Here is a 66,692-nt window from a genome sequence, read left to right as displayed (position 1 = left end):
TCCTGCACAGGTACAGGCCGGCTCCCGCTCCCTCGGCTTCGATCGCTCTGCACGCCCCTCGTGCCGGCTGGGCACGGTGCCGTGGTGCCGCGGAGCCCGGCGGGCGATAGGGCTGCCTTTGGGGGAGAAGAGCTGCAGCTGCCCCTCTGTGTCCACTTGAGGAGGAGATTTGATTTTATCTCAGTCTCTGAAACCAAACAGTGAAAAGAAAAAAAACCACCTCATTTTTCACTTGAGATTAAAGATGCATGAGCAGAATTGAGCGGGGCTGCTCACCGCAGAGTCAAGAGGCTTTCAAGGTGAGCTGCAAAGCTCACTAAATATATTGATAAACTGCCTCAGATCTCCGGTCAGGGGCAGAACAGGCAGACAGCTTCAAAACTCACTAAACCTGGGGGTGCTTTGAACTGCCCCCCCAGCCCAGTGCCCCTGGCACGTGTCAGCCCCTGGGACTGGCAGGGGGGTCCCGGTACCCTGAGATGCTGCCGGGACCCCGGTCCACTCTGGTCCTAGACGTCCCTTCCAGGGCTCCCACCGTGCCCTCCTGCAGGTTACCCAGCTCCTTGGGGACTGAAACAGGGGTGTCAAATGGGGGTCCTGGGCACAGGGACCTCCAGACCTGGAGCCTTGTCCCCGTGTCCTGGCTGAGGGCCGGTGGGAGCTAGCTCTGCGTGGCTGGGTGTCCCCAGAGACCTTCCCCAGCGTCACCCCCTGCTCGCTGGAGCAGCAGCGGCAGCTCAGGCTGTGTTTCACGGTCACGTTTATCCGCTGGGGTGTCACTCGGCAGTGCTGAGCGAGGAGCTGTTTGTCCCCGCACCTTCCCCGGTGCCATACCCCTGGCCTGCCCCGACACCAGCAGCATGTCTTTCCCGGGGGACGAGCCCAGGACTCGCTCTCGGCACGCAGGGCAGAGGACGGGGCTAAAACACAACATCTCGTCCTTTATTAACGTGTTGTCCTTTGGGTGCCTCAAGCACGCGCTCCTCCTGAGCTGCTTGTCCTCATCCCGCCAGAGGCACTGCTGCCTGCCAGCCCCCTGCATCCCGAGCACTGCCCCTCTCCCCCATATCACATACAGGTGAGGATGTCTACGGTGGTCCTCAGCGTCAGGGACTCGTTTCATCGTGCCCCCCCTGTGCCCCCAGCACCTTCTCCTGGGCTTGGACAAGGACCCAGCTCCCACTGCTGGGAACTGGCTCCCACCAGGCTGTCGAGGTATCTCTATCTTGATCTTATTAACACAAACCAATCCATTAACTCTAATTACTGCACTTGTTGAGGAGGGGCACTGTAATTAAAGCTGCCTGTTGTCCAGGCTAGGGCTCCCCTGTGTCCCTGGGCTCAGCAGTGCTGGGGGCACGCAGGGCTCTGACCCACTGAGCAACACCTCTGGGGCCACGGGCATTCCTGCGGCAGCGACGCTCCTGCCTCAGCCCTGGCCCCAGGACCCCCAGACCTCCCCAAATCCTGCTCCTCTCCCAGCACTGAGCTGTTAGGCCAGGGATCAGCACCCGCTCGCCCCGGGAAGAGCCGGGGACTCAGCCCAGCGCATCCCATGGGGCTGGGCGGGCTCCGCAGCACCCATCACCCCGGTGTCCCCTGAGGGACGTTGCACAACAGAGGTTGTTCATTGCCTTTGAAAGGCAAGAATATGTTTCTCGTCCATGTCATACTTCTAAAAATACTAGATGTGTTGCCCTGGCTTTCCTCTTGTGCGCTAATGACAGCTGAGGAGCGACATCTGTATCATAATAGATGAGAAACAAATTCCTCTTTACCCCCAGAGAAGGCTGATTATTTTACTGGCAAGCTACATTAAAAAATGCCTTGTGACACAAAGTAACATTAATGTCAGGAAATGGCAGCGTGGTGCCTCCGGGGAGCCCCGCTCCTGTCACCCTGATTAAATTAGCGTGTGTCTTCCCCCCGCATCCAGCTGCCCCATCAATATTCATGCCGGAGCCGCTCCTGGGGTGCGCTGCCAGGCCAAGGCTGTTACTGCCTGATCACGGTGATAAAACACTGGTCGGAGATGAAGCAGCCTCAGCCACGGGATACAGGAGCAGATCCAGGAGCGGCCGCGCTCGAGATGTGCAGGAGCATCCCTCGCTCCGGCCCTGGGGCTCGTGGCGGGGCAGGGGTGCTGCCAGACCTGCACCCCAGGGCTGCCGGGGCGATGGTCCGCAGGGGACTCCTGCTCTGTCCACGAGGTCTTCCCGCAGCAAAAGACAATTTGCAGAGTGGAATGAAAACATGCCAAACCCCATAGGTTCTCACCTACGGACTCGGCGTTTCTCACTTCTAAAAGCCCCAGCCTGGGCGAATTCACTGGGGCTCCCTGGCTGGAATCCCCCTGCCTGGAGCTGAAGCCACCACACGCCTCCCCTGCAGATGGGAGCTGCGGTTCAGGTCTCCTGCTTTATGTAAGGAGATAATTATGCTCTGCTGGGATCTGCAAAAGTCATAGCTATAAATCTCTCCCAGGGAAGAAGGTGCTGTAACTCATGAAGAATCAAATGCCAAAATGCCACTAAGGAAAGGCCGGAAAGAGCTTTAATTGCCCCAGTGAATCAGTGTCGTCCCAGGTTTCCAAAGACATCACCACTTCTCCAGCCCCTGAACACCAGCCCCTTTGGCAGCCCAGCCTGGGGTGACCCCTCGCTGCCCGAGGGGTCCCACCCCGCCCCTGCACCCCCGGTGGGACACTTGCTCTGCAGCCCGGGGCAAAACGGTGGCGGGTGCCAGATGCTCCCTGCGTGGCACCTGGCTGCTGCTGCTGCTGCTCACGGGCAGCACGGGCTGGGCTTTGCATGTCTGAGGGGGTTCACAGAGCTGCGGTTCCGGGTCCCTCTCCACGCCCAGCCCTGTGAGTGCAGCCCCGAGGTCCCTCTCTGAAGCCCAGCCCTGGCGCAGTGGTTTGCCCCCGTTGCACGTCGTTCAGCTGCGCACGTTTCAAGGCTGTAACTTCTCCTGGACTTAATAGCAGCATCTCCGTCTATCCCCATGAAAGGAAAGCACAGACTAAATATGCCCCAGGGAGACGGCAGATATACTGCCAGCATTACCAGCTGCTGGGAGTGCTGCTAATGCGAGATAATTATTCCATAACTCTGCTCGCTGCTGCAGCCGGGTTGGTTAACGAGTGAGAGCGGGCCTAGGGCGATTTAAGGAGCCATGAAGGAGCTGCCCTTGTGCTGGGATGCCTGAAGGGTGCTGACCTGCTTGGGTGAGGAAGCCTGGACCTCACTTTGTGCTCATGGGAGGTGCAACCCACCCGAAGCATCGCCCGTGACCCAGGTGATCCCAGCTCCATCCTTGGTTTAGGTCTGACTTGCAAGAGAGCAAAGTAACATTTCATTTCAGGGTTTTTCCCTGTGCGTCCCTGCCTCCACACCAGCCTTCCTCCAGGTCAGTGCCCTGTTCTGGTGATTTATTTTGGCTGGTAAGACGTGTGTGATGCAGCACACTGATTTCCAGACACATGCACGTGCAGCTCCCACCGGGGAGTCTCAACAAGCTCCCCGCGAGCCTGGGTGTGGGTATTGATTTCGCTCTGTATTCCCTGCTGCCCGCTCTCCTCGGTGTAACGTGGGTGACGGCAGCAGGATTCACCCCGGTGATGCCGAGAGACAGCCGCTTCATTTGAGAGAAGCTCACCTGGTAATTGCACGGTCTCGGCAGCTGCTGCGGGTGCCCTCACCCCTGTCCTGCCCCGTTCACGTTGCAGAGCGACTGGCAGGCATCGCACAGTTTCCGTCCAGGTGGGGATTTTGCCAAGGGATGTGAGTGTGACAGCGAGCGCTGGCCTGGCTCGGCACGTGCTCCCCGGCAAGCTCTGGCGTTGCTCCTAATTGCCATCAGCCCCCTGCCGCAGCGTGCAGTCGTGTCAGCTCCCACCAGCCTGGCGGTCAGTGTAGTTAACAACCTTTTTAAAAATTAACTCCCTGGGACATGTTATTCCAGGATTCCAGCCATTAAGGCCTCGTTAATATTTATGAAATAATTAATAGATGCACCTATGTTCTTTAATAACTCATTTAAAATTGTGCTACGAAATGCAATCCGTTCGGAGGAGGTAACGGGCGTTCTGCAATAGAGTAGCTTAGAGCATGGAGGTGCTGTTAATTATGTATTAAACATACACATATATATTACATAAAGCTATGCAAAAATGAAGGCATTTAATTTAAGAAATAATGAGGCGAGTCCTGCTACCTGGAGACCTGTTTTAAAGAGCTGACTGGCTTTGGAGCTCTGCTCCAAGGAAAAACATTTACAGGGGGGACCTGGCCCCGTCGTGGCGGGGTTTTTCTTCTTGTTGGGTGTATGCGGTGCTCACCGAGGTGGCGTCAGGAAGGGCAGGCAGGGCTCCCACAGGCCTCTGCCAGGCTGCCGAGTGCCGGCCGTGCACACACATGGAGCTTTTTGGGAGCTTTTCCAACGCCAGCTCCTCTCCGTTGGCATGAGATGCTCCTTTACTCCAGGCACCCATGTGCAGCCGTCCCCACACGTGGGCTGAGGTCTCTGGAGCTGCGGTGCACCGGGCTGGAGGCACCAGCAGCGAGCGCACGCACGTCCTTCTACCCAAACAATGATCTATATTTTCAATTTTCCAAAAGATTATGTTTTCATCTTAAAAGATGTTGTCTCCTGCTTTTTGACCTGAATAAAGTGAAAGATAATAGAATCCAGATGAAATATATATCTATATTAATCTTACACAGAGAGAGCCTTCTCTGAGCTTCCAGGTGCTGCAGCAGGAGTGGATCCGGTGTGTAATCAGATGGCACCTTTATCTGAGCAATTTCCACTCCGCTTTAACAGGATTAAGCGCTGCTGGGGGACGCAGCCACCCCCGGTGCACAGCCCGCCGGCACGGAGCGGGGAGCACCAGCACGCCTGCCCGGCTGGGTATGAGGGTGTAAAAGCTCGAGGGTGCATTTTCCCCAACACGCGGCCATGGGAACAGGGACGGGGGGTGACCCTGCCACCTCCAGCCACCCGAAGGTGACACCGGGGGTTTGATGGCAGCTCTGCCTCCAGGCTGGGGCCCTGCGGCTGCTGCCGGCTGAGCGGGATGATGCTGTGCGGAGCAGGATGCTGCTGTCTCAGCACTTGGACGGGGACTTTCAAAGTGGTTTCTGGCAGCGGAGAAAGCTGCCAGGAGCTCCGCAGGGGCTGCCCTGTCCCCAGCCCCAGCTGCGTTAGTTGTTGGCTGCCTTCTCGGCACAGGAGGGAGGATTCACGGTGCTTTGTATCTTCTCAGGTTCCTCCTGCAATTTGCATTTCAGAGCATCTCCCACCTGTCCTGCCTGTGCAGAGCATGTCCCTGTCGGACAGGACATCGTGCAGCCGCAGGTGCTCCTGTCCCCGCTGCGGCACGTGGCTGGGGCGAGGGGCGCCTCGCACCCGTCGCAGGCGTTGTTCCCTGCTGGGGACAGCGTTGGCTCCCCCAGCCCGAGAGCAGAGCCAGGCATGGTGGTGGCTCCGGCCAGCAGCGAGCTGCAGCCACCTCCTTCACCGGCTGGGAGAGGGAGAAATTGGATTCAGAGGCAGCAAATGCAGTTCCCCAGAATGGATGTACATTTTCATTATACTTATACGCTGAGTAATTGGTGGTAATACAAGAGATATGGGCAGTATCATTATAGACCAGGCTGTGCTGGAGATGTATTATCATCATCTGTCATTATCTGGGCTTCCTTGTGGCTGCTAAAATTGTAGAACATGATTTTAATAACCCTGGAAGGCAAGAATCATTTTTCTTTTGTCACTTAACAACTTGGCCTCATTCACTGATACCTTTAAATAAGGGGGGGATTAATTTCTAGTGGAATAAATGCAGACCTGATTGTTTTCCTCTCTCTTCATTTGCAAAGGTGCCCCAGTGAAGCCTGACAGCTTTCAAGGAGATTGCAGATAACGGGAGGAGGACGTCAGCGCGGCGCAGGGAGCACCAGCGCACCCGGAGGTGGGTGATGCTGACGGCGGTGCCAGCCCTGGGGCCCTCGTCCTGAGCTCCCCGCCGACGAGCAAAGAAGCGCAGCGGCAGCACCATCCCGGCTGCAGCAGCGTGCCCCTGGGCAGAGCGCTGGCAGCTGCTGGAGAGCACAGCGTGAGCCTCGGAGATTTTTCCCAGGCTCGGCCAAGGGCTGAGCAGGCTCCAGTTTGCAGCAGGACCATTGCAGGTGCCTGTAGCATCCCCGGAGCTGCCCCGGCTGCGCCGCAGAGGTGTCCCCGGAGAACTGCCCTTCCCCAGCCCGGGGAGGCAGCTCCGTCCAACAGCCCAGAGGGACTGGCCACAGAGCCCTCGGCTTGCTGCCTCCTCGGGGCCAACACCCTCAGCTGACTCCCCGTGGGAAAACAGGTAGAAGGAAGCAAACCAAGGGGAGAGAAAACAGCGGTCTGCAGGGAGACCAGCCCGGCATCGCCTCCGACCCCCTCCACTGCAGACTCACAGCAGAGTGGATTGAAGGGGAAAGACCTTAATCCGTCTTGTCAGAAAAGCCTAGTGAAATTAATTGGAATTTGCAGAAAACAAGCCAGCCCAGGCGTGTGACAACAGCAGCGGAGGTGACATCCCTGGCACGCTGCTCCTGGGATACGGCCTGCCCTGCAGCAGGGAAGGGGTGTCCCCTGCCTGGTTTGTAGCTTTGGGCTCTGCTCCCGTGCCCGGAGCACTTGGCTGCGGTGACTCCGGCAGCACGGGGCTCGGCCCTGCACAGCCCTCCCGGCACGCTGCACGGGACGCTGCGATGCCAGGGGCTCACTGGCGGGGACGGTCTGGGCACCCCAGCTCCTCAGTCCCCTCTCGCGGGGCACAAATGCGGCCGCTTTTCGGGAGCTGGAGGAGCTGCGTCACTCCTGACCCACGTGGATACTGTCAGGGTTCGCGAGTTTGAGAGTGTTTCATTTGTTGCTCCTTTGGCCGTGGAAAAAGCCAGCAGCAGGAGAGGGACAAATCAAATTACAAGGCAGCTAATGAAAATAATGGGGAATAAAGCACTTTTGGAGGCTGCTTGGTTGGATTCCTATTTCCATGTGTCACTGGATTTAAATCAGTGATGTTTATAGCCCTCAAGAAGCAGTCATTTAATTGCCCTTTGTGATTAGCTGCAACTCAATTGACCATGAATTTCTTGCTCTTGCAGACCTGAGCCTTTGGCAGATGAGAGGTGGCCGGCTCCGAGCCGGGCTCCAGCCCCACAGCTGCTCCCACCCCAATTGCTGGAGCACCAAAGCCCTCCTGGGCCTTTCAGGGGCCCGGCCCTTGCAGCTTGTCCCAGGGTAAAACGGAGGGGGGATGCTGAGGGTCCTCCTGCAGAGCGCAGCCGAGACGGTGTATTTATATAGTGGGAGAAGGCGGGGGATCTGTTGGGAGGGTTTTGCCCCGTTTCCATGCAATGGTCCGGCCACTCTGACAGCAAGTGGCTGTCAGCGCCTGCCTGGGCTAACAGCCTCCGTTTGCAACTATTGACTCTGAGTAAATAATCTCCAGATATATTTTTCTCCCGATAAAAGCTGATTTTTTTCTATTATTGTCAGGGGTGTTTATTAGAGCAGAAAAATAATAGTGCTGTGCTTGCAGCCTGATTGCCAGGAAGTGTCAGAAGTCGGCCTGGCAGCTGGGATCAGGCGTGCTGCTTGGCACTGCGGTCACGGGGGGGTGAGGGTGCGGGGGGGGCATGAAAATCCCCCTGCCCGGCTGGTTTGATGAGGGGCGGCACCGAAGGGAAATTACTTTTCAGCAGTGGCAGAGGGAGAAGATGCTCCACACATCTGAGCTCTGGAGCGTCTGGGCAAAAAGGAGTGGGAATTTCCAGGAGTGTCGGGGGATGAGGGGCTGGCACAGGGCTCAGCCGTTGGACACGGGGAGGTTGCTCTGCTGTAGACACCTGGGCAACAGAGCCAGTAACTTAGGGACATGTAAGTTTTACGTGGTCCCATGGAAGATCTCCCTCCCTCTCACCCACCCACCCGAAGGGCCGCTCTCCCATGCTGGAGCTGCAGCCCCTTGGCATCCTTTTGGCCTCTTGCAGATCAGAGATGAATCATGGCAGGCAGCACAGGCAGCTCTCTGCCCCTCTTGCCCTGTCCTCCCCCTCCCTGTGCCCACCAGGGACTCCCCACATCCCTGCAACAAGGAAAATTAATCCTCCTGCCTCATTAATTACAGTAATGTGTCAGGAGCCTTGTTCAAGGTCAGCCTCTCAGACCCCTGTAATCAATTTTCTCTGATTTGCAGCCGCCTCACTGGGGAGGAGCTGGGTGGTGGCAGCAGCACGTGGCGGGGACGAGCACCATGGGCATCCCCAGGGATTGGGTGACCGGAGCCTGCGGACACAGGAGGGTCCTGGCCGGGCTCTCCTCCCTGGGGCAGCTCCATGCTGGCAGCCTGGGCTCCTCGTGTCCCCTCGTGTCCCCCTGTGCTGCCGTCCCGAGCCCAGGGTCTCCTCCCCACCGCCTCTGCCTGCCTGCGGGGCGGCTTGGCCAGGAGCCCTCTGCTCCCTCCCCATTGCTGACGGCTGAACAAGGTGGTTGGTTTGAATTAACCACGTTGGGCGACAATTAAACAGCTCTCCTCATCTGTTAGAGACTGCAGCAGATTTTGCACTTACATCTTGCATCTTACATGACTGGCAATATTTTATTTTTTTTAGGAATGAAAAGAAGAAAGGCAAAACCCCTTTAGGGAGGCCGGTTCTTGCTGACAGCTGAGCTGATACAACCGGTAATGTACTTTATTCTGTTTAATAGCAATGATCCGCCCAGCAGGGATTAAATCAGAGGTGCTGATAACAGGCCTGAGAAATGAAGGCAGATGACAACCCCCCGGCACTTAACGTGGGGAGCGGTGCTGGTCGGTGGGGCTCTGCCAGCCCTGCTGCCCTGGCCCCCGGGATGCCATGGCAGCAGTGGACGGCTCGGCAGCAGCGGGGCGCACGGGGGTCCCACTGCCCCCCACCCCGCGTCACACTCGCAGCCCGGTGGGAGCTTCGGCAGCCACGGTGGGGAATGGAGCCGCTTCACTGTGAAGGGATCCGCTCTGCCCCGGGGTGGCGGTGGCAGAGCCAGCGGTGCCTCCAGGCTCCGTGCTGCGGTGCCAGGAAGGGTCCGGATCCGTCCCTTTCTGTCGCCTCCAGTGCTACCTGTGGATTGCGACTAGAGCTGCCCGAGGGGTCTGGCCATGCCAGTGGGCTGCTGCCCAGTGCCATCAGTCCCCATCCCACGTGCTGCAACCCGGGAAAAGCCCCGTGGCCGCTTCCCCTTTCCACCTTCCCCCTCGCCAGGCGGCCCTGGGCAGGGGGGGCTCTTGTGCCACAGGCTGGGACCCCACTGCCCCGCCGCTCACCCCCAACGTGCCTTGTCTGGGTCACGAGCACCCGCCGTCCCTCCAAACCGAGCTCCCAGTCCACCCCGCACCAGGGCCCTGTGTCATCGCCTGCCTCTGCACTGCCACAGCCTCATCCCGTGGGACGCTCCGTCCCCCAGCCGGCTCTCGCACCCTGGCAGCGTCCTCCCCACGCATCCCCCGGCCCCAGCCCCTCCGAGGCCCTCCGCCAGGCTGGCCGGGACCCGCGGCTCTGGCTGCGGGTGCCCTGCAGGGACGGCACCCTGCCTCTTGTCCCTCTGTTCCATCCCAGGGATGGGATCTGTGGGCTTGTGAGGGTGACTCAGAGCCGAAGGGGAACCGAGAGCACTGTCATGGGGGCACGTCTGCTCCACCTCTGATCTCGGGAAAGGGACGCTGCCGTGGGCGCAGTGCCGGGAGCTGTGCCGAGAGCTGCGCCCCGACAGATTGGGACGCTCGGAGCCTCCTCGGGGACAAACCCTTTCCCTGCAGAGCACGAGCGAGGCGAGCCCGGGGACAGGCATGCGTTGGGGGGATGCACGGTCCCCTCCGCACAGCGGGACGCGAGGTGCCCCCGCACGCAGCCCATGGCGGGGCCCCACTGGCGGGGGCGCGGGGAGGGCAGCCCTTGTGTGTGTCCAGCTGGGTGTTTGCAGCCCTGCCTGCCCTCCGGTTCCCACGGAGATGCCCACGTCGCCATGGCTACCTGCGGATATCCCTGCTCCTGCTGGTAAACAGCCTGCAAGCTGCGCCCTTCCGTCCCAAAATACTGGGGGTTGCTACACCCCAGGGAAATGTTGCAAGGGCAGCTCCCCCGCCCCAGGCCCGCGGCTGTGGGAATCGGCCCCGTGCCCCAGCCCAGGGAGCCGTGCCTCCACACCGGCCCTGCGAGCAGCCCGGCCCGCTCCGGGCAGGGGGCTGGGGCCGTGGGCAGGGGAGATCTGGGGGGGAAAAACCTTTGCTCGGACTGTCGGGGCTGCGAGGTGGCTGGCCGCAGCCCCGGGCCATCTCCCTCCAGCCAGCAGCCCGGCTCCGCGGGAGGCGATGCCGGGAACGCATCTCGCCCAGGCTGCTCTCCCACGGCCCCGGGCCACCCTGTCTCCTGCGGGTGTTGGGGTGGGGGCTCGCGCTGGCCCTGCAGTTGTTTGCAGCGTGGAGTTGCGTGAGCACCAAGTAACGCGCCGCTGGAGGTGAAACGCGTGCTACAAATCCCGTAGTAAACAGATGTTTGCACAACAGCCGCCTCCGTTGCGAAGGCTGTGAGTGTGTCGCAGGTTGGGCAATCCCCTGTTTACCCCCATGCTCCAGTCCCGTCCTGCGGGACGCGGGGTTCCCCGGCTGGGGCTGCAATGGCAGCCTGGCGCGGGTGGGCAGAGCTGCCCGACGTCCCAGCAGTGACCCCCCCGGGTGGCTGGGCAGGGCCCTGGGCAAGGGGCTGCTGGAAAAACCCGGGTTAATGGCTGGCATGGGGAGGTACCAGTGGGAAGGTCGGGTCTCAGGTTGCCCTTGGGGCATCTGATGGGTCCCCTCGCTCTGGGGCGAGCTGGACTGCGTGGTGAGAACACGGACAACTTGGGTCAAACAGGGCTTCGCAGGGCAGCTCTCCCCAGGACCGGGCTTTAGGAGACGGCCCAGGCTTGGCTGCAAGGGGCAGCAGTGCTGTCCCCAGGGACTGGGGCGGGGAGGCTGGGAGGCACATCCCAGGAGAGGGCTGGAGGATGCAAGGATGAGCCCAGTCCGCTGTGGCGAGTGCCCAGCGAGAACACGGATGCTATCTGCGCCCAGGCAGCACCACCCTGCGCTGGGTTTGCCTCCTGCCCTCTGAGTCCCACGTCCCCCAGCCCAGTCCTGTGGCCCCAGGGCAGTCGCAGCAAGGAGCCAGCTGTGCCACGTCCCGACTGCGCCACGTCCCGGCTGCTGGAGTGGCAGGGTGGGAGGCCGGGTGCTGCTCCCCGCCGCTGGATGCATGCGTGCCACTGGGCTTTCCTTCCTGCGGCGAGTGAGGCGGTCGCAGCCTTCAGGGAAGTGTTTTGCAATCACCTTCTTCAGAGAGTCACAGCAATTAACGGCACTGGTTTTGAGGAACTAACGGTGAAAGCAGCATGTTAGCAAATGGGCTGAGCACGGCGAGCCGCCAGGAGCCGAAGGCCAGCGCTCGGAGCAGGTGGTGAGCAGCAGCCAGACGCACCAGGCACGGAGGTGAGGTAGGGATGGCGGCGAGGTAGGGATGGAGGCGAGGTAGGATGGGGCACAGGGTGCTTGGGTCCAGCCGAGCACCCCGCCCACGGCTGCGCAAGCTGCTCTGCCCTGTCCCCTGCCTGGGACAGCCGCGTGTGCCGGGTGCTTGGGGGTGGCTGCTCCCCCATTTCCCACACCTGAGTCCCTCGTCTGCCTCTGGATGTTGGCTCGGGGGCGAGAGCAGCTGTGGGCACCCAGAGGTGGGCACGGCGTGGGCAGCCCCTCCAGGGGCAAGTGCCCGGCACCGCCAGGGATGCAACTGGGACCGACCCGGGGCAGAGGGTGAGCCAGCAGCCAGGCAGGGCAGGAGCAGCCGCCGCTCCCGGGGCTGTTCCCCACGGCAGGCAGGGGGTGCAGCTGGAGGGGCAGCACAGGGAGGGGACGAAGGCAGGACTCCGAAGCCCCGCAGCTCTGGCCAGCCCTGCTGCGCTGCCGTCGTTCATTCGTTTCCCTCTTTCAGCTTATCAGCCCTCTGCCGCAAGCCCCAGCGCTAACCCTCCCTGAAACCGCAAATCTCTGCCCGACAGAGGCTGAAGATACCTGAGATAAAATCAGCCCATGCCTGCGGCCAGGCGTCGGGCGATGCGCCCCAGGATGGGGGTACGCGGGGCCGAGAGGCAGGCTGTGCCGGAGGGGTCCCCGCAGGAGCACCTCACTGCTGTGCTTTTCCACGCCGGTGCCTGCGGCAGGGCTGCCGAGCCCGGGGGCGGAGGTGTCAGCACTGCAGAAGGGCTGCGGGGGAGAGGCTGCCTCTGACGGCAAAAGGACATTTTGCTCCAGGAAGCGTCGGTGACGGTGGCAACGCGGCTCCTCCGGCCCGTCTCATCCCCGGCCCCTTCCCAACCCGCCAGGACGAGCTGCTGTCTCCGTTCCAGGTGATGCCAAAGCCACGGAGGAGACCATGGCCAGGCGTGGTGCCGGGACACCTTTCCTGCTGCGGCTCTCCCTGCTCTTGCTCCTCCGCCCGGGCGGTGAGTGGGGCCCATCCCGTCCCGCAGCCGCATGCCCCGTGCCACCCCCGTGCACCCAGCGCCCGTCCCGCCTGCCCGGACCAGCCAGGGCCACGGCACGCAGGGGCTGCTGCAGGCGGGCAGGAGCGCCGGCAGCACGGCAGGCGCTAGCAGAATGAGGCCTGGCGCGTGCCGGCAGGCTTGCCCAACGCCCGGCTCTTCCTCTCCAGCGGCTGGGGGCCCCATCTAAGGGAAGAGGCACGCGTCCCTCTGTCCTGTCTGGGCTTCGTCACGGCCGTGCCCTGGATGTGACACATTTTTCCTGCCTGCAGGGACCCTGGGCTGTGCCTCGGTGGCCGTGGGCTCACCCGTTGTACCCCTGGGCTCGGCCGTCGTGGCATCCTGCACCATCCGGAGCGAGCTCTGCCGCGGCTTGGAGCAGGGGAAGGTCCGGATCACCTGGATGCTGGACAACGAGCCCGTGGCCGGGAGCCAGCGCCGGGGCCCAGGGGGCACGGAGGTGTCCAACCTCACCCTGCCCTGGTTCAACCGCACGCAGGCCAAGCTGTGGTGCTGGGTGGAGTGGAATGGGACCAAGCAGCGCGTCGGCATGGCTGAGATCAGGGCGGGCTGTAAGTCTGCTGCCGGCACGTGTCACCTGCGTGTGCACACGTGCACTTGACAGAGGTGCAACCTGGCACAGGGGTTCGCACATCTCCTCCCCGAGACGCATGTCTGCCCCGGGCGAGCCGGGCAAAGCTGCTGGGGTTGGAGCAGCAGCCGGGGCCGATGGCTGATGGAGGCTGTTTCGGGACTGTGCCCGGCCATGCCACGGTGCACGGCGGGCAGGCTGCAGGGCAGGGCAGGTTTGGGGAGTGGTGGCATGGCAGCGGGGCTCTGCACAGCTGGGCACAGCGGGGGCTGCGGCTCCTCCGCAGCCGGGACGGGCGCTTCGCTCAGGCTCTTCCCTTGCCGCTCTCTCTCAGACCCGCCTGCGAAGCCCTTCAACCTCAGCTGCGTCCTGAACCTCAGCGACTATGGGCTGACGTGCCAGTGGGAGCAGGGAGCCGACAGCCACCTCCCCACCAGCGTCACGCTGAAGTGTGCCGGGTAAGCCTCGGGGGGTGACACGGTCCCCGGTGCCTGACCCCCGGCCACCTCTCCTGGCCCTCACCCTCTGCCAAACCACATGGCAAGCCTTGTCCTCCGCTGGAGCATCCCCCAAGCCCACCCCTCTCGCTGCCACAGGAGCAGAGCCCAGGCGGTGACGGGCTGCACCCCACAAGGCGGCCGCAGCCACTGCACAGTGCCGCGCCGGCTGCTCCAGCTCTACCGGCAAATGGAGATCTGGGTGTCTGCCGCCAACGCGCTGGGCACGGCCGAGTCGGAGCATCTCTGCATCGACCCCATGGACGTTGGTGAGTGACAGCCGGAGCCGCCTGCCTCGTGCGGAGGTCAGGGGCTGGGGAAGCTCATCAGCAGTGAGAGAGGGGTATTAGAGTGCCATTAAAGCACGTCAGGCTTTTAGGTCATATTTTACAGGCAGGTTCCCATGATAAATGGCTTGCCGGGATGAATAGGTGCCAAAGCCGCATTACAGACTGAGCAGCGTGTGCCAGCGGGTTATGAGCTGCCGGTTGACCTGCTGCACTCTACAACTCTCTCCAGCAATTGATTACCCATTTATTCAGGAGCTCTATTAATAATATATCCAGCTCCTATAAACTATTTATAAAAGGAACCTTCCCAGACGGTGCGACTCGTCCTCCCTGCTCTGCACCCAGGGAAGGGCTGCCCACAAACCAGCTGAGCCCTCCATGGCCACGCTGAGCTCTCATCCCCCGGCAGACCCAAACATGCGGCTTTCCTGGCTGTGCACCAGGCCCCAGGTCCCGCGGGATCTGTTTTTCCCAGGTAGGCGTTAGCCCCGCCTGGAGCCCGGGCTGCAGAGCAGTGCTGGTGCTGTGCTCCTGAGCATCGCCCCGTGTCCCGGGCAGGGTCACACACCGGCTCCCATCCCCTGCCACGAGCCGTTCTCCTAAATGTTTCGGAGCGGTTTCTCCCCATCCTTGCCTCCGGGTCTGGGCAGGCCAGCGCCCCGGCTGCGGCTTGTGGTGTTAACATTGGCCCCGTGCGAGGCCACGGCCCCGCGCACCGCCTGCCGCGGCACCCCTCCAGCTCTCTCCCCGGCTCTTCCTCCAGCCAAGCTGGACCCCCCGGCCCTGCAGAGCATCCAGTCCATCCCCTTCCAGACCGACTGCGTCACCCTGGCCTGGGAGGTGGCGCAGAGCAACGCGCACATGGAGCTGCAGTGCGAGCTGCGCTACCGGGCGCCCGAGGACCCCACCTGGGCTCTGGTGAGCGATGCTGGGGCAGCAGGACCGGGTAGGGCAAGCGAGCAGGAGCGGGGACCCTCCCCTCCACTCTGAGCAATGCCAGGTTTCCTGCAATGGTAGCGGTGGGGTGCCTGCGTGGGAGGGGGACGGCAAGGTGCCCCCTCGCACACCCTGCGCAGCACCCACACCGGGGCCGGACCCTGCGCTGGCTGCACCCCCACAGCCAGCCCCTGCTCGAGGCAGGAGCCAACACAGCCCTCGCTCTGGCTGCCACCAGGTCACCGGCATCGTCGGCCAGGCCGGCACCACACAGTGCTGTGGCTTCCTCTTCGGCACGCAGTACCACTTCCAGATGCGGTGCCGGCGGAGCTCAGCACGGGGCTACTGGAGCGAGTGGAGCCTGGGCAGGAACTACACCACCCACGAGAAAGGTGGGTGCGGAGGCACCCGGGGGGTCCCTTCTGCCCAGCCGGGCGGCACAGCCGTGGTGGCATGGCCACGCTCGCCCCTCTCAGCTCCCTGCCCGCCCTTCTCCTGCTGCAGCCCCCACGGGGAAGCTGGACGCGTGGTGGAGCGCTCGGCCGGCCAGGGCGGGCGGGCAGCTGGAGGTGCAGCTGCGCTGGAAGGTGAGCCGGGCGGGCGGTGGGGGCACGGGGGCTGCCAGGGCATCGTCCTGGGGACCGAGCATCCCCTCGGGGACCGAGCATCCCCGCATGCCCTGCCTGCACTCAGGCCCCACGGCGGTGGGAGGCGAACGGGCGAGTGCTGGGGTACCGCGTCACCCTGAGCCCCAGGAGGAGGGGCAGGGACCCCCCCACCGTCTGCAACACCACCCACACCCACTGCAACTTCTCCGCGCCGGCGGGGACCAGGAGGGTCTATCTCTCAGCCTACAATGCCGCCGGCGAGTCAGCAGCGACCGAGGTCGTCCTCCTGGAGAGGAAAGGTGAGGGCAGTGCAAACCTCCCGCGGCCCGAAGCCTCTGCACGCCTCCCTGGGGCTCTGCCCCCCCGGCAGCTCCACGAGCTCTCAAACCGGGTGCCGCTCCCTCGCCTCGCCTTGCGACGCCTTCCTGGGTGTGCGACCGCGGGGGTCCCGAGCAGGCTGCCCGCGGGGCGCACAGCTGGGGCGAGGAGCAGGGCAGGCGCCCGGGCAGGGGCTGGGGGGCACAGATGGGCGATGCAGCAGGAATGCTCCCCTCACTCGTCATCCCGGCTGGTTGTCCCCATGCAGGTCAGCCCCTGGCCAGGCTCTGGGCCGTGCCCGGGGGCGAGCGCAGCCTCTGGGTGCACTGGGAGCCCCCCCCGGCCCCGGCAGCAGCCTATGTCCTGGAGTGGCAGCGGGTGTCCTCGGAGCCTGGCCGCTGCAGCACCTGCTGGCAGATGGAGCATGATGGGGCTGCCACCGCAGCCCTCATCCGGGGTAAGCCAGGGGCTGCCGGGGGGGTCCCTGCCCTCCTGGTCGGCTGTGCGGGGGGGTGTACTGGGGGCTGGCACCCCTCCTGATTGCCCCAGGACCAAACTCTGCCCCGAGCCCGCTCCACACCCTCCCTCCTTCATCTGGATCCACTGCCGGGGTGTAGCACGGGGCAGCGGGCTGGCGCTGTGGGGCGGGCGCAGGGCAGCCAGGGGCTCTCGGCAGCCAGAGCCCGGAACCCCCAGACCCCCTCTGCTCTCTGTTGCAGATGGCATTGAGCCTTTCCAGCGGTACAACATCTCGGTGTACCCCCTCTACAAGGACGCCATAGGGGTGCCTGTCCACACCGCAGCCTACTCCAAGCAGAAGGGTACGTGTGCTCCCAGCAGCCGCCCTCGGGGCCTCCGGGGGCTCGCCCCACACCACCAAGCCTTTGCCTTTCAAAAAGGAGAGACAGCCTTCCCGCCACGTACCCCTAATTCAGGGGCTGTGCAGAAGAGCTCAGCCCACTGGGCTGGATCCTGGCTTGTCTCTGAAGGTGCCCTCAGCTGGACCGAGCCCCACGGGGGCACAGCGTGGGGCAGGGCCTGATACCCACACCTCGGGAGTGGGACTCACCACTCAGTGCATCCCCCCCCGCCGGTTTCCCACCCCGAGGCAGCGGTTCTGCACAGCGCCCGGTCGCTTGTCCTGCTCCATTTCAGCACCATCCTACGCCCCGAAGCTTCACCTGAAGAGCATCAGCAAGTCCAATGCCGAGCTGTGCTGGGACCCGGTGCCGGTTGAGATGCAGAACGGCTTTATCACCAGCTACACCATCTTCTGGGCCAACAGCACCGCAGAAGTGTCCAGTGAGTCCTGCCTGCGTCAGGCCGGCCCTGCCCTCCATCCCGCCTCGATGTGTAGGGTGGGGATGTCAGCAGACTCCGTGCCCTCGTCAGAGAGGGTTGGGGTGCGTGCCTGGGTCCCGTATGGGACCCCCCTCCAGCAGAGACCCAAGGGGCCATGCAGGGGAGGGGCACCTGCCGAGCAGCCCCCGCCGTGCCAACAGCCCCCGCGTTTCCCCAGGCGCCGCGGTGAATCCCTCTCTCAGCTCCTATGTCATCCAGAAGCTGAAGCCGTCGACCCTGTACAAAGTGCACATCATGGCATCCACGGCCGCCGGCAGCACCAACGGCACCAGCCTGACCCTGGTGACCACGGTGCTAGGTGAGGGGGTGCAGCCACCCGGGGGGTGTAGGGACAGGAGGGGACCTGCCAGACCCCGGGTCCTGCCCCAGCCTCGCGGCACAGCACGGTTGGAGGTGCCCCACCGCGGTTCCCCCGGTGACCCTCTCCCCTGCCTGCTTTCCAGACGACATTGAAATCCAGTTCCTCTTCCTGACCCTGGGGCTGATCTTTGTCCTGCTCATACTTTTGCTCATCTGCTTCCAGAAGAACGGGCGGTGAGTACCGAGAGCCGCTGCGGGCTGGACCGGCCCTGCACCGGGGCTCAGCCGCCCTGGGAGTCCCTGTCCCCAGCGGCTGCGGTGGCCCTGGCCACAGCCTCGGGGCTGGAGGGACGGGGTGGATGCGGGGGGTGGCAGCGTCCCGCCGTGAGCTCGGCGGAGGCAAGGCCAGCCCCAAGGCCGCGGGTTTCAGGCCCCCTCGCCGAGTCCCTCGTCCTGTGGCCACCAGGGTGAAGCAGCAGTTCTGGCCCAGCGTCCCCGACCCCGCCAACAGCAGCCTGGGCAAGTGGGTGCCGGCGGAGCTGCAGCAGGTGAGACCCGGACGGCTGCTCCCCCCGGCCCCCCGCTCCCCACCCGGGCACCGCTCTCGTGAGCAGCCCCGCGGCTCCGGCCGCGCTCTGTGCTCCGCAGGGCGCGGAGGGCAAGGCACCCAGGGCGCGAGGCCACGCCGGGATGGGGAACAGGGGTGCAGGGAGCTTCCCTCCCGTGGTGCCCGAAGCGGGGGCAGAGGAGGGGCTGCACCCCGCGAACAGGCTGTGACCACGCACCGTCCCTCCAGGAGCCTCTGCAGGTCCCCGGCGTGAGGGAGCCCGGCCTGGCGACCATTTCTACCGTCACGGTGCTTGAAAGGGCGGCGGGGAAGCAGCCGTCCGCCTGGGGCAAGGAGCCCGCCACCGAGACCACCGGCACCTTCCCGGCCCTGCCCCAGCCCTACGTGCGGCAGGAGGGACCCGGCCCGCCGGGCCGCGGCTGGGCGGCAGCGGAGCCGTGCCCGGGCCCCGGCGGGAGCGGGGAGACCGTCCAGTACGCGCGGGTGGTGCGCGACGGGTACAAGGGCCAGCAGCACGCCCCGCCTCGCCTCTACCTGCGCTCCAGCTCTACCCAGCCCCTGCTCCTCGACCCCAGCCCCAGCCCCAAGCCCTACGAGAACCTGTGGTTCCACGGGGCCGCCCCTCACGGCTGCCCGGGGGACGGGGGCTGCCCCGACGAGCCGCCCGCCACCTTCCCCCTGCTGCAGGGCCTCCGCATCAGCGGGGCCGAGGAGCTCCACGACTGCCAGGCGTTTTAGTGCCGGGGGCCGGGCAGCGCTAACGGACCCGGCCCCGGGCCTGCGGGTGGCCCGGGCCGGGCCTAGACCTGGGGGCCGCCCGACGGGGGCCCGGCTCCCTCCGCCGGTGCTGCGTGCGTCCCGTCCCGTCCCACCCCTCCCTTCCCCTCCCGCAATAAACGGGGACGCGCTGAGAACGGCCCGGGACGCCTCTGCGGCGGGACGAGCCCGGAGCGGCCGGCGGGGCGCGGACCCTCCGCCGCGGGCGGGGCTCGGGGCGGTGGCGGCGGGGGGCGCCCGACCCCCGCCGCGCCCATCGACGCGCTCGGCGCTCGGCCCTTTCGGCCCCGCTCGGCGCTCGGCCGTCGCGCCTGGGCAACATGGCGGCGCCCGCGGCGGCGGGGCCGTGAGGGCTGGGCCATGCTGGCGCTGCGGACGGCGCTAGGCCGCTGCCTGGCGGGGCCGGCCCGCGGCGGGGCCGCCGTCCTGGGGGGCTCCCGCGGCGGCGGCGGGGCCGGTGAGGAGCTCGGGCCGCACTGGAGAGGCCGCTGGGAGGGAGGGTGGAAGGGGAAGCGGGGCCCGGCGAAGGCCGGGCCGGGGTGGGGAGCCGAGGACGGGGGAAGGGGCGGTCTCGGGGTCGGGGGTGGCCTGGGGCGGCGGGGAAGGAGCGTGAGGCGGCCCTGAGAGGGGACAGGGGCGCGGTGAGCCGGGGGGGGGCCTGGGGCGCTGCTGGGGAGGCAGGGCGCGGGCAGGACCCCGGGGTGGCACCCGAGGGGGCGGGGGGGGGTGAGCGGGGCCGAGCCCCCGCGCCGGGGCGACCCGGGCAGCGCGCAGCGGCGAGGGCCGGGCAGCCCCGAGCGTGCCGGGGGCAGGGGGCCGAGCAGGGAGCCGGCAGGGCCGAGGGCTGGGCAGGCACGGCGGAGCGGGGGGCTGCCCGCTGGCCCTGCCCTGCGCACGGCGGGGACCGGTGGAGCAGCTCGGGCGGCTCCGGGGCCAGAGATCTCTCAGGCGAGGCTGCTGTGAGCTGGGCCAGTGCGGGCGAGAGCCCTGGCGCGCCTTCTGCATAGGCTGCTGCTGCACCTATGGGAGGGCGTGGGAGGTATGGCACCCATGGGAGTAAGCATGGGAGGGCGTGCAGAGCTCTGCGCCCGCGGCCTGTGCCCGCAGCCCGCACGCAGCTCCGGTGCCTTACGGATCCAGAGCTGAGCTCGCGTGCCTGTCAGCCAGTTCCTGTTTGCAGGCAGGTATGTGGACTGGCAAAGTCTGTACTTGGAAACACATTTGAGGCACAGGTGGGTAATCTGAAGCAGGTATTGATTCCAGTAGCAGGGGCCTTGAAAGAGCAGTTGGAAGAGTTTGTTCTTGAAAGGTCAAAGAACGGCTTAATTCAGGCTGCTGATTAGTTTTCTCATCTGTACCAAGCTGTGCCGGTCAAAGGTTGTCTCTAGGTCTCGCTGCCTCTGCCCTCTGCCACTGGGGTAGTCCAGAGCAGCCAGTCTAACTTGCACATGAAATTACTTGAATTAGTTCATCAGTTTAAACCCTCTAAATGAACACAGTTCAGCTGGGGAGCCCGGGAGCCCTCGCACTCTCTGCTCAGTGTCTGTAATCTCCTCCTGCTGCTCTGGTCTTCTCATCATTTGGGTTCTGATCACCCTGAAGCAGCACAGCTTTGTCGATATGTTTTAGCACCCGTGTGAGAACCACGCTGACCTGCTCCACACTTCTTTGGGACAAAAGGCCTGGCTGGCCACTGATTGCCTTGGACTCTAAGTACTCTGACCAGTTTTCTAGTACAGCCTGAGCAGTATTTAATGTGTACATAGCTAAAAAAGTGAACACAAGTCTGATAAGTCTTTGTTTTTTTCCATCAAGCTTGCAGTCCCTTTATTCAGACAGCCAGATGTTACGCCAGACCTGTGAGAAGAAAGAGGAAAGGTATGTCAGGATTAACGGGACCACGTGGCAAAATATTTTACTGTTGACATTATCAGAGTTGTACCCTCATGCCACAGGAAGAGAGGGTATTTGGAGGAATTAGTGGGTTTCACTTTAACGATGCAGAGCTCGTCATGAGACGAGAGAGGAAATATAACCCCTGTTGCAATCCTGCAGCTTCTTGATGGGTAATTACAAGGGTGAGGGAGCCAGACCCTTCTTGGTAGTGCCAAACAATATAATGGGGGGCAGTGGTCCCAGATAGCAGCTCGGAGATGTTCCAGCTGGACACAAAAGGGAAAAAGGATTCACTGGGAAGGCAGCGCAGTGTGGGAACACGCTTCACAGAGGGGCTGTGGAATATCCATCCTCAGAGGTTTTCAAGGCTTTGCTAGACAAAGAAAGTATGACAGTCCCACCTTAAAGGGGAGAAACTTCATAAGGTCCCTTTGTAAGCCTTTTTGTGGTTCTGTGCTTCTAGAAATAATTCCTTGCAAGCTCAAAAGTTACTCAGAAAATTCAGCAGCTCATGAATGTGTGGGAAATTAGCAATTGTCATTAGCATGAGATCACTGATCTTGGTGGACTATACGCCGTGTTGTAAATCCGGAGTGCTGAAGGCAAGAGACTGGACTCAATTTTATTCACTCAATTCCTGCCATCCCTTAAGTTCTTACTTCTTGTTTGGAGCATACAGTCTATTTTCTTTGCAACTTGTTTCCCCTGATCTAGTTTGCAAGCATGTTCAGAGCTCTGACTTTGTACTGCTCTTCCTTAAATGTTAATCTTCTCTTTGTAGACATCCCCAGCCATTTGGATGATCTTCCTCCCACAATGCTGAAGAAAGATTATGCCAATGTCCCAATAATAAATAGGTATGATACGGGGAAAGGGAATGACTGTTCTCTTCAGAGATTTGTATCTTACACACGCACAACCACAATACATGGAAGCTGTCACCTGCTCAGTAATTAATTAATGCTCTGTGGTCACTGGTATACAATTTAGCACAAAAATTGCAAAGTCGTTTTGGAAGTCAAATTTCCAAAAGCAGTCCCTGATTAGGGTTATGTAAGGTTTTTGTTTACTTAATGTAAGATTAAGTGCTGGTTGCCCACATCTTCTGTGGACTTTGTAGTCCATAGAAAAAAGAAATAATCTTGAAATACTAGAAATAATCTTCTTAGTAATAATCTATGCCTGTCTTGAACTCAGGTGCTAGAGAGTGTGTAGTTAAACAGCTCAAAATGAATGGCTGCTTCTGTGTAGTGTTTTAAACCCAGTCAGCAACTAAGCACCACCCAGCCGCTCACTCGCCCTCCCCCCCCACCCCAGTGGGATGGGGGAGAGAATTGGGGAAAAAAAGAAGTAAAACCCATGGGGTGAGATAAAGACAGTTGAATAGGACAGCAGAGGAAGAGAAAATAATAATGATAAAAGAATGTACCAAGCAAGTGATGTACAATGCAATTGCTCCCCACCCACTGACCGATGCCCAGCCAGTCCCCGAGCAGCGATTGCTGCTCCCCGGCCAGCTCCCCCCAGTTTCTATACTGGGCATGACGCCATAGGGTATGGAATAGCCCTTTGGGCAGTTTGGCCGTGCCCCCTCCCAGCTGCTTGTGCCCCTGGCAGAGCATGGGAAGCTGAAAAGTCCTTGACCAGTGTAAACAACTTAGCAACAACTAAAACATCAGTGTGGTATCAGCATTATTCTCATCCTAAATCCAAAACACAGCACTGTACCAGCTACTGGGAAGAAAACTCTATCCCAGCCAAAACCAGGACATTCTGAAATTTGGACCTGGAGTTCAACATTTTTATGCTTTGATTCCAGAACTGCTCATGTGTGGTGCATGAAGAGCCCCCAGTGGCGTAACTCGTAACTGAGACTTTCACAGATCTTTGAAGGAGCCGGTCTTAAAATTAATTATTTTGTCCTTGTGCACTTACTTGGGGGTTAATCTTCAGCACCCAGTTTGCACGTAACGTTTTTGGAATTGATAAGACTTCATTATCATTTGAAACAACTGTGCTTCCCACAGCAGCAAAACTACTCGATGCTTCTGTAATCTCAGCCATGATTTTTCTTAGGAATGCAAGAAACAGTTTATGGCTGACAGGGTTGGGAGGGGAGGAGAGGAGAGTTGCTGTAAATTTGTAGAGTAAATTAAAGTTGAGAAAAGTTAATATGTTCTGAAAACCTAACCTCATTTCTGTTGTTAAATATACTTCGTTTCTAGCTTATAAACTAATTTGTATTCTCCTTGCAGTGTTGACGACGTAGTGAAAAGACTGTTGTCACTGGAAATGGCAAGCCAGGTTTGTTTCATTCTACTTGCATAAAAAAACCTAGAAGATTTAGTGAGCACTTTTGTGTAAGACTTGTCCTTATTGTTAAATGCCCTTCACTTACTTTATTTTTAAGTGTTGCTCGGTGACTGCAAATCTGGGGCTATTAAATACATGAGAGTGATAAGTCTTGTATGCTCTTAAAATTTATCATGCAGTCTTCTTTATGATAATAATTGCATACTAAAATGAGAGAAGAAAATATTAGGTAATCACAGGGGAGATGAGCTGTGTTATGTTACTGCTGATGGTTGGCCTGTGTTCTAGAAAATAGTACACCGGACAGCAAATGTTCTTCAAATCCCTTTTACTTCTTGTGTGCCAGAAAACAAAAAGCAAATCGTAAGGTAGCACAAAGATCTTACCATTTCTTGCTGCTTACCACTTAAGCTTAAAAAGATGTGAAAAGTAAAGGCTACTGCCATATGAGATCAGCTTCAGTTCTTTCTTCCATTCACGAGAGCAGTGGGGCCTCTTCAACGCCCTTCTTCTGTAATCTTGGGGTGAAGGGTGTGCCTGGACTCTTGGTTTGAACAATGGCAATGCTGTGTTCTGCCCAGATCTCTTTGTGCTGCTTCGCTGCTGTACTCTGAGCACTGTCCCACAAGCAGTAGGTCCTTTTTTGCAGCACTTTTTACACATTTTGTGATGGATGTTGAGTAAAGCTATTAATGACAAAGCCTTTATCTGAGCATTTGGGAAGAGAGCTGGGGTGTCTCAGACCTTTAGTGTTCCTGAGAAAGTGACAAGCTCTTTTCTGTTATCCACAGAAGGAGAAGATGAAAATAAAGACACAGCAGCTGGTGGAGAAGGTCAGGAGGTCTCCCCACGACAATGGCTCCTTTGAGGTGCAAGGTAAGTTAAAAAAGTAGAAGGGTATTGTTGGCAGATGATACATCTCTGCTTTTATTCAGCTATTTCCACGCCAGCGCTTCAAGTTTCCTGTATCAGTTAGGAGAATCTCCTTCAGGAGAGCACCTGAGAGGCAGGTGGCCTGCAGTATGCCCTGGAGGACCTGTTGAGGGTTTGGGAACGTTGCAGAGGCAGTGCATGCCCTTACTGGCAGATGTCTGCTAGGATGATTTCCAAATTCCTACTCCATATCCACCCTCCAAAGGCAGCATGTGCATTATTCTGCTTGAAGCGCTTGTATGACATGAAGCATTGCGCTGCATTCATTACCAAAATAAACTACTAGATTTGGCCATGGAACCCAAATTTCCCTCTGCATCAGAGAGCTCTGGCTGAAGCACACTGTAGGGACAGTGCAGGGATGAAGGCCACGCTGCCAGCGGCCAAGATGCGCTCCTTTATCATTAATAACAGCCTTCAGTTTCTCAGGATGCCACCAGCACCTTTCTCCAAAGCCTGAAATCACAAAGAGCTGGCTGCTGCTCTTAGGAAGAACCTCTTAATTTGTGTCTGTTCCTCCAAAGCTTAAACCAAGTGAAGTGAAATGAATGTAAAGTCATCAGTAATGCAAGAGGCATTTTACAGATAAATTCATATGATCTGTTGTTAAAATTTTAACCTCTAATTAAGCAGCTTCATAATAGTAATAGTTCTGACTCGAGTTATGTAGGTTGTATTTTGCGGTTTGTTTTGCATTTATTCAGAGGGCTGTGTGGTAATATCTGCTGTGGTGCGGTGGGTACCCGTAAGAACAGCAGTCCTCGACTGGCAATTTGAAGGGAATGCAAATGATACTGTCTCACCCTGGAAAGCTGCTGCTCTCACACAGCTTCTTATGTCTGTTCTTTATAGTTGCTATGTTGACTGCCAAGATACGCACTTACGAGGAACATCTTCAGAGGCATCCCAAGGTAACTATCAGTAATCTGAGCCCACAGGTCTGAGATAGCAGCTGTTCAGGTTGTTTTCTCAGTTTAGAACAAAAGGATTTTAATTCTGGGGATTATGGCTTTCCTAAGAAGGTTTATAAAATAGTTATAACTGTTCCCTGGTGCCGATCTGGGAAACTGCTGGCTCAGTCACAGCTACATTCTCACCGACTGAAATGTGGAGTGTGTTCTTTTTTGTTACTGGATTGGTGGAAATGGCTGAGCAGATACCTTTGAACAGAGTTTAGCTAAATATGTGCTTGCTGCAGATGTGGCTTCACTGCTTAGTTTTCAGTGTAATTCATGTTATCGCTTCAGCAGCTGTATTCTCTCTCTGTTCTGCCTATGAAAATGTTTAGTGGACAGGACTGTGTTAATGTCATAACGACCACTTTCCTACCTAAAGCTACCTGGGTTCAGAGCCCAAATTTGAAACATCGTAACTACGAGTTTATGAACAAGGTGTATTAAAGACACTTTCTGCAGTGCAAAAGGTGGGAAATGGATTAATCAACTGAATTTGAAAAAAGTGCATAATTATTCGTTAATCATAAAAGCTTGAAGGGTAAAACAGAATAGAATTCAGTTTTTATAAGAAGCCAGAAGTTGTACCAAATGTTTCAGCAAAAGAGACCTTTTGCAATTACTTGGATGAAGCCTGCTTTTTACACAAATTGCTCATATAGGATAGTGAAATTTCTCCCATGGGGGATTGCCCTGAATGGCATGGCTCAAGCTACACATATTCTCTTCTGAAGAACCCAAATGGTCAGATAGAGCCAAGTCACATTTTATTTTCACATTTAATTTCTGGAAAAACAAAGGTAAATGCTTCTGTGTTCTTTCTGGAACAACACTTCAGGGGGAGCAGTTTTTAGCCAGTAGACCTTCCCTGCAGCCTTTGCCTCCAAGCCGTTGCAGCTTTTGCCACTGCCTGAAACTGCATACAAGTTGAAAACAGTCTTCAAGGCTGAGGGAGGAAGGTGCAGACACAGAATGAAGAAAGCAATTCCAGTGAAAAGTAAATTAAGTCATCTTGGATCTCCTTGTAGTGACCTAATGTGCTTGCAGTATCTGCCAAGAAAAATTGTTCTAAGATACTGTCCTTAACCTGATTGTTTCCTTTCAGCTGTAATCTCATCTATTCTAAGTAATTTATTGGAATGGAAGTATAATCTGTCTGCAATCTAGTGAACGTTAAGTCCTTTGCAGGATAAAAATAACCGTCGTCGCATGCTGATGGATATAGATCGCCGGAAGAAGCTACTTGCATATCTTCGCCGTGTCCGCTATGATACCTTTGAAAACACCTGCAAGCAGTTGAATATCCAGTACAGCCTACCCCCTCCCTACTCCAGAAGGATCACCAAGCGCTGGGTTGTGAAGAAGGCTTTCTGTCTCAAGGTATGGAGCCATGTGGAGAGAGCCGTGTAGCTGGAGTAGAAAAAAAATCTCTTTATAGAAGGGCACAATTAAGACAGTTAGACTGATAGGTAGGTCCTTTGAATCCATGCTTTGAATTTGAGGAGACAATGATAATGTTTGTAGAGAAATACATAAGCTCGGCAAAGAGATCCACGAAAGACAGGTATGTAGTGGGCAATGACACATGTGCTGCAGATGTATCACGCTTGAGAACTTCGAATTGCGCTACTAGTTTGCTCAGAAATGTATGGTTCAAACCAGCTTTTTTCAGAGCCTGGTATGGGGAACTGTTATGTGAAACAATTAAATCTGATGGCAGCTTTGGAACACAAATGTGCATACGCCCACTCTCTACTCTTTTTTGCTCCAAATACTTTGGTGTAACAGCTGTGTGCAATATACCTCAGGGTGACTGCGGAGAATCAAAAAGCTGGATGTGCCTTCAGTCTGTAAATACTAAATTTCAGTCCAATAAACTTTTACCAAAAGACTAGGTAGCTATAACGGAATACCTCTGAGTGGTACCCTGAAAACAGGGCTGCCTGGAGTCCTGGAGGAGAGGCACGGGAAGGAGTTGATCTGGCTGCATGGCGTGCCTCCTGGCCTCTGCTGCGGGAGCTCAGATCCATGCTGTGCGCAGCAGCGAGCGGCGGTGGTGGAGCAGCTCTGCTCAGCAGCAGGCATCTTTGTCTCTCCCCTTCTCTCACCTCCTCATGCTCCTCCCGCAGGTTTTTCGGGAGGCGCGGAAGCTGAAAGCACCAGAGAGGCTAAAGCAGAGAAGAGAGTGGCAAGCGAGAGCGAGAGCTGCAAAGGAGAAACAGGTGCAGTGCGAGGGGACACCCGTGTAGCGGCACATGAAGGCTGTGACACAGCCAGTCTCTTTAACAATAAATAACTACCGAAAGACTTGTTGCCTCTTTGCTTATGCACGTGCGTGATCCGCGCCATGGTGAGTACCCAGAAAAGTGCAGTGAGTCGTTTTAAGTGTTTTAGAAGTTTAATTTAAGGTTGATGCTCACCATGTTGTGAGCAGGTCCGTCTGTGTGAGGAGTACCCGGGGGGACTTCACCACCGCCTCGTGGCGGGGAAGGCAGAGGTGTCTTTAAATTAGAACACCTCTGAGCAGCGTCCGTCTCCTGTCGTTACCTGTAGGACTGCGCTGTCGAGTAGCGTTGGCCCAGCTGTTCAGCGGCGTTTGGCAGGGATTTGGGCTGTGGGCTGACAAATGAGGGGAGAGAATGAGGTGAAATGCTGCTTACTTGGAAACGAAGCAGCCCTGACAGTCACTCAGAGTGCCCTTCCTTCTCACCGGAAAACACGGGTTGATTTGGAGCTCTGCAGCCGTGGCAATCGTGTTAATAGTCAAACCTGCCGTTCCTAGCGGACTTACGCATTTATATTTGTTCTCTGGCAATCATCCCTCTGTCATTCTCAAACTTGGTGATTCTGTGTTACACCAAAACCGCTGCTGATGGTGACTCAACCACAGGAGAATTACTAACACGATTACAGTGGCGCCTGTTGGCCACCTTTCTGTGCCGTTGACAAAACTTCCCCACGTTCCTCAGAACCGTAGCACACGCGGGTATCCAGGCAGGCCCCAGGCAGCGCTGAGCTCTTCTCTGCTATTAAAATGACTGGGGTTTAATCATCTCCTTATAAATTCTTTATTTTTCTCATGCACCAGAACTTATGAAACCGGTACTTCCGTATTTCCCCTACGGCCGCTCAGGCCCTGCCGCCGCTCACACCCGCGCAGGGGCCTTGCACGCGCACGGGGATGTGCGCACGCGCAGGGGCGGGGCTTGCACGCGCGCCCCTGCCCCCGCCGGCCAAGACGGCGCCTCCCGATTGGCCCCGTGGCTGCCCGGCAACGGCGGCGGCGGGGTTGGCGGTCGCCATGTCGGCCCGGACGCTGCCGCTGCTGTTCCTCAACCTGGGCGGGGAGATGCTCTACATCCTGGACCAGCGCCTCCGCGCCCAGAGCATCCCCGGGGAGAAGGCCCGCAAAGGTGAGCGGCGGGCGGCCGGGGCCCCTCCCGGAGCCGGTCCTGCGCCGGGGGCTGCCCCCCCGCGGGGGTCGCTCCGGTCGTCGGTGCTCCCGCGGCCTGTCCGTGCCGCGCGGGGCCTCTCCCTGCGGCCCGCTGCCGGGGCACCCCGCCGGGCTGGGCGCGGAGCCGTGCCCGGGGCAGCGCCGGAGGAGGCGCGGAGAGCCCCGTCCCGCGGCGCGGGGGCCGCCCCGGGCCGGTGCCGAGCAGAGCGCCGGGAAGCCGCTGGCGACGCCGGGGCGGCCCCGAGGGCCAGGAGGAGCGGCACGGCCGTAGCTGCGGGTGCCGGTGCCCGTCCCCCAGGCAGGTGCCCCGGGGGGGTGCTTGGAAAGGGGCCTTGGGCAAGTGGCTTCCTCAGGACGGTGTAACCGCGCTGTCGCGATAACCGATTGCGCGTGTTCTTCGTGTCTTAAATTTGAAGTAAAGCCTGTTGAGTTAACCAGCTCTCGTGAAGTCTCTGTGGTAATAACTGCCTGAAGGTATCATTGAAGCTGATTTGTGAAGTGCATACGGAGAAGGTAGAAACTGAAAGACTTTTCAGTGTTTCTGTACTTGCTTCAGAGGTTAGAGCTTCGGAAAGACACTTTTGGAATCAAAATCACTCAGGATCTGAGTGTCTCAGTCCAGGTCCTGAGCTGTGTCAGGAAGGCCAGATTGCTTTGCAGTCGGAAGTAGCTTCCAGGAATAATGTTGTAACACCTATGCAGAAGCAGCATGCGCAATTAAGAAAAACTTCAAATAACATAAATATGGCTCCTGCAACCCTTGTCCAGCTTTTATAAAAATCTGTCAGTCTAGCCTTTTGTCAAAACTACTGTAAAAGTAGAGCCCTGTGCGTTCACATGCGTGCACAAAAAATCCAGCTTACAGCTGAGCACCTCTTTGTTTACCACTTTGAAATCAAAACAGCTTTGCTTTTAAAAATCCTTACAGCTTCTTGTCATGCGATGGGGAATGCGCTTCGGGAAGCTTTAGTATTTTGTAATAAAAAATCAACTCAATATTAAGTCGGTATTGATGAGGTGGTTACTTTTATTGCTTCTCCTGCCTATCCAATAGGAAGAAGTGCTAAACAATAGCAAAGGTTTCACTCCAGCAGTGCGATTTTTAATTATTCATGTGTGTCTTCAGAGAATGTTCTGACAAAAGTTTACTACTGTTCCTGTAGGTCTAAGTTTAGAGCTTAAACTAAATTAGCCGTACTTGGTGGAATATCTCAGCAGGAGAATTAGATCTGTACTAGTTTATCCACACATGTATTCTATCTTCCAAAACATTGGGCATTAATTTTACTGAGATGTGGTTTCGTCCACACTGAGGTGTTTGTTGATGCTTAAAACTGTTCACTCAAACATTGTTCACTTATAAGTGCAAAAAACAGCTGAAAACTTCCCAAGCTAAATGCAAACCATGCTAAAATTCAATCGAGGGTAAAATTTTATCTCCATTGAAGCAACAAGATTTTTTCCAAGGGGAGGGCAAGGTTTCACCTTTTGTGTGCTTATTGACAGTGAAAGATGTCAAGTAACAGAAGAGTTCGTTCTTGTTAAGCGCTGAATGCTGATGAGAAAAACCAAAGTCCGTTAGTTAGATTTTTTTTTTTTTTACTTTATTTCTTTTATTCTCCTTGAAACTATTGTTCTTACTTCTTGAACTGATGTTTTTGTTTTATATGCTTCGTGTAGATGAATGGACAGATGTGGACAGGAAACGAGGTACTGTAATCTTCTAGCTGCATGCAGTAGACCAACACCACTACATGCACACATGAGGCTCATCGTACGTGAACACACCCTATGCTGTTCCTGCAGCCTTCTAGTCACAGTGTCAAAGATGAATAAGACTCACTGTTCATTAAAATGCACTTTAACTATAGGTCTTAGCAAAAAGAGACAATACCTCAAAATCATATGGCTTCCAAAATAAGTTGCTAATTTAACCAAGACTATAAATAGATCAAAACTTTTTATCATAGTGGTCTTTCTAGCCAAAATGATATTTGTATTTTTCTAGCATCATATTAATGCAAGCATATAATTGTGTGAGCATTGTGAAGGTTGTTTTTCTGCTTAAATGCAGGAATATTATGTATATTGCATTTTTCTAAGTTTTTTTCTAATTCATTGCTTAGGGTTTTGACAGGTGAACTCCAGGAAAGATTTAAGGCATTTCCATCCTAGCTGCTTATCCATCTCTGCTAGTGGTCACCACCCTTGCAGCAGAGTGATCACAAAGGAGCAGGTGCCCACACTTCAGCCAAGCTCATCTTGACTGAAATGATCCCTGAAGGTGGGTTTGAGCTGAGACGTCAGGTTTCGCAGTGGAGCAGCTGAGCTGCGAGCGTGCGTTTCCTTCTGGACTCTGCCTTGAAATGGCAGCCTCCAGCAAAGGGCTGTGGTAAGGAGCTGGATGAGGAAATAAATCTCTTAAACCATCTCAATTTTTTTGCTAGGTGAACATGAGTAGAACTTCCAGTGTCTTTCTGAGCAGCCCTTTTTTAAGAGAGATCAGGATTGTGATTCATGTTTTTTAAAATAAGCACTGTTTGTAGGTTTTGAATATTTACTGAAGGTAAATACTGATATCCTGGAGTTTGCCCCAGCTTTTTTTTTCTACCATTACGTGCTGCTTCCAAGAACACTTTTTTCCCAGCATTGCATATCTCAGAAGTCTAAAAGATTCCATATTCCTCTTTTATCACATCCAAAATGATGATGAGTTGTATAAAAGGCCATTTAATCATATTTAGATGGTAGCAGCACAGATGCAGATCCCAAGTTGACTAATCAGCTTCTGAGAGAAAAAAGTTTGCCTATGAACACCGCTCTTGGGGCGATCTCTGAAGAGTTATGTAGAGTAACCAGCCGAGTCTATTGCTGATGAAGCCAACAACCTTGTTACAAGCTATAAACCTATTGCAAGCAGAACGTGTGACTGTTTTGGACTCGTAACATTCCCTCTGCTGCCTTGAATGTCCTCCGAGAAGCATGAACATATCCAGGCGTAAAGACTTCAGTCTCATGTCATGCATCCGAGCCATGTTACGTGACAGCGCACTAGACGTTGGAACGTGTCTTGTCACCAGTGACATGGCACATGTAGGCGAAAACCACCGTAAATCCTCAGCTTCTCTTCTGTCCATTGCACTGTCTATACTTGGTTTCCCTCTCCCCATCCCAGTTGATGAAACCCCTCTCTGCTAAATTGCTTTTATGCTATGTTGCTTGGCGTGCCATTTTTCCTGAGCTAACGCTCCTTTCTTTGTTGTTTTCCATTGTTAGAATGGTGTAAATATCTCCCTAGGGACTACCTGTGCTCTAAGATCTCTTTGCTGTGTCATTATCAAACATGCCGTGTGAGATGTGCCCTTTACCGTGATTTTTTTTATGTCTTTCTCAGTTCTTTTTATAGCCAATACAAGAGGTTTTAATTTCAGAAGATAATTTATGTAAGGCTGGGTGTGTGGTTAACGCAGATCTTCCGATCCCATTGGGAATATCTACTGGCTACAGTCAGCGTACTGGGGCACTGTCTGTCTCCTGACAGTTTCGGTTATTAGTGACTCTCTGAAGATGGAGGAGAAGCCTTTGTGCAGACAACATGTGCAAGCAACTTAAAAATATTTTTCTTGATAGCAGTATGGGGCAAAAGTTTTTATTTTTGTCATAATTGATTACTTGCAAAATGAAATATATACTAATACACTGTATTTTATTTTCTCCACTGGAAAAAGAAGTGAGGATTTTTGCCTCAGACTGCAAGTAGGGATTGTTTTATGGACAGTTTATTTGAAAGGAAGTGAGGAAGAGGAGGGATTTTTTTCCCATTTGTCATTACAAAGTGTACTTGTAATCCGTGCTGCTCAGAAACTGCGCTGTGACCTGTCTGTATTATTTTGGTACTTAAAACAGGAACTAGTGAGCCCCATCAGGTGCAGTGCGATGGATGCTGAAATGTGTGTGTCACCAGTGATGTACGCCAGTGTAGGAGAAAACCTGTAAACATCATGTTTAAGCAGACAGAGAGAATCTCTTCAGAAGGCACTTGCCCTCAGCAAAACAGCTATCCGTGGCCAGGTTCTCCGCGCCGACAGCGTACCTAGCAATGTTCCCCAGAGAGTTAATCATCTAAGAAAAGACAAAGTGACTGGCACATTAACTTTCTTTTGGCTCTTTGTGTCGCTTCAGTACCAGAGTTGTGAAAAGCTGGGTGTCTAACCCACCAATGAATAATTAGAGCAGTACTTCAAACAGCTGATCACTACCACTAGGTGTATGTTCACTTTTTCTTTTTTTTTTCTTATTACTTCCGCTGAGATTTTTCTAATCCAGAAGAATCAGCTGGCATTATGAGCTTCAGTAACAGTCATCTGCATATGAAAATTCATGCTTGTACAATAATCTATGAATTGAAATTTCTATTTAACATTTTTTTGATAGAGAAATAAATGCTTATTTATAACTCTGGAGAATGTATCGGGTATATGATAAAAGTACCAGATCCAGCACAAAAGCTAAGATACTGCATCTGCTTGAATCACTGCAAAATGTTTTCTATCTTCTTTGCATTAAAAGCTCGATAACCAGAGTGTAGCCCTTATACTCAGCACTCCTGATCTCTACATACTCTTGAGTAAGTCGCATAACAATTCCATGTCTAAATTTACACATTAAAAAATGAAGCGCGCATTAGGAGGTTTAGAGTTCTGCGCTTTTGAACTGCTCTAGTATCCGCAGATGTTGCTGTGTAAAAGCCCTGGATGGCCTGACATAGATCCCAGTGTTATAAATGCTTCCTTAAATACTTGTCAAGCGTTAATCCGTTTAACACAAATATTTCAAGGAGCCTTGAATCATTCAGGAGCTTCTGTTTAGAAGGAAAAAGAGACTAATAGTGTCAAAGGCTAAAGAGAACAGGCAGAGTCAGCTAGCTATGGTTTGCAAAAATCTAGAGCGATGCAAAACAGTCGTCTTGGGGAGCAGAACTGTAGCTTTTGTAGATAATACATACAGAGTAGCCTATCAAAAAATTATTTTAAAAGGGGAAAGTGCTAACCATTGCTCTAAAAACAAGGCAACAAAACCAGCCTTATTCCCACTGGAGAACAGGGTTTGTTGTCTACAGCTTAAGTAGCATTTCTGCCCCTGGGGACAGTCAGCAGGAATCGTGCTGCCCCTTAGACCAATGTGGGATTGAGAAAAATGTTGACATTAAGAAGTGATGTTCCTCCTCCTCTTTTCTTTTGTGGCTATGTACCTAGTTTTCACAGGTAAGCATTCACGTCAATCCTCGCAGCTTCAGTGTCCAAGTTCTCAGTGTGGAGTCAATCAGATGAATGTGCTGTTTCTGAAGCAAAAAACAGAGACTCTTTGTCTTTGCAGTTATGAATGACATCATCACAACCATGTTCAATAAAAAATTTATGGAAGAGCTGTTTAAACCACAGGAACTCTATTCCAAGAAAGCTCTGCGAACAGTGTACGACCGGCTAGCTCATGCTTCAATCATGAGGCTGAACCAAGCAAGCATGGACAAGGTAAAAAAGACCACCTGCCCAGTCCTGTGACTCTGCTGTACGTCCGCGCTACCGTTCACAGGCTTCTGATTGCGATAGTACATGGCTTTACGTCACTGTAATTTCGAAGCATTTTGTAACAGCCCTCTTTCCATTTGCTTTCTTTGTAAAAATGGTTCTCAGCCAAGGAAGCTCTGGGGAAATCCGTGCTGTATCAGATACTTCAGAACTAAGTATTTCTGCTTTAATATGTAAATGTTTGATTTTAAGTGGTTCAGTAAGCATTCTTTAAGTTCATCAGATTTTTTTATATATATTAAAAATACATACATACGTGGGTGTGTATAAATACGTATATTTCTATATTGTCACTGACTGTTTTGCAGTTGCAGGTGTTAGAATTTTTGCCTCCAAACAGTATATCCAGCAGATGATTTTGAAAAAAAATTGTAGGAACTGGATTACCTGTGAGACCTCTACCCGGGTGTCAGCGTTGTTGAAATTGGCAGTAGTTTTAAAGGCAGTTGGAGATACCAGCAGGAGGGCTGACAATGTGATTGCAGAGGGCTTATTTTCTTAGGAAACAAAGCTAAAATGGTTCTTACCATAGGCAGGTGCTAGCCTCAGTGTCTAAATCCCTTTCCACGTCAATGTGAAGTTACCTAAGCGGTGTCGTGCTCTGTGTTGTGACGGAACTAAAATTTCCCCGTGTTACTTTGCAGCTGTATGACCTTATGACTATGGCTTTCAAATACCAAGTGCTGCTGTGCCCTCGGCCCAAAGACATTCTGCTGGTCACATTCAATCACCTGGATGCGATCAAGGATTTCGTACGCGATTCTCCTGGCATTCTGAACCAGGTGGACGAGACTTTCCGACAGCTGATTGAAGTAAGAATCCTTAGAAAAATGGTGGGACACCCTGTTCTTTGAGTTTATTGGGTTGGTTTTTTTCTCTTTCGAGACTAAATACTACATCAGTAAGTGCCACCAACCATCGAGGTTGATTTGTTCTCAACCTCAGAGAACCATCCTAATAACCTTCCCCTCTTTTTAACCTGAGGGAAACAAATTGGCCTCCCGGTTAGCAACTTTTGCTCATGCAATTGCTGTAATTCTTTGGACAAAGAATATGAATGTCCCAGTGGAAGGGAACTGGTTTCATAAAATGCTAAAAGTTCTGGGAAGCAATGAAATGTTTCCAAAGGGCTTCTGGAGAGGGAGATGTCTACGAGTCAAGTGTTATTCTTCTACTGGCTCAGTTTAAATCAATATATTGCTTATTCAACCTGATCAAAGTCTCCACTGACTTCAGCAGAAATTAAATCAGACTCTTAGTCACGGATAATAATTACCGATAATGACCAGCAGCCCTTATATCACTTCTGCTTCCCCTGCCACACACGTACCATTTTTGGCTAGCAGCACTCCGATATAGTTGTTCCCACCTTTACCCGGGTTGGACGTGGTACGCTTGCAAAGCCTTACATGATGCTTTTCTTTTTCAGACGTACAGCTGTCTCTCTGCTGGTGAATTTCAGCTCATCAGGCAAACACTCCTCATTTTTTTTCAGGACATGCACATAAGGGTAAGAGCCCCATATAACTAGTCAGTAAGAACGGAAGGGAGTTTGTGGGTAGAATACAAAGGTGTCTTGTCATAGTTACACTCTAAGTTTGGGGTTGTTACTTATGCTTTTCAGTCATCTTGATGTGCTTGCAATTTCCATCTTCAAAATTTTACAAATTGAGCACATTTACTACAATAATACTAAATTCTAAAATGTTATGAAAAAAGGAATATCCACTAGTACGGATTTACTAGTTGATAAATATGTTTTTCCTTTTAGTAGAAACTTGATATGAAACTGAGAACCTGCGCTTGAGGTCATGGGGCTTGATACTCTCCAAATAAATTGATCATACTCAAGTGCATAAACAGTACACTTTTTTTTAAAAAAATGTTACATCAGTGTGCCCATCCTCTGCACCACAATTCTACATTACTGGTATATACATCAAAATCTTTTAGGAAACCAATCCCAGTCTAGGCAGGAAGGCTGCAAGGTCAGACTTCAAAGAATTCTGATCAGAAGATATGTAATTGATTTTCTAGAAGATGGAATATTCTTTTGCAGGTCTCTATCTTTCTGAAGGATAAAGTGCAAAACTCTAATGGTCGCTTTGTGCTGCCAATATCAGGCCCTGTTCCTTGGGGTACAGAAGTTCCAGGACTCATCAGGTGAATTCTGAACCGCTGCTTATAGTGTTTGCACTGCCTTGCATGTATGGCTGCTCACGGAGGAACAGTCAGTCCCAGAGGTCTAATAGGAATCGAGCTTAGACTGTCATTCATGTTGCATGGATAGCTGAACCTCCAGGAAGTACTATTTAAAGGGCAGGATTTGGGACTAAGTCCCCCAGCAATGAAATACTAAGCTGTTTCTGGCATTCTCTATTTCAGTAAATTAGCTATTAGTCATTTACCCATTTACCAATATACAGAATAGAGTTTTATTCCCGTTTCTCTTGTACAGTAAGCAGTGGAAGTACTGAAAATCAGTAATAAAACTAGTAAATATGTTTCAATAATGACTTGTTTTTAAGGATGTTTAATCGCAATGGAGATGAAGTTAAAAGAACTGAGTTCACCACTGATGGAAATTATGTTACTCCACAAAGGGAAGGATCTTTTGATCTTTATGGAGACAGAGTCCTCAAACTTGGAACAAATATGTAAGTAATTTTTGTCCTACATAGAAACATGAAGTAAACGTTGATGGTTATGGATTTGTTCAGAAGCACGTCTTCAGCCTTGTGTATTTATTTTTGCCTCTTTTGCTATTATCAGCTTGACTTCTTTACAAAGTGATGGCCTGAAACAGAACGCATGTGGATAGATGTGTATAAAGAGCTGTAGAAAAGAGTTTGATTTATGTCTACAGTAGAGCTGAGTAAAGAGTATTCTCATCTGGTACTGCATATTCTGTGAAATGTAATTTAATTTTAACTGCATTCAAGAAATCCTTTCTTTTCTCCATGTTTGTCTTATGTAATTTTTCCATTCACAGAATAAGAGAAAGCAGTGTTCTTTCTTACAGCTTTGTTGCTCATACATTTAATGCCTCAATACTCCATAAAGTGAACTGTAACTTCTCATTTCAGTTATTTACAGTCTTCAGAAAAATATCCTAAAACGATATTTAGATCCTGTGGTGCTCCCTGCAGTTCCTGTATCACATACAAGTAATGGGTTGCTCTCCCTCATGTGGTGTTCTCTCTAGGTACAGCGTTAGTCGGCCAGTAGAGACACACATGTCAGGATCATCCAAAAACTTGGCATCCCATGCAAAGGTCAGTGTTGTTCTGTTCCTGCCACTGGTTAAGCAGTCTGTGTCAGTGAGTTCTGCAGCCGGTCACACGTGGTGGGAGCGTTTCCTTTGAGCAGTTTCAGCACGTCCACCAGATTTTACATTCTGCTTCCCTTGGCTCTTAATAGATGGGGACACTGAATGAAACACCCACATCTGTCATCTCCACATCATTTACTATACAGTTGCACTATCTTCCCCTTTATTCACCTCCTTTCTCGGGGAAACAATAACCATATTGTTTTTAGTCTACACATACAGGAGGAACCTGTTTAGCTCTTCTCAGAGACCCATCCAATCCTCCACGGCTCATTTTGAGCTAGGGGAAGGGCACATGTTCCTAAGGAATTTTACACACAGGCTTATGCAATGGTGTACTCACTTACTATTTTAATCTCTTCAGAAAACAGAAAGCTGGTTTTACAGATTTCTCAGCTGTTCAGTTTAGCTGGAAAATTATCTTGTCCTGGGTCTATAAATTCAAGCAACCATTTTAAATATATAGCTGATAATTACTAGTTATCTGCACAATCTGTACCATTAACAATGCAGAAATGTATTTATATCACTCTGAAGAACATTTATGTAATATCAGAAAACACAAGAATGATTACAGTCCTCATCTCCCTGGTAACCTGACCAATGAACCCATTGCTGTTTTCTGCAGGAGAATATAGCCCCTAACCCCCTTGCTAAAGAAGAACTGAACTTTTTGGCCAGGCTGCTGGGAGGACTGGAGATCAAGAAACCTGGTGGCAGTGAGACGGGATTCCGACTGAACTTGTTCACAACCGACGAGGAGGAAGAGTACGCTCGAGTCCTCTCGGTCTGGGGTTTGTGATGTAGTGCCACGTGGACAGCCCTGGAGACAGAAGCTGGCCCTTACCAGCTTTAGGGATAGAATAGCAGGGGTTTAGCATTTCCTTATTCTGGTCCAGATGGTCCCTGCAGGAACAAAAGAGGAGCAGTTTCCCTGGCTGGACCTTTTTATTAAGGCTGTTGGCAAGGAGAGCCATCTCCCTTACTGGTGTCTCCTGTGATGCACGGCTTTGCGTTCCCTCCAGGTGACACTGGCAGTCAGCAGCAGGTGACGATCTGGGCTCAGTTCTGTCCGCAGAACAGAGACATCCCTTCAGCCCTTTTAGCTCTCCTCTCCCCCAAATACATGTACGGATCTCAGAGATAAGAATATAACTGCTGGAGGTGATGATCCTGACAGGCTTGAACAGTGTAGCCCTCTCCTGGCAGGGAGCACAAGGTTAATGAGACTTTCTGTTACCTGATTTCTGCAGGATGTTTTTACCTACTTTTAATCTCAACTACAGAGATATTCCCACTGTTCTACACTAAGCATAAAAAATCCAAGACAGGGAAAAGTCTCCAAACTGGGGTCAATACATTCATTTGCCTAGTAGGAATAGGGATGTTGTCAAAACTTCATGCCTACAGGAGCCCCGTGAAATCTGATTTTTATACTTTACTTTCTCTCTTAATGAGATTAAGCACTCTTTTCATGTTTTTCATCAAGACACGCTGCATTGACTAGACCAGAGGAGTTATCTTACAAGGTTATCAACATAGAAGCCACGCAGGTACGTACAGCGCCTTTCAGATCTTTGATTCTCATCATTCCTGCCTTGCTAAGAACTGAGTTTCACCCAGAGTAGTAACTTAAAAAATACATTTTTTTCCCATGTCAGTTAAGCTCATAAGTAATGGCAGTATTTTCCGCCAAGCCTGCAGATTTGGTGACTATTTAATAAGAGAACTTGAAACCTGACAAATATTAGAGCAAGTTTTTAGCTGCATAGGATGGAGAACTGTTACTGGATCATTATTTGCCCGCTTGCGGTTACAGGCTAATGCCTGCAGCGCTTTTTAAAGAGGTTCATGGGCATCGGCAGGCAGTTGGGCACGTCCCAGTACCCCCCAGTACATCCCAGCAAAGGTCTGCATTAGCAGGTGGTGGGGCACGTCCCAGTACCCCCCAGTATGTCCCAGCAAAGGCCCGCGTTAGCAGGCAGTGGGGCACATCCCAGTACCCCCTAGTACGTCCCAGTATAGCCCAGTACGTTCCAGCAAAGGTCTGTGTTGGCAGGTGGTGGGGCACGTCCCAGTACCCCCCAGTACGTCCCAGCAAAGGCCCGCATTAGCAGGTGGTGGGGCACGTCCCAGTACCCCCCAGTACGTCCCAGCAGAGGCCCGCGTTAGCAGGCGGCCGTCCCGCGGGGCGGGCGGGCTGAGGCGCGGTGTCTCTCCCGCAGGAGCCGGGGCGGCGGGCGGAGCTCTCCCGCATCCTGGGGGAGCTGGAGGTGGCGGAGCCGCGCCCGGCGAGCTCCGGGAAGGGCGAGGACCTGCTGGCGCTGATGGACGGGCTCTGAGCCACATTAAAGGCCTGCGCACACCCGACTGCGACCGGCTGCGGGCGGGGACGGGCCGGGGCCGGGGCCGGGGGCGGGCGGGCGGCGGGCGCAGTGCGCAGGCGGGACCGCCCCTTCCTGCCGGCGGGGCGGGCGGGTGAGCGGGCGAGGGGCGAGTGTGCAAGGGGCGAGTGTGCCAGGGGCGAGTGTGCAAGGGGGGGGGCGGCAGCGGCGCACGCCCGTGCGGGGGGCGCGAGGGGAGCGCGGCAGCGTGTGAGTGTGCAAGGAGGAGGCAGCGAGCGCAGCCGTGTGCGGGGGAGGCGGCGTGGGGGTGGGCGTGCAAGGGCGGGAGGACGGTTCGTATGTGCGTGCGAGGGGGGCACATGGAGAGCACGAGCGACTGGGGGGAGGGGGGGGTGTGCGAGCGAGCGTGCAAGGGGAGCGGGCAGGGAGGGCCCAGGCGTGCAAGGGGGGAGCACATGGAGAATGGGAGTGACCTGGGAGAGCGGCAGCGTGCGGGTGGGTGTGCGAGGGGTGGTACGTATGCGCACAGGCGTGCGAGGCGAGGAGGGTGGGTTCCCCGGCAGCGCGGCAGCGGGCGCCCGGCCGGGGCGCAGCACGGCGTCTCCCTCTTCCCCACCGCAGCCGCGCGATGGAGGTCAGCCACTCCGTCAAGGAGCGCACCATCGCCGAGAACAGCCTGGTCATCCTGCTGCAGGGCCTGCACGGCCACGTCACCACCGTGGACCTCCGCGACGAGAGCACGGCCACGGGGCGCATCACCAACGTGGACGCCTTCATGAACGTGCGGCTGGCCAAGGTGACCTTCACAGACAGGCAGGGCACGGTGTCCCACCTGGACGAGCTCTTTGTGACCGGCAGGAACATCCGCTACGTCCACATCCCTGACGAGGTGGACATCAGGGCCACCATCGAGCGGCAGCTGCAGGCCATCCACAGGGTCCGCTACTTCGGGGGCCGCGACAAGGGCAGGAAGGAGTTCCCTCGTGCCAAGCACAAGTGAGCCCGCGGCCCTGCCTGCAGCAGGGCCGGGACGGACCTGCCCCTTCAACCAGGCTGCTAGCCGCCTCCACACCTCGCCCCAGACATCCCGCCCAGGGACTCGGGGCTCCGCTGCTCCCCTGGCCGGTGCCTGCGGGGGAGCAGGGTTACTTTTTTTGAATGAATAACCCCGCTTAAAAGGGTCTGTGATCTCTCAGCTCGTTTCCTATTCCACTGGCAGCTACTGGTGTCCCTCCTCTGATGGCCAAACAAAGCCCTTTTGGCCAAAGCCACAGCCTGGGGTTGTTGCTCGGCCGCAGCCATCCTGCTGCCCATGGCTTTGCCTTCCCCTGCTCGCAGGGTCCAGGACCCTGCTGCTGCCGGCACCGCTGCCTGCAGGAGCCGGAGACGCTGGTCCTGAGCCAGGGAGGGGGCTGGTTGTGGTCTGTCCTCTCAGCTTCCTGCTAGGCAGCCGTCGTTCTGAAAGTGTTTAACAGGAAAAGGGTGAGACGAACCTCCGTCCAGAGCGGAGCGAGGCTGAGCTCGGAGGGGAAGGCGCAGCACTGTCCGCCTGGAAAAGCACAAAGGTGCTTTGCCCAGGATGTGGGGAATGCTGCTGCTGCCACCAGCTCCTCCGCTTGCCCGCTCCTCCGTCACCCTTCCCCGAAGCCCAGCAGCGCTTCCTCGGCCCCCTGCGCGTCCGCCGACAGCACTGCACGGTCAGCAGATGACTTCATCCCGTCCCTACCGGGACCCCTTTGTTACCCAGTGCCGTCTGGCCTCCTCTGGCACGGAGCGCGGTGGCTTCCCCCCCGTGCCTGCCGTTTGCACGGCTCCGGGCCTGGGCGCCTCGCTGGAGTGGTCAGCGGCTCCGGGAGCAGCCCCGTAGCAGCACCGCTGCTTCGCTGTCCCCCCAGGAGCCCCTCGGGTGGAGACGGGGGTGGGTTTTGGGAGCTCACATGGAAGAAACTGCGTGTGCCTCGGGACCGCGTGTCCCCACCGCAGCCGGGGCGGGCTGGGGACGCCTCCAGCCCGGGGAGCGGCTCCTGGCGCTGTCCGGGCACCGGGGAGGCTGCTGGGGCAGGAGCGCTTCTCAGAGAAGCCATGGCGTCGCTTCCCGCCGGGAGACGAGCCCTGGGGCTGGAGCGCTGCCGCGGGGCGTGCGAGGCCTGGCCCTCGCGGCCGCCTGCCGCACGGGTGGCTGGGGAGCGGAGTGCCCAGCCCGGGGGCACCCGGCCCTGCCAGCGCTCCGGCCCCGGGCGGGCCCCACGGCGGGGCTGGTCCCACTGCGGGGCGGGGCGGGCCCGGGGCGGGGCGGGGGCACGGGGCGGCGCGGCCCGTGGCGCCGGGAAAGCCCCCGCCTCTCCGCCAATCACGGCGCGTTCGAATCTCCCGCGTGCCCACCAACCCCCTTGGCGTCCAGCGCCGGCCGGAGCGGGAGCCAATCGGCGGAGGGAGTCATCCCGCCCCGGCCAATCAGCCTTCGCTTCTTGCCGGCCTCTCTTCTCCGCGCCTCACCCAATCGCAGTCTGCCGCAAATGTCCCCTCCCAGTCCCCGGGCTCTCCCCCAATCACAGCTGGCGCTGTCTCAGCCGGCCAATCAGCGCCGTCCCTTCCCCGCGGCCCCGCCGCCATCTCTGCGGCGGCCGCCAGGAGGCGGGATGGCGGCGGCGGGGGGCGGTGGCGCGTGCGTCACTTCCGTTGTCAGGTGGCCGCCGCCGCGGAGCGGAGCGGGGGCCGCGGCCGGGCGTGGGGCTGCGGGAGGCGCCGGCGGCCGCGCCGGCCCCGGGGCCATGGGTGAGCGGGGACGGGCGCGGGCGAGCCGGGTCCCGCTGTGCGGGGGGGGGGGACGGGACGGGCGGCCCGGGGCACCGCGGTCGGGAGGCGCCGCCGCTGCCGCCGGCCCCGGGCCGGGCGCTGCGGGGAGCCGCTTCGTTCTTGCTAATTCTGCGCCGGGCCCCGGCGGAGGCTTCGCCGCGTGGTGCCGGGGCAGCGGCCTCCCGGCGGGCGCCTGTCCCAGGGCGGCGGGTGCCGGCGGGCCGGCCGGCGGAGCCGCGGCCGGGCCGGGCCGGTGGAGCCCGCCCGTCGCCGGCGGCTCGGGAGGGTTCCGGCCGAGGCCTCGAGAGAGGCCGGGCTCGCTGCCGCGCCGGTCCCCGCGCGTGTGCGACGGCCTGGGGCCGCCGTGAGGGCCTCGGGGCCTGTCGGCGCGGAGTCCCTGGCCGCGCCGGGAAGCGTTCCCCTGGGGCCGGCCCGGCCGGTCCGTGCGGGCCGGTGCCCCGGCCGCAGGCCGCTCACCAGCCGGGGGTGGGATTCGGTGTAGCGGGGCCGGGCGGGACTTACAAACGCGGCTTAGCAGAACGCCTGGGTGATTTTCTTCCCTGTAACAGCGCCGGGGGTCTGGGCTTTGCGGGCAGCCGGGCTGTTTTGGCAGCGCACTGACGGGTCCGGGGCTCGCTGAGGGAGCGACCAGCTTGTGTTCGGTGCCGATTTCGCTTTCGGTCTGGGCAGGAATTTCTTAATTCGGTAGTTTCGGACCCCTGTTCTGAGGCGGAGGCTCACGTGTCTCAGCAGTGAGTAGTTGAAGGTTGTACCTCTAAGTGAGAATGAGTAAGACCGTGAAGTATTACAGCCGGAGCTAGCTACGGAAACCTGGCCTGGCCTCCCTGCGCGAGCGCACCTGAAGAAGAGAAGGAGGCATGCTTTGGGATTTCCTGCGTTCAGAACTTGTTCCTGTTACCTGTTGGCTTTGGCTGGGGCCTTTGGGAGCTTCGCTGCCGCAATACGTGAGAGCGTCGGAGGTCTCGCGCTGCTGCTGGAGGGAGCCCATGGCACGGCGTCGTTGCCCCGCTGCTCCTCTCCCTGACACGAGGGGTTTGGGGCTTCTCGTGTTCCTGGCCAGCTTCTCCCTCCTTCTGCCGTGTCTGTGGGTGCGAACGTGCTGCACTGGTGTCAATGATTCAGTTCTTTGCTAGTTTAGAGTCTTAATGTGTAGGCTTAACGTATACTGCTATGTATAGGTGTGCTAGGCACCTTAGGCTCTAGTCTCGGGCTGTAATCCCGTGTTCGGGGGGAGGTAGAGAAGTTGCAGCAGAGGCCAGTGCCCAGTGTGGTGGGGCTGAGCTACCGTGCCTCTGCCGCCCGCCTGGAAGGGACACGAGTTGGGTGCAGGGGGAGGGTGGTCAGGTTCGCAGGGTGCCTGCAGTCCAGGCGGGGTGTAACTGGAGGGACGGGGCAGAGTAAGGCTTGCCTGCCGGCAAACGGCCCTGGGCCGATAGCGGTCGGGGTGCAGGATGTGCTTCCCCAATGCTGGAGTGTTTGTGCTACATCCTTTTATTGTTTCTCTGTGGCATCCGCGCTGATGGTTTGGTCACATAATCGCATTACTTAAAAGCACCCACATGTTCAGCTGCTTTTTATCCTCAGGATATTACAGAATCGTCTCCTCTTGAAACCACGGAGGGAAGCCTTGTAGGCACTTAGCTGCTGTTTGATTAAGGACAACCCTATTGATTTTGCCTGAACTGCCCGCTGTGCTTAGCCTAAATAAGGGATGTGTTATCTGTCTGCAGAGACTCGGCGGTGCTCTGGACTTGTACAGTGTGCGCCTCACTCATGCCTGGGAGCTCTCCAGCTGGGAGCCTTTGCTAGACCGGAGAAGGCTCCGTGCCCATTGTAATTTTCTATGTGAAACAGTCTTTTTTATTGTTAGTCGGGTACACATTTGTGAACTTAAGGTGTCTGTCAGTGTGCTTTTGTGCTACAAATGATAGTAACATTAGCATGGCAGTATATGTAGATAACTTAAATATATTTCTTTCTATCTAGTTAGGGCTAGATGAGTGGATTATTGTTAAAAACAGCAACCACACCTCACTGTAAAGAAAGTGTCAGCACGTGTGTGAGTCATGCAGTAATCTTTGTGTGCATGAGGAAAGTCCTGCTGCAGTGGATTTATGGAATATTAAGTGTACATAGTAACATAAGCTATAAACAAAAAATAAAATCTTGTAATACGATACACATCTCGCCTGATGGCGATTTTAAAGGTAATGACTGCCTGACTTCATGGGAGCAGCCCAAGGTCGGGAACTCATGCGCTGGGCTCTGTGCTGGGAGAGCGATGCAGTCGCAGGTGCTGTCAGAGTGCTGCAGTTGGATTTCCAGGCTCTTCTCCTGCGCTGGGCTCTGCTGTAGGTGCCCCTGCCGTGAGGATGTTGGGCTGGAGCGGGGATTTTTCCTGGTGGATGGGGCCTGTGCTTCAGCGTGAAAGGGTTAAGCTGAAGTTGGTGTTTATGTAACCAAACAGGGAACTCCCAGAGATGAGTCCTTGGCTATCTCATGTGTTGATGCATCAGAAGGGTTTAAAGAAAGCCCAGCTTCTTGCTTGCACTGTAATTATGTTGCTGGAATCCTGTGCTTCAGAGTTTCCCCGGCTGCTTGGGGGGCCCAGAAAGGAATTTGCTTTCCCTGATGTATGACGTGGCCTGTGGAAGCCTTTTTTTGTCCCCAAGAAGTTGGAGATTGGCCACAGCTAGGTGTGGGGTGTAGGCAAGGTGTCCCTTTTAGCACTGCGGCCTCCCAAGTGCTGGTTGTGCCTTGCTCACGTACCCAGGATTAAACGAATGAGCAGGTTGGGCTGAGCAAGGAGGTTTTCTATTGGGTCGGTTCAGCATGGGCTGCCGGAGATGTTTGTGTCTCCCAGCTTGTGAAGCACGGCTTGCTCGGCGAGTTCATACTTTACCAGGTGCCTTCTGATGGCATGGGGGTGTCCCAGCCCCGTGTGCTGCACCGGCACCTCGGGATTCTTCCTTCTCCTTAGGTCAGAGAAACTCTGTGTCTGGTTTTAAGTGAACTTCCCGCTTAGGGAAGAAGCTTGAATGAGTCTCTGCACGTTTCCAAGAAATCTCTGAGTCAGGACTCCTCTGTTTCTGGAGAAGGCTTCCCTTCCCGGAAGGGCTCGCACAGCGGTACATGGGTTGCACTGGTGGCTCTGAGTCATCTGATGGGCTTTTTTTAAATTATTATTACTTCTCTTGCAGAACAGTTAAAATTCCAAAGCCTTCAGTAAAGTTAATGTTCCTGTATAGTGAATCTACCACAGTGCTTTGCAGAGGGAGGGGAGCCCACCCCGGCTGCGCCTGGCTGCAGCAGCTCCTCCTTCCCGCACGCCTGCTTTGCTTGGGATCTGCCCGGCAAACGTTCCCTGTAATCCCCCAGCCAGTGACTCCTCTGCAGGCCTGGCTGATCTGAACTCCGCCTGTTCTCAGGGAAGCTTTTCCAATGGGAATCGAGCCTCTGTCCCTGGGAGCGCTGATGACTCGGGTCTGAGCTGTCCCTAGCTGGGTTTGCCCGGGGAAGGCGTGTGGTGATGCTCTAGGGTTGCCGCTTCTTGCAGCGATACCGACCTGCTTGTTCCCGTGCTGGGAAGCCGGACCATACTCGAGGTTTTCCTCGCTTAATGTTAGTGTTCATGTAGGTTTTTAGGTCATGTCCAACATCGCTTCTTCTGAGCTGGAATTTGCCGTGAGCTAGGCTTAAATGTGAACTTTGATTAATCCTCACTGATAAATACTGCCCAGTGTGTTGTTTAGGTGGTAAAAGGTGCAGCCTGATACTGCTCATTTGAATCAATTTTTTTAGCTTCACTTTTGCAAAAGCTGAGGCCCGTGCTGGCTGAGAGGAGAGCGGAGAGGGCGAGCGGGACAAAAACCTTTGGACCAGGTCTCCAGCTTTGTCCCAGGTGCTGCAGCATTTGGCTCGCAGAAGAGAGCTGGGCAGAAACGCTGCTGCGTTGGGTGGCAGGTCTTTTCCTGTCTGGGGTGGGAGATGGGTGATTCACAACTACAGAGCAATACCGCGCTTCCCCGGGCGGCTGAGCGCCCGGTGGGCCCAGCTGCGGTGCCACCTCTCCGCCGCGGAGGCTTGGAGCCCGGTGACGAAGGCCCCGGGGAGCGGCGATTCATTTGTCCGGTGCGCGTGCCCCAGTCGGCAGCCCGGCAGCCCTGCCTGCGACTCCCGTGCAGCCCTGTCTTGTTTCCACCTGCAGCGTTTTCAGGTCAGGAGTGACGGCAGGTTTCAGGTGATGGGGCGAGCGGGAGCGGCCGCAGCTCTGCTCCTTCGGCTGCCTGGGAGCTGCTCCCACGACACCTGGGCTCCCAGAGGCAGGTTTCCTTTAATGGTGTGAGCTCCTTGCTGAAGGAGCTTGTCCTCGGTAGCCCTGAGCTTCCAGCAGGCGCTGGTGGGCTCCGTCATCTGCTGCTGGTTCCCGGCTGCCAGCTCATCCCATTGCCTTGCTGGCAGAGATGAGCCCGCTTGCAGCAGTGGGGTGGGACACCATCGGGGTTGCCAGTCATCACACTAGAAAGTGTAAATACCGACTAACTCATTTTGTCCCCTTGTTGCAAGGTAAAACAACAGCAAGTGTTGTGGAGGTTGTATCAGCTGCTCCAGTGTCTTAAGTAGTTTCTGTGCTGCTGAGTAATCCTGTTAACGCCCCAAAGGTACTTTTTTTCCCGGCTGTTAGCTGTGGCTGCGGGACTGCAGGACCTGCTTGTTCTTTAACCTGAGATGAAAAGGTCAGTTTCCTCCTCTCCTGTTTTGTTTTTCTTTGTTGTTATGCTGGGCACTGGAACATCAGGCAGTAACTTGGGAATTAGACAATTTCCTTAAGCTACGCAATTAAAAGACGTTACATCTAGGTCTCCAAATTATTTGACTAATAATTCTATTAAAGTCATAGCTAGCACAGTGAGAAGCTTTAGACGCTTTCTCCAGTAGGATGTTTGATACACTGCATGCATCACGTTCAAATTAAGTAATGAATTTTTGTGCTAGACTTGTAACTTCATTGCTGTGTGAGAGAGACCGTTTTTGTTACAGATGGTGGGACAGGGAGCGGGGGTGGTTCGATTCGCTTTGTACAGTTTGGGTTTTGGTGGAGGGGGTGGTGAACCCACCACATCTGTATCTACGGTCCTGTCCCTAGGATGGAGTGTTTTAAGGGATAAGTGGGTTTGTTCTGGTTCTTTGCAGAAATGTCGGATGCTGTCACTTGAGACTGATCCTGTTGATGTTAAAATGATTTTTATTTTTTTCCAGTCTTAAGAATTGGAAAGTCCCGGCTGTCTGTGGGGCTGCCTGTAGACAGAGGCGTTGCTGCAGGGGCTGGGGGGATGCTCTTTGACCTTACAAGGCACGCCGCCTCTCATGGAAATGTTCTAAATTCTCAACTTTGGGCTATTTTAAATCTCAGCTGTGCTGCAGCGTAACCAGTTCGTGTGTGGGACTCCACTTAGTGGTTATTTGCCCTCTGCCTATTGTGTGCGAGGAGGAAATCCTTGTGCCATGCAGTAATCCCCGCTCGTGTGCTCTGAGCAAGCCTGTCCGGGGAAGGCTCGGCAGCACTAGGGGCAGGACACGAAGCAGCAGCTCGTTTGTCGTTTGAACACGGTAGGCAGAGGAGCGGTGACACTGCCAGTGTCCCTCCAGCTGAGCTGCTGGGGCTGGCGGGGCTCCTGTGGCCAGCGTGTGTCCAGGGGCCAGCGAGGCCGGGGGTGCTCTGAGGCCCATGGGCAGGTGGCAGATAGCGTCAGCACACGCTGCTCGTGGGACGGGACCCCCGTCTTGCAATGGGTCCCGCTCCGGGTCTGAGTGCTAAGGGCTGCTGTGGCCTCATGTTTCCACTTACAGCTGCGGAGTCATTTTAAGCCATCCAGTTTATTATGGCTTTTGTCTAAAACTTATTTAAAGCTTGTTCTTCCAGGATATAGTTCAGCTGTTGATGTCTGAGCGATACCAGCTTCACGTTGCAAGTACTTCTAGTAGTGAAGCCCCTTGAAATCAGAGCTTTGTATCAGCCCAGCTCAAGCCAAGGTGAAATGAATTTGCAGGTAGAAAACACCCCCTGGCTCGGCGGGGGGGGTGGGGGGTGTGTGCCTCCTGCATTGCTGTTCTTGTTTTAAGATTTTCCTTAGAATACCGTTTTTAGCCCTGTGCCTAGTGGATGGCCGCTCGTTCTGCGGGAGGCTTACACAAGGAAGTCTGTGCCCTTTTGACCAATTCCCTTGCTCTAATTGGGCTTACACAATGTGCAGGAAAGGGAACAATCTGCCTGCTTTTTCACAGCAGCTGCCCTTGGTTTTCTTCCTTTTGCTCTGGGACCTTCCTTCCATCTGACCAACCCTCGTTCCAGTCTCAGAGGAGCCTGAAGTGCTCACCTGCAAACCTCTGGGCGCTGCTGCGGGCCCCTGAGATTTTTGGTGGGCTCTGCCGCCCTTGCGGTGCAGCCCAAGCAGCAGGAACTGCGTAGGGAGCCGGGGGACTGGGTAGACAGTGCCGTGAGCGTCACAGGATTGTCTTTAATAGTTGAGTACCCATTTATGTTGGTGTTTTTCTCGCTTGCTCTTACAAGTGTTCTGTGCTGCAGCTGTGATATTTAAGTTGGTGGATGTCCTTTAAGCAGCGGTAGGGCTGGGACACCTCTGCTCGCTCTCAGTGCCAAGACGACTCATACCGAAAGTGCTGGCTAGCTGGTGCGCGGGCTGCCTGCGCGCCGTCGCCACGGGTCGGCCTGACCGGGGCGTCCTGCTGCCTAGAGCAGGCTCTGAACGTTGTTTATCAAAGTATTCATAGCTTCAGTACTTTAATTCAGAAAGATCTCCAGCAATGTTTGCAGATCCCCAGGACCGGGTGATGATACTGCGTTGTGTTTTGGGTGGTGTTGGGAGTTCGGCTCCTGCATCCAGAATGTTCCTTTTGCATTTTTAAGTTGATCTAACTGGATATTGGTAAAGTAAACCAGCTTGGATTAACAAACGTGTAACATGTGCAACATCTGAGGATTAAACTTTAAGCATTGGGTAGAGGTGGTATAGATTCAATTTTAGAGTGTCTGTTTTAAATCCTAAATTTCTCCCTTTAAATGGGAGCAGGTGAACTATTAAGCAGTACTGAATTTGAGTTGAATTAGTTTGATTATTTTTTTTAAGAGGCTGAATATGAGTTGTAAAGAGGAATTACCTTGCAGCGGGGATTTGATAAGAATAAAACTCAATGGTATTTGTTGCCTTTTGCAGAAATTGTTCTGTTGAAGTCCAGACTTCAAGCGTTAATTCTTACCGTGATTAAAAATTGCTTCCAGTGGTGAAGATTCTGTTGTGGCACTATTGCTAACTTGGGTGTATTTAAAATACTGTTAAAAACAGGCAAGTTAGTACCACGTGGTGGAGGTTAAAATGGAGAACGTGTTTGTTTCTGCTCTGAAGGTCTGTCTCGCCTCACAGAATGCCTTTTGAGATCGTTGACGCTTGTATTTGTCTTGCTGTGCAGGGCCATGCGTCTGTGACTCTTTGGGGACTGAACTTCAAGAGCCCTTTTATTCTCTCATGTGATATCAGGAGCTTCAGGCCTTTTCTAAGCCAAAATAAACACAGATGTTTCAAGCCGCAGAAGTTTTGGTGCATACCACGTTATCGTAATCAAGAATAATCCAGAACCACAGCATCAAGTGTATCTCATTTCGCATTACAGAGTCCTCGACCTTTCGACCATCCAGCCTTCTCCAAGGTGATGACTCCTGTCTCCTGAGACGTTGGAAAACCTAGTTTGGAAGAAGAGTAAAGATACAGTTGATGCTGAACTACGTGAGTCCTCAGATTATTTTGTTTACGATAACGCCGTTTGCACCAGCGATTCCTATCCAGCTCGGATTGCACAACGGTCATTATCTCAGAGTTTCTGTGCAGTGGGGTTTCTCCAGTGGAAATCTTACTCATACATTTCCAGCAGGGATGATGATGTTGCAAGGAATGGAGAATGTTATAAGGCACAACCAAATATTAGGTCAGGGATGCGGAATGAACAGAACAAGGAGCACATGGGGCTGAGGACTTTGTTCTGTTAGCTGGCTGGGCCTGGTAGCAGTTCTCTGTCGGAGATCTGAACAGCTGGTGGAAGTCGGTAGTGCAGGGATGCAAAGTCTGCTGCAAGACTTCTCATCTTATCTCTCTTGCTATCTCTGATCTTGGTGACAGGTACTGCTAGGTGAATTAATGCAATGAGATCACGCTTCTGTCCACAGAAAGGGTGGGACTGCCAGAGGGTAAACTTCATTCAAAGTATGGTGATTTATCAGTCTCTTACATGGTGAAACACTGGGACTTTTTTAAAACAAATAAGGAAACCCCAAAAATATTTTCCCAGTCTGCTGTAGTAACGTCTTAAGGAAAGACTACCAGGGCTTGGTTTTGACTTGCTCAGAGTAAGAAAATGGATCTGTGCTTAGTTCTTCCTCTCCCCTGCCCCCCTCAAAAAAAAAAAAAAAAACTCTTTGAAATGTTAGAGCATGACCATTTAATGTCTAGATATTTGTGAAAGTCTTTGAAACTATTTTCCAAGAGATAAAGGTGAAGAGGAGGTGTACTGGAAACAAAGCTTCAGTTTGATGGAGCTGGTTTATGCCTGCAGCGAGCATGCAGCGTGTGAAGGCTAGCCTGGCAGCAATCGCAAGGGTTCTTTTCCTGCTAAACTGAAACAAGACTTTCCTTTGGGGAAGAAGTGTTTTGGTCACAGAGACTTGAATTTATTTGGCCCTTTAGGTATTGGTTCTGCGATACTGCCTCAAATTCTCTTTAGATTCCTGAGCAGCAGAAAATGCGTGCTGGAAACCAGATTTTCTGCAATACCTGAATAAGTAGGAGTTAGTTGAGCTTTTAGTTGTTTGTGCTGGATTGTAGTGGTGTCTGGACCTTGAATAAATACTTGGATGCAAAGCATGAGATTTGCATTTAATAGATTAAAATGTTCTTTGCATGGAGTGGTAGTGCAAGAGAGCACATGGGCTGGCACCACAGTGTTTCCTTTCATTGGAGTATCCATTAAAGGCAGGTAACAGTGTGTTAATTCTAACAAAGCATCACTTCTGCACGTGGAGACTGAAGTGATAGTTTTATATGTTGGCCTCAAATTTCAGGTGTTTGACTCAATCCAGCTGCATTGGATGTAGATAGATGGAGACTTAATAAAAAAGTTAGAGCCTAAAGAGTACAAGGAGAGAGAGAAGGAACTTCTTTTAAGACTGAAAATACATTTTTGAAAAGAGTCATTGTTAAATTAACTGAATCTCACAATAACTAACATGTTTCAGTCTTCTATGCCCTTGCTGGGAAAGGTGAAAGATATTGTTCATATTTCTGGTCAGGTAGTTCTGTGTATTCTTGGCTGTTTGAGGAACAGACTTGAGCCTTCTGAGTTACTTGGTGAGCTGGCTGCAGTGTCTAGTGGGACGTCCTCAGTGAAGGAACCCACAAAAGTCCATAGGCTGAATCAGTAGTAGACACCCATACAAAAGGATAATTTAGGCATTTTCTTTCAGAGTTTTTTTGGAATATGTTAATTAGCAAACTTGTTTTTGCTGTAAAACAAGCTTTAATTATTTTGACTTGTTCCACTATGTCTCTCAAACAACTGTTCTAGGAAATGTTGCTTTGAATAATGAGGCTGATTTATACCTTCAAAAACGCATTAAGCCTCCAACCCACAACTGGTCTATCAGTAATGAGCCATAGCTGTTTTGTAGAAACACAAGGAGGCAGAGACACGAGTGCATCAGTAGGTGAAAGCCTTCCAGTATGAAGTAAGGGATAGTATAAGAAATTAACTGAATTGCTCATCAACTGTGATCTTCTTTCTCTTTCAAGAGCCGAGGATGAAGCGGCGAGCATCAGACAGAGGAGCTGGGGAAACATCCACTAAGGCAAAAGCTCTTTGTACAGGGATTTCTGGAAATAATGCCAAGAGAGCGGGCCCTTTCATACTAGGTAAGCAGGGAGGGTTTTCTTCTTCAATTTTCAAGGTAGCTACTGATTGCAAAACTGAAAAGAAAAGGCACTGTGAAATGAGGCAAAGCAGATGTGTAATTCAGCGTCTTACCTCAGAGTGCAATTCACTTGACGTAGCGGAGCAGCAGCCCTTGGAGCTTCTGCAGCTAGTCAAGCTAAGGAGATTTGTAATGCTAACATAGCAAGGCAGGCACAGCTTTTAAGATCAATATGAGCCCTCGCTTCTACCTGGTTTTTTTTTTCCTAACCTACATTCTTGAATTTTGTTAAAGAGCAAATTCATTCAGGGGGCATTTTGGTTAGAGCTCTGGGGAAATGTTCAACCCTGCTTGCCTGGAATATGCTGTCAAATCAGCACATAGGCAACTTAATAATGCACTGGTGGTCATTATAAGCGGTATGTGCCAAGGCAAGACCACTCTACTACCTCTTGGGAGTTGCTAGAATAGTTATATAACACGAACAGAATAGTTCATAACTAGTTATATAAACTGTCAAAACCATGGACTTCACAGTGGAAACCAATGGACAATCAATTGGAAGCTGATGGATTTAAACTGAAGAGCGGAGACTGTATGTTAACTTGAAATTTGGACTAATCTGTGTACCTGAGCAGTCCCTGCAGAGGTGGCAGTTGGGTTCAAAGGTGTGGTAATAGCAGTTGCCATGGGTGTTGCTAGTAAATGTAAAAGCTGTATGGTTCAGGCATGCAGAAATTTGAACTTCTGAAAACAGCTCTGCCCTGTGTGGGCTTCTGTTAAATGTTTCTCCAGTGAACAAATGAAACATTGTCCAAAAAGGTTTGAATTCAATACCATTTTTTTTCTTTAGATTGTGATTTGTGGAAACGCGCTTAGTCTCCTGAAAAAAGGGAACTCAGTTTAAACTAATGTAAACTGCGTGACACTTGCATACTGATGTAACCCTGAATTAGTCATTGCTGCTTAAAGGAAAACAAGTCTGTTTTTGCTTTGTGCTGTTAGGTCCACGTTTAGGTAACTCCCCTGTGCCAAGTATTGTTCAGTGTTTGGCAAGAAAGGATGGGACAGATGACTTTTATCAGCTAAAGGTAAGCAAACTGCAGGGCTTCCAGATCTTCAGGGCTCTTTAACTTTAGCTCTCGCGACAGAAGTGCTTGCAGTAGAGTGTGGTGTAGGCTGAACCGGTGCACTGTTGAAAATGGCTGCTGGAACTTCCCCTCGGCAGGGCAGTTCTGCCAGGCGTAGATCTGGTGTCGAGATTAGCCCTGAGATGAGGCCTCTGTGGCTGCTGTGCAGCTCTCCTGGAGCCCTCTGATCTGCTCTGCTGTGCCTGAAATGGGGGTGGATCCAGAGGGAAAATCACCTGGGATATTTGCAAAAAGCCCCCTGAGCAGCTTTTCTGTGTTAATCAAGCTCATGCTATGCATTCTGCGCAGATGTTCGTTCAAACAGGTTTGTGGCAAGTACGCAAACATCAGAGCAATTACATCAGCTGTTAAACACATGTGAATACATAAAATGTGAGAGAGGTTTGGGGGCATTTGGGTTTTTCTGGAAGCTGTAAAGGTCTTTTCCCTTTTCCTGAAGATTCTCACCTTAGAAGAAAGGGGTGATAAAGGAATAGAAACCCAGGAGGAACGACAGGGCAAGATGCTGCTGCACACGGAATATTCTCTCCTTTCCCTGCTCCACAACCAGGAAGGAGTGGTTCATCATCACGGGCTCTTTCAGGTACCACTGGTCACCATCCAGGCTGGGAGAATGCCAGCAATTGCTATTGGCTTGAGCTGCTTTTGTTTAATGCACAGTTCATGCTGACCCCCTTCTTGTGTGTAAAGAAGTACCAGCACACTGCTGGCATTAACCGCTGCTGCTGCTTCAAACAAGCAAGTTTGTGGCAGGGGCTTCTGAGAGTTAAGTTGGATGTAACGAGGTTTGGGATTTGGGAGACGCGAGAACGTTCAAAGGTGGGACAGGCGCTCAGTAGCGTCCCCTTCAAATAGGAAAATAGCTACTTCACTGGCAAATGAATTTGTGCCCATAGAGCACCCTTTAGAACTGAACTGATGCTTTCCAGTCTCTGCTGGTTTATGATGACTTGTAAGAGGGGCCAAATTGTCAAGAAACTGTTTCAGCAAGTTACACTAATCAGTGTGCTGATCAATGTCTCACGTGAGTGAATTGCGCTGCTGTTAATACCTTCAGAGCTGTTTATGGAGGTGATGGGCTGATAGGAATTACTGGTTCGGACGTTGGTATTGCCTTGTTTGCTGGTTAAATTTTGTCAACAGACCTTTCACTTGAGGCCATCTGTACTGTGTCTTAAATTAGCGAAATGTCCAACTCAGCTGTGTCCTGTTTGATGTTATGGAAGAACTGCTAATTGTGTCTTAAGATTTCTGTTCTTCTCATCAATAATGTGTTGGATCCCTAGTATTCACAGGCTACCACTGTAGAGTTTTTCTAGGTTTTATCTAAAGGTGTCTGTCCATATGTAAATGGTATCAGTGCTGACATATGCATATAGTCAAACAGCATAGACTTTCTCAGGCTTCTGTAAGTAGAGGTCATGTATCTTCTTTCTGAAATCCTAACTCGGGGCAAAGATCAAGCACTATGATTGCATTTGCTTATTTCGAGATCACCATGTAGCTATTTATTCTCTAGTGCTCTGTATGTAGGTACATATGCCCAATAGCTTCCCTGAACTATTGCTCAATTTTTTGCTTCCCTGTAGGACCGAGCTTGTGAAATTATAGAAGATTTAGAAGCCAATAGAATGGTCAGAAAAATGAAGAAGCGCATTTGTCTTGTGTTAGACTGTCTCTGTGCTCATGATTTCAGTGACAAAACAGCAGATCTGATCAATCTGCAGCATTATGTCATTAAAGAGAAGAGACTCAGTGAGCGGGAGACGGTAGTGATATTTTATGATGTGGTACGAGTGGTAGAAGCATTACATAAGGTAAGATCTTTGTTATCCCTTTCGGTGCTGGAAGACTGTTTTCCCGTGTTAGTATAATAGAGGTTTTAAAACTTCCTTGTGCAGGCAGTGGCAAGGTTGCAGAGCATGGATATTTCAGCTGTTTCCCTGTAACAGTGTTCTGCGTAAGACCTCATGCCCCAAGCCATAAAAGAGCATTCCCTTCCCCTCCCCGCAAGTTTCTTGATGATAACATAGCATTTGTTGACTGTGGAGAGGGGCCAGCTGGACTCAGTGCAGATCAGGTGAACTACAGTGTTACTAGCTGCAGAAAGGGGTGGTTGAAGAGGAGAGCAGAGGCTAATCAAATGCAGGAAACACTTCAAGCTATTTCCTTTTGAAGCAAAATAAATCACAATGTAAGAATTTATTTCTGAGATCAGAACCTCAAGCTACAAGTCTGAGATCAATGAACTAGAAATTCTTGTAACAAAAATAGATTCTGCCGATGTTTGACTTCTTACCCTGTGACAAGGGACACCTATCCTTCCTTGGCAGAGCAATGAAGCATATCTCTTTTGAGGAAATGCTCACCATATTGGTCTTACTGAGCCTGGACACTGAAGTTTTGGGCCTCTTAGTTTCAGTCAAGTCTGTCTGTGTGTTCAAAGTAGCAAATTTGCTTATTCTGTCCTTCTGACCAGAATCGAAAATGAAGTGCACGAAGTACCCAGGATGCAACCTGACTTGAAACCTTGATCTAGGTTATTTCTGAGAATGAAGATGACGTGATTTCAAAAGATACTTAGTGCTTTTGTCCAAGTATCGAATTTGTACTTCTATAACAAATATGCTTTTGCTCACGTTATGCTATTATATATTTTACAGAAAAATATTGTGCACAGAGACTTGAAACTAGGAAACATGGTGCTAAACAAAAGGTAAGTCTGCTGGAGAGCTGCTGTTCTGGCAGTTGTCTTATGTTTCTTCCCTGAAGCAGGGAAATTGAGCCCAACCTAGACAGTTCACTCTTCCACCAAGCTTGGCGACCCCATATCAGCACTTGTTTTTTGGATTCTAACTTCTGAAAACTAAATTTTACAGTAATTCAGAAACCTGCAAGAGAAATGCTTATTTTACATATTGAAAAAAAAGATTAAAATGTAGTTAGTAGTTCTGTTCACATAATTCACTTTCCATCGTGCTAAAGGAATTCCCAACACTGCAGTCTGTCCTATCATCACAGCAGTGTTAAATCTTTGACTGCTGCACTACTGTGTTCTTGCTAGCAGTAAAATATTTACTTATCTAAACAAAAGTTCTTCTGTCTAGTCTGTATTTGTGCTTGAAATAGCTTCCTTGTTCCCCATTAGCTGGTTTGATGCAAGCCTCGGTTTCTAATGCACTGATGTCCAACATGTCTTGGATGCTGTGCGGACACAGGAGGGACCAGCCCGCCCGGAGCAGAGCGGACAGCGTCAGTGGGGCATGAGTTCAGCACAAGTGAGAGGCAGCTGGTGGTAGCGTGCGCTTGGCTTGGTGGCTCCTTGGAGTATTTTTGGGTCTTGGGTGGTATAGTTATGTAGTTGGCAAGCTAGTTCCAGTCCAGATACTCTGCTGTGTCCTTCAGTATTACATTACTGGCTAAACATTTTGCACTAACTTTAAGAATGAGTGGAATTCATTGTCTTTTCACACTGTCTGGTTTTCTGTGGAATGAATAAAAAACTGGAAGGCTTTCAGTCTGCAGACTTCCAGAGTCTGTACAAAGCACACAGGTTCACTGTGGTCTTGCTTTTTTTCTCCTCCCTAACACTGTTTGAAAGCAAATAGATTTTACCTACGGAGGTTGAACTTCTTGATTCCCCACACACACACGCAGCAGTTAGTGTTTTCAGGGCCACCTGTAAATTGGTTTAAGTCCTTTCTATAGAGCTGCTTTAAGATAAATGTCTTATCTTCTGCTGGCTTCTTTGATTCTCCTTCATGCTAGGAAGACGCAGCCAAAGGTTGCTGCTTTAAAGGATCCCCCCAGAGCTTCCCTTCTTTTCTGGGCAAAGTGTGCAGTGGAGCATCCCACTGATAGAGCTGCACAAGGGGCCCTCGCTAGCAGGAAAGGGGAAGTATTTGAAGCTTTGTGAACACACCTGCCAAAGTCATTTTTTGTATCACATGCTATGTTTTTGCTTTTTACTAGCAAGACCATCAGCTTTGGTGAGGAAAAACTGTAGCCTCTACAGCAGTGAGTCATATGAAAGGGTGGGTGAGGCGTAAGAATAGATCACCATGGAGAGGGCCAGTCATCTGGGCTGATCAGAAATGTTTGTTCTGTTCCAGCCGTGCTCACAAAAGAGCCAGGTCTTTTCTGTTGGTGCGGGAGTGAAGGTAGCTACGTATCACTGCAAAGTCCGAACCAGGCACGTTACACCCTGGGCTAACGAAGATCCCTCAGACGTTGTCCCCTGCGAGGTGCGGACGTTAAAGCTTCGCAAGATTTCCAATTAGCCAGTGCAGTAGATTACAGATTAGATCAAATTTCAGTGACTAAATAAAGCCAAGCAACCCTGAACACTTTAGCGTCCTTTAGAACACTTGGTCTTTTAAATCTTTAACAAATCCTGCAGCTTGTTATTCAGCCAGGGAAGTCTCTTGACAGTTGAAGCTAACACTTCTTAAATGCAAGTCTGTCTGTCTTAATAATCAACTCTCCGTTGCCAACCCACACTTGGTTTTATTTCACTTGTCTGTTAGATTTGCTGGAAATATTTTTTGTTATTTTGACTGACTTAATTCATGTTCTCAGGCTCTAGTTGGGTAGTACTTTTCAAGAATATAGAAATCTTCTAGACAGTGTTTTCCTGTTCAGTCCTTTAAGTTGTATGTTAAAATCCAAATTATCTGAGTGACATGGAAGATTAAATGTGGTAGTAATTTTGGAATGAGCTCACCTTCCCTTGAAAAATTCATTAATTGGAGCTGGCAATTCCATGGAGAAGTAGGGGTATCTTAATACAGAAATTGCGTGTACCTGCAGTTCTCACCTTTTCTGAAGTAATTCTGGAGTGTAGCAGGTTTTTTGATGTCGATTAGACTTTCTCTGTTCTGCATACTGTCATGGGAAGAGTAGTCCTGCAGATCAGGTAAAACTGCCACCAGACTCTTGCTGTGGGACTGTTGGGAAACACAAAAGTGGTTAAGCTGAACCTGATCAAAGGTCCTGTAGTTCATCTGCTGGTGACACGTAAGCAAACAGTGCATGGAGGGCAGGCGTGGGGCAGTCCTTCCTGTGGGGTATTTTCCCTCAGCTTCCACAAAATATTTTGTGGAGAAGATGCCTTTAGAAATGGTAGTTGGGAAGTGTAGGGGAGAATCGGCTGTTAAAAGAAACTTTCTTAACGCTGACACCCTACAACGGTCAGCAAGCACGAAAGCGCAGATCCTGGTGCTGGGATGCTGTTGGTCTGCTCCTGGGAGGCTGGCCAAAAGGCAGCTGTGTGGCCACAAGGCGGGCAAGTTCTGCGAGCACCCTGTGCTTACAGCTGTGCTGCCGCATGCCACTCAGGTTGGATGTAGACTTTGTCCATAGCTGTAAAAGAGGTTCTCTTACTCCCCCTGTAAGAGTCTCACAAGCCACGCTGACAGATGTGGAATCCCTCCCTGTCGGGATGGAGTTGATCTTACAGCTCTGCTTGTCTTTTCCCAGCACTTCGAGCTTCCCAAAAAGCCCCACAGACACACCTCTGTTTTGGTGTGAACTTCCTCTGTTTGTGCTGTTTGGCCCATGCAGGTCTTTGTTCACTGATGCCTTCTGACTCTCCCCAGGACTCATCGAATAACCATAACAAACTTCTGTCTCGGAAAGCACCTCGTGAGTGAAGATGACCTGCTGAAAGACCAGCGAGGGAGCCCTGCCTACATCAGCCCAGATGTGCTTAGCGGTAGGCAACCTCCTTCAGCCCTCGGTGGGAGTTCACAGCCCCCACACTTAACACTGGTTTAGTTTATTTGTGGGTTTTGACCATAAATGAAAACCACCTAGTTCTGTTCCTATATGTAACCTGCCTTCTGTGAGAGCCTCTTAATTAGAGTCAAGTTATGAGACTTGGTCTGTTTTTCCAACTGGGAAAGTATGGAGAGAAGGAGCGAGTGTAACTTTTTTCTTAAGGCTAGTCTGAACTTCAAAGCTAATTAAAAGCTCCCTGCCTGTTCCTAAATAAGTCTGACTGCAGACAAGATGTTCTGTTTCCCACGTCTGAATCTTGTTCCTGAGGCTTCACTTAAGCTGCAGGTAAATCCCTAGGCCTAAGAGGCAATCGGTCCAAATCCCACTGTAATGTCAGTTTATTCCAGGCTGTACACCAAGAGGAGCAGTTGCTGCAGCTGCTGCTTGCTTCCAGAAGGGAACTGTTGACCCTCTGGGCGGCTTCTGGGCCGACTGAGGGGAGTTACTTAAAGAAATGATCACACCAGGGCAGACCAGCAGTCTGTCTGGGCTGTATCTTGTCTCCAGCAGAGGCCTTAAGCAGAAGTCTAGCAAAGAACAGCTTTCCCTAATGTCCTCCCACCTTTTAACTGTTTCCAGCGCATGGGACTTTCAGAAGCAGACGTGGTTTCTGTCTGCTTAGTTGCTTCAGGAGGTTTCTCTTCCATGAGCTCTAAGGTCTGCTAGCTTTTGTGCTAGCAATAGCGGCGCAGGCAGTGGTTGTCCTGTTTGTCAGTGTAGTGACCGAGGCATCATTTTGGGGGTTGTTTTTTCTTCTCATCCAGGTGAGCTGGACTAGTGTTGAAGGGTGCATTGACAGCTGGGACTGTGCATCTGAAGCATCTCTCTAGACTCTAGTTATCGTGCATTAGCTCATGTTGCGGAGTACTCCTTGTGAGCACAGATAAAATTCCCTTTGGATGGAGGGAACTGCAGGATGCAGCCCAAGATCACCCGTAATGCATCCCACCTGCTACGGGTTACCCATCCACAGGGCTGAGCTAGCACTGGGACGATGGGAAACTGCCTAAAACTGTGGACAGTAGGTCATCAGCACCAACTGTTTTCTGGACAAGTCGGCAGTACGTTGGGCAGCACCACTCGCTGGTGTGCCTGTAGCTAGCGTGAAATCCAGAATCCTTGCCAGCCTATCGCATTTGTTTGTGTGAGGATAACATCTAGAATACTGAAAACACCTCTGAAGATTTGAGTTATTCGTTTATGGTATCCCGAGCTATTGTATTTCAGAAATGCCCTCAGAGGGAGCTAGTCTTGAAATTTCCAGACCCAGCGGACTCCTCTCAGTACGTTTGTCGTCAGGTTTACAGGCAGCAGGAGTAAATGTAGCTGAGCGCTTCCGACGTGATCTGCCAGGAAGGTTTGAGGCTGCTTCCCTCCTGGGCAGGAGTAAGCCAGGAAGGGAGCAGAGGCAGGCGGGGAAGTGGAACGTGTTTTTTGCAGGCCTTTCCTGTTCTGCAGGATATCCTGAGGCCCCTGTAACCAGATGGATGATAGGAGCCAACTGCTCTCCAGGAGCTTGGAGCAGTTGCAGCTCAAGTGGTTGGCGTCTGGTAAAGGCTGCATGGAGCTGCTCCTTCCGGCTCGTCCGGGGTACCGTTCTGTCCTGGACTTCAGCCCTCTTACCCTCCCTGCCAGCACAGCTCGGCTGCAAACGCCCGCATTTCCTCTGACAGCTCTTGGTGGATTGACTGGCCGGTCTGTAGTCCACATACCCCAGGGCGCTGAACAGGCTGTCTGCTGACTTCCCTGACAGCTGAGGCTGTTCAAGACCCTGCAAGGAGCAGCCTTAGTTACAGGTCTGCATCTTGTGTGGCACCTCCTGGACTGACCTTCGGGTGCGATCGCACTGCGCTCCAGCTCTGACGTCTCTGCGAATAGCCCTTCCCCGTCGGGTGTTTGTGCAGCCTGACCCTGTGCTCTTGAAAATGCTCTTCCAAAATGGCTCAGTCTGCAGTTCCCCTCCAAGCATTGAGGGAAAAGTTACTTGAGGACATTCCAGGCTTCACCACCACCTTCAGACTCTGAGCATCCCTCTGTCTGTATTGCTAATGCTCCTGTGCAAGAGGAAGCTAAAACGCCTGAAGAATTAATCATTGTTTTAGGTCTCCAGAAGAAGCTGTCTTCTGTTAAGAGATGGCTTGCATTTTATGGCTGCTGAAATGTCACCACAGGAAAAGCTGGAGGAGGAGGAGGGAGAGGTGCCTTTTTTTGAGCATATAAAGCAAAGAATAATTAGTACAAATAACAAATGCTGCAGCAGTGACTCACTGCGTGAGTCAGAGGAAGTCATTCCCTCAGTCCTATGCTGTGGTACAGCACTGGAGTTTAATTTTTTTGACCCTCATGCATGCTGCTCTTTGCTGATTTATTGTGCGATCAAAGGGGCTTTAAAGCAGCATTTCCATCGAGCGGTTCCCAGGGTGTGCTGGGGCCACAGCAGCTTTTGGGAATGCCTCTGCATGGGGGAGGCACCTTCCTGCACCCTCCACGGCTTCCGAGCAGGCTCCAGTGGCCGTGTGCTGGATCCGTCCCAGAGGCAGAGTCCCATCTTGATGGGCTAAATCTAAGCCGGGTGTGGAGAGTCTTAATCTGCATTTCCACGCAAATCTCTGGTGCAGGCAGGGTGGTGAGGTTGGTGTTAATCTTGGGCCACTCTTCACCTGAGGAGCACTTGCTCTTCTCAGGGTTTCTTTCCTGCCTCCCTGTGCCTTGTGCTCGCTGGCCCTTAAGTTCTCTTCTCCTTTACCCAGACTTGCAGCAAGGTGCGTCTGTGGAGCCTGCGAGGCTGAGGGGCTCCCGGGGGCAGCAGTCTGCAGGGATGGCGAAGGGGAGGGAAGCGTCAACTCCAGCACAGTACGCAGTGGTTCTGATCGCTTGATGCTCTCAGATCACATCACGGCCATTCAGCAGGGATAGCCCTGCTCTGTAGGGAAAGGGAAGACACCTGTGTGGAGATGAACAATGTACTTATTCGCAAGGGATGCACCTTTCAAAGAGGTTCTTCGTCTCTTGCAATAGGAGGTCTTGAGCATTTTTGATTAATGCTTAGAAAAAAGGATCACATGCAGAGGTTGCTTCAGTGCCTTTACTGCTGATGGTGGGCCGCAGAGGTGAGCAGTGTCGTAAAGCCTGTTGCTTTTGTCTCTCCTTGCTCCCTGCAGGACGGCCGTACCGTGGAAAACCCAGTGACATGTGGGCGTTGGGTGTGGTGCTCTTCACCATGCTCTATGGCCAGTTCCCCTTCTACGACAGCATACCTCAAGAGCTTTTCCGCAAAATCAAGGCTGCCGAGTACACCATCCCTGAGTGAGTACAGCCTGTCCCGGGGAGGCCCTTCTCTTAGTGCCTGTGCGGGCGGTGCTCTGGGCCTTACTGGGACAGCCGGAGCTGGAGGGGCTTCAATCAAAGCCCCTGAGGGTCGCAGCAGTAATGAGAACAAAGACTGTATGCAGTAGACACCAAGGAAGCAGTAGCGGAGCTGGGACATCTCGTGCAAAGGTGAGAAAGGCCCCGTGCGGCAGGGACAGGGAATCAACCTCCTGGTTAATTCTGGGGTCTCTCGGTCAGAGCAACGGTCCTCCTCTAGTTCCTGACCTGTGCTCCCACCACGTCCATCCTGCTGCTGCCTCTGCCTCCCTCGTGCACTCGGGCTCACCACGCGTTCTCTCTCCCAGGGATGGACGGGTCTCAGAAAACACTGTGTGCTTGATCCGAAAACTGCTGGTCTTGGATCCGCAGCAGCGTCTGACAGCTTCTGAAGTGCTGGATTCTCTCAGCTCCATCATAGCATCATGGTATGTGCAAGAGGAGAGAGACAGGAACATGGCGTCTCTGGCTGCAGGCTGTGTTATTCCAGCTGCAGCCAGCAGACTGCTGCCAAACAGGACACCAGAGGATGATCTGTGAGAACTGCAAAAAAGTCTTTAAATCCTGTCTCTCAACCATTGGTGTCTGCTGATGGATACAGCCGGAGTGGCCCGTACAAACGCTTGTCATTGTGACCAAGGTTGGAGTCTGTAAAGCAATAACGTTACGAAACAGTACTGGGGTACAGGAGGGCCTTTGCTGCCGTGCCCCCCTCATGCTCCCCAGCTTTGATTTTTAAAGAAAGTTTAATGGTCAGGAATATCTTACATGTACAAACAGATGCAGCCAAGTGCAGACACTTCCCACAAGCTTGTAATTAGCACTGCGTTATCCATTAAGTAAAAGCAGGCATGAGATCTCTAGAGGGGAAGAGCAGGAGATGCTGTTACAGGTGGGGACACTACATGTGCAGGGCGGGGATGCCTTTTGAGGGTAAATCTGACTCCAGGACTGGCATGAACCAACTGGGATGAGATTCCAGTAGCCCACTCCAGCAGAAATGGATGCCGGCGGTGTTTGCTTGCTGCAGCCCTCTCTTGTCAGTCCCATGACCTTCTGTCTGTGCTGCACAGCATGCCTGGGCATAGTTCTTGTGCTGCCTGTTGAGTCAGCAGTGAAGTCTGTGATTTTTGGAGCTGTGGCTGGTTTTTCTCCTACCTATGCAAGAGTTGGAGTTCCACATCCTGTTTAAAAACAAAAAAAGGCAGCTCTGGGGACTTTTAACATGATTTCATACCAGGGAAATTGAATTTGGAATAGCATCCTTTAGTAGCAGTAGCCGGTGTGGCATCCGGACAGCGCTGGGCCATGTGCTGGTGTCCAGCCATGGCCAGCCAGGCAGGATTGCCCTGGCCAGGGTGTTGGGTGAGGGTGGGCGAGTTGGGGCCATGCTCCAGGTCCCTGATGCTGTGCTCTCCCCCCAGGCAGTCTATGTCCTCACTGAGTGGCCCTTTGCAAGTGGTGCCAGACATCGATGACCAAGTGGCTAACCCTGAAAACCCCCAAGAGGTAGGTTTTCCTACTTTCCGTTCCATGGAACTGCTTTTCTGTGCCCTGTGCCAAGTCTGTGTAATGGAAAGAGATGGCAGCCCCTTGTGACCCCCGAGCTGGTGAGGGGAGCGTGGTGAGGACCCAGCTGTGGCCGCCGCTCTACAAGGCGGCCGAGTCCATCGCCATCTTGTGCAGTGGAAGGAAAGGCTCATGCTGCTGGGACCAGGAGTCCCATCCAGCTGGCCGTGCTGCCTGGAAGTGAGCTCGCTGGCCCCGGAGCTGGCTGAGGGGCAGCTTGCTCCTCTCCGAGCAGTGCTCACTCCCTCGCGCACAGCTGAGAGCTCACAGGCACTGGGAGAGCCGGGAGGAGGTAGTGATGTTGGCTCAGCCTCCCTGGTGAGTTCTGCGATGGGAGCAAACATCCTGTTTTCTTGCCAGTGTATTTTGTGTTGGAAGTGGTGGCCGGTGACCTCACTGCCTGGGGACAGCTTTTGCCTGCAATGCCGCAGTCGATGTTGCCATCAGAAATCCCTCCCCAGGGCTTGGGGGGGGGGGGTGAGAACTGAGGTCAAACAGCTGCAGCCCCTGAATATCTGGCAGGGTTGGGATGAGCTGTGTCAGGACAGGGCCACTGAGGTTTCCAGACCTCTGCTCCTGGTGGCACTAGTGACTCGTGGGGAGTCCTGCCTGTATGTCTGGCAGCAGGTCCAGTTCTTGCATTAAGACTCCAGTTATCCCATGGTAGCTCGGGACCATCGGAGAGGAGTTGTGGGACCGTTGCTTGTTGCTGTGTCTCTGATGGGGTGGTTCCCTGGCAGGTGAAGGTGACGGAGGAGTGCTCGCAGTACGAGTTCGAGAACTACATGAGGCAGCAGCTGCTCTTGGCTGAGGAGAAGAACACCTTGCATGAAGCCAAGAGCTTCCTACAGAAGCGGCAGTTCGGGAACATCCCCCCAGTGCGACGCCTGGGCCATGACGCCCAGCCCATGAACCCTTTGGACGCAGCTATCCTGGCCCAGAGGTACCTTCGGAAGTAGCTTCCCACACATCCGAGAGCACAAGCACCATCCTGCAGTCTGCCTTTCACGTCGCCTACTACAGCTCAACAGCAATACCAGTGTCCCGTGATGGAGAATAATGTAGCAATTCTTCTGAGCTCTGTTCAGGGACACACACTCACACTCGCTCTGGAGGGAGAAGACTTTTGAAAAAGCTAGTTTTGGAAGCAGCAACCTCTTGGCATCTTCTGGAATCTGTTTTTTTTAAATCGAAGCCTAGATGACTAATCTGCTTTTAATCATGACTGTAATCTACCTCTCTTGTCTTTTTAACCATGCTGTTCTCTGGATCGAGCAAAGCCTGTGGGAAAGGAGAAGACTACCAAGGGTGAAGCTGGTTTGCTGGCACAAGAGTCACGGCTGTGCAGTACGGAGAGTCGGCTGACTGCATTCGCTCCATATGGTTTGAATAAGCTTAGATTTATCGGGGTTTCTCGAAAGGAAGAATTTCTTGAAACCTCCCACTTCCCTTCATCTGCATCAAATCTTTTTCTGTCCTTAACGTGCCACCTGGTTTGGCTGTGTTGTCTAGCCCTCGGTGGCTGTGTGTGGGCTGCGGCGCGCCAAGGCCTTCGTGAGCGGCACAAACAGCCGCCCGGTTACCCGGTGTGACCAGGGGCTGTCTGGAGAGCCCAGCCACTGCCTTGGGCGAGAGTCATCCTTGCAGGCGATCGCTGCAAAGATTGGATCTTGTCCGCAGTTCAAAGGTTTTGCAGGACTCGGCCCGGCGTGGCCTCTGACCTCTTTCCCACCTTTCACCGATTATTTTAGTTTCATAAGGATATATGATTTAATCTTATTTTTCAGTAGCTTATCTAAGGTGCAGTTAAAATTGCATTAATTCTGATTTAGCATTTTCACACTTCAGTTGTGGTACAGATATAATATATGAGTTGTAATGTGAAAAAGCTTCCCAAAATAATCTGCCTAGAATTAGGAAGGGGCTGGCTGAAGTCTCTACTGTATTTGTTCCCTAGCTTATCTTGCCATCCCAGCCTCGCCACCCAAACCTGGGGCCGCCTCTGCTGTCCCCGTGTGGTGCTGAGGTGGGAGAAGGATGTCCCGGTTTGTCACCTAATGCCACTGGAAGAGCGTTTGCCTGTGCTGAGAACAGGAACGATTGTTTCTGAGCCTCATTTTGTGAACTGGATGCCTGTCTTGCCAGATGAACTGTTCTCAGACACGGGTCCCAGGGCTTGCAGTGCCCCAGCCAGGGCTCTCCAGCTGCCTCCTTCCCCTGCTCCCAGCCCCCCAGCAGCTCCAGCATCGCCCTCTCCTGCCACCCTTGCACTGGGCACAAGGGAAGGTGCGAGCAGGGGTGGGGAAGGCTGCTGGGGCCTCGGCCCTGAGGGCTGGCCCTGTTTTTGGGGGTCAGCTCTACCACCCCCGTGAGC

The 66,692-nt window shown here is 53.4% G+C and overlaps 5 protein-coding genes and 1 long non-coding RNA gene across 15 annotated transcripts; 5 read left to right on the top strand and 1 right to left on the bottom strand.

Moving 5' to 3' along the window:
• The first annotated feature begins 11,426 nt into the window (after positions 1-11,426).
• On the top strand, positions 11,427-18,950 carry CSF3R (colony stimulating factor 3 receptor). 6 transcript variants are annotated; one of them, XM_072885194.1, is made up of 17 exons: positions 11,444-11,551; positions 12,051-12,190; positions 12,371-12,561; positions 12,873-13,172; positions 13,527-13,650; positions 13,789-13,958; positions 14,743-14,897; positions 15,154-15,307; positions 15,420-15,502; positions 15,609-15,822; positions 16,110-16,298; positions 16,561-16,662; positions 16,997-17,143; positions 17,361-17,501; positions 17,647-17,737; positions 17,970-18,051; positions 18,300-18,950. In XM_072885194.1, exons 3-17 carry the CDS (start codon positions 12,492-12,494, stop codon positions 18,807-18,809), a joined length of 2,532 nt encoding a protein of 843 aa, XP_072741295.1. In that variant the 5' UTR covers positions 11,444-11,551; positions 12,051-12,190; positions 12,371-12,491; the 3' UTR covers positions 18,810-18,950. The 6 variants fall into 6 exon arrangements, with proteins under 6 accessions (XP_072741292.1, XP_072741293.1, XP_072741295.1 ...); XM_072885193.1 differs by having other exon boundaries at positions 11,463-11,556; XM_072885191.1 differs by lacking the exon at positions 12,051-12,190 and having other exon boundaries at positions 11,427-11,551.
• Positions 18,951-19,049: 99 nt separating this feature from the next.
• MRPS15 (mitochondrial ribosomal protein S15) lies at positions 19,050-27,250 on the top strand. Its single transcript, XM_072885200.1, has 8 exons — positions 19,050-19,305; positions 20,664-20,726; positions 21,526-21,601; positions 23,000-23,048; positions 23,849-23,933; positions 24,843-24,901; positions 26,132-26,323; positions 27,073-27,250. The coding sequence occupies exons 1-8, from the start codon at positions 19,209-19,211 to the stop codon at positions 27,190-27,192; spliced, it is 741 nt and encodes a 246-aa protein (XP_072741301.1). The 5' UTR covers positions 19,050-19,208; the 3' UTR covers positions 27,193-27,250.
• On the bottom strand, positions 26,262-28,103 carry LOC140662121 (uncharacterized). The gene is made up of 3 exons (XR_012045982.1): positions 27,654-28,103; positions 27,364-27,562; positions 26,262-26,353 (listed from the first exon to the last, which is right to left on the bottom strand). It is a non-coding gene; the product is annotated as an uncharacterized lncRNA (long non-coding RNA).
• Positions 27,233-39,678, top strand: OSCP1 (organic solute carrier partner 1). Of its 3 annotated transcripts, XM_072885199.1 has the most exons (12): positions 27,233-27,293; positions 28,032-28,356; positions 30,078-30,107; positions 33,774-33,928; positions 34,630-34,797; positions 35,415-35,495; positions 36,045-36,148; positions 36,514-36,642; positions 37,191-37,260; positions 37,945-38,084; positions 38,806-38,869; positions 39,542-39,678. In XM_072885199.1, exons 2-12 carry the CDS (start codon positions 28,125-28,127, stop codon positions 39,656-39,658), a joined length of 1,290 nt encoding a protein of 429 aa, XP_072741300.1. In that variant the 5' UTR covers positions 27,233-27,293; positions 28,032-28,124; the 3' UTR covers positions 39,659-39,678. The 3 variants fall into 3 exon arrangements, with proteins under 3 accessions (XP_072741300.1, XP_072741298.1, XP_072741299.1); XM_072885197.1 differs by lacking the exon at positions 30,078-30,107 and having other exon boundaries at positions 27,237-27,293; XM_072885198.1 differs by lacking the exons at positions 27,233-27,293; positions 30,078-30,107 and having other exon boundaries at positions 28,022-28,356.
• Positions 39,679-39,760: 82 nt separating this feature from the next.
• On the top strand, positions 39,761-40,842 carry LSM10 (LSM10, U7 small nuclear RNA associated). Of its 2 annotated transcripts, none has more exons than XM_072885201.1 (2): positions 39,761-39,794; positions 40,283-40,842. In XM_072885201.1, the coding sequence occupies exon 2, from the start codon at positions 40,290-40,292 to the stop codon at positions 40,659-40,661; it is 372 nt and encodes a 123-aa protein (XP_072741302.1). In that variant the 5' UTR covers positions 39,761-39,794; positions 40,283-40,289; the 3' UTR covers positions 40,662-40,842. The 2 variants fall into 2 exon arrangements, with proteins under 2 accessions (XP_072741302.1, XP_072741303.1); XM_072885202.1 differs by lacking the exon at positions 39,761-39,794 and adding an exon at positions 39,889-39,910.
• A 1,468-nt stretch (positions 40,843-42,310) lies between these two features.
• On the top strand, positions 42,311-65,277 carry STK40 (serine/threonine kinase 40). 2 transcript variants are annotated; one of them, XM_072885100.1, is made up of 12 exons: positions 42,311-42,436; positions 50,168-50,280; positions 52,336-52,455; positions 53,460-53,545; positions 54,045-54,188; positions 55,195-55,422; positions 56,269-56,321; positions 59,203-59,318; positions 62,545-62,689; positions 63,058-63,177; positions 64,174-64,258; positions 65,059-65,277. In XM_072885100.1, the coding sequence occupies exons 3-12, from the start codon at positions 52,344-52,346 to the stop codon at positions 65,275-65,277; spliced, it is 1,308 nt and encodes a 435-aa protein (XP_072741201.1). In that variant the 5' UTR covers positions 42,311-42,436; positions 50,168-50,280; positions 52,336-52,343. The 2 variants fall into 2 exon arrangements, with proteins under 2 accessions (XP_072741201.1, XP_072741200.1); XM_072885099.1 differs by lacking the exon at positions 50,168-50,280 and having other exon boundaries at positions 42,346-42,436.
• The last annotated feature ends 1,415 nt before the right edge of the window (positions 65,278-66,692 follow it).

The sequence above is a fragment of the Ciconia boyciana genome, chromosome 21 (assembly GCF_034638445.1).
Source record: "Ciconia boyciana chromosome 21, ASM3463844v1, whole genome shotgun sequence".
Lineage (NCBI taxonomy): Eukaryota > Metazoa > Chordata > Aves > Ciconiiformes > Ciconiidae > Ciconia > Ciconia boyciana.
This window is presented reverse-complemented; position numbering and strand designations above follow the sequence as displayed.

Bases quoted from the DNA above. Each gene is read 5' to 3' on its own strand.
- CSF3R (XM_072885191.1), top strand. From the start codon at position 12,492: ATGGCCAGGCGTGGTGCCGGGACACCTTTCCTGCTGCGGCTCTCCCTG. The intron at 13,651-13,788 runs GTAAGCCTCGGG...TCGCTGCCACAG, and splicing joins GTCACGCTGAAGTGTGCCGG to GAGCAGAGCCCAGGCGGTGA. The intron at 15,503-15,608 runs GTGAGCCGGGCG...GCCTGCACTCAG, and splicing joins AGGTGCAGCTGCGCTGGAAG to GCCCCACGGCGGTGGGAGGC.
- MRPS15 (XM_072885200.1), top strand. From the start codon at position 19,209: ATGCTGGCGCTGCGGACGGCGCTAGGCCGCTGCCTGGCGGGGCCGGCC. The intron at 21,602-22,999 runs GTATGATACGGG...TTCTCCTTGCAG, and splicing joins AATGTCCCAATAATAAATAG to TGTTGACGACGTAGTGAAAA. The intron at 23,934-24,842 runs GTAAGTTAAAAA...TGTTCTTTATAG, and splicing joins TGGCTCCTTTGAGGTGCAAG to TTGCTATGTTGACTGCCAAG.
- OSCP1 (XM_072885199.1), top strand. From the start codon at position 28,125: ATGTGCGCACGCGCAGGGGCGGGGCTTGCACGCGCGCCCCTGCCCCCG. The intron at 36,149-36,513 runs GTGAATTCTGAA...CTTGTTTTTAAG, and splicing joins GAAGTTCCAGGACTCATCAG to GATGTTTAATCGCAATGGAG. The intron at 38,085-38,805 runs GTACGCTCGAGT...TTTTTCATCAAG, and splicing joins ACAACCGACGAGGAGGAAGA to ACACGCTGCATTGACTAGAC.
- LSM10 (XM_072885201.1), top strand. From the start codon at position 40,290: ATGGAGGTCAGCCACTCCGTCAAGGAGCGCACCATCGCCGAGAACAGC.
- STK40 (XM_072885099.1), top strand. The intron at 56,322-59,202 runs GTAAGTCTGCTG...GACTCTCCCCAG, and splicing joins AACATGGTGCTAAACAAAAG to GACTCATCGAATAACCATAA. The intron at 59,319-62,544 runs GTAGGCAACCTC...TGCTCCCTGCAG, and splicing joins CAGCCCAGATGTGCTTAGCG to GACGGCCGTACCGTGGAAAA.